This window comes from Aegilops tauschii, chromosome 1 (genome assembly GCF_002575655.3).
Source record: "Aegilops tauschii subsp. strangulata cultivar AL8/78 chromosome 1, Aet v6.0, whole genome shotgun sequence".
In the NCBI taxonomy this organism is placed as follows: Eukaryota; Viridiplantae; Streptophyta; class Magnoliopsida; order Poales; family Poaceae; genus Aegilops; species Aegilops tauschii.
In genome coordinates this window covers 223,183,235-223,255,323 of record NC_053035.3, presented here as the reverse complement: position 1 = coordinate 223,255,323, position 72,089 = coordinate 223,183,235, and the positions used below count along the sequence as shown (strand labels likewise).

General features: G+C 43.8%; 2 protein-coding genes and 1 non-coding gene across 9 annotated transcripts; 2 read left to right on the top strand and 1 right to left on the bottom strand.

The window, feature by feature from the left end:
- Positions 1 to 27,592: 27,592 nt before the first annotated feature.
- Positions 27,593 to 27,666, top strand: TRNAN-GUU (transfer RNA asparagine (anticodon GUU)). The gene has a single exon. It is a non-coding gene; the product is annotated as a tRNA-Asn (tRNA).
- Positions 27,667 to 27,786: 120 nt separating this feature from the next.
- On the top strand, positions 27,787 to 31,054 carry LOC109771319 (putative pentatricopeptide repeat-containing protein At3g23330). The gene has a single exon (XM_020330001.4). It carries the CDS (start codon positions 27,863 to 27,865, stop codon positions 30,617 to 30,619), a length of 2,757 nt encoding a protein of 918 aa, XP_020185590.1. The 5' UTR covers positions 27,787 to 27,862; the 3' UTR covers positions 30,620 to 31,054.
- A 252-nt stretch (positions 31,055 to 31,306) lies between these two features.
- LOC109771320 (uncharacterized) lies at positions 31,307 to 42,877 on the bottom strand. Of its 7 annotated transcripts, XM_040402109.3 has the most exons (11): positions 42,666 to 42,835; positions 42,348 to 42,559; positions 42,169 to 42,249; positions 38,467 to 38,574; positions 35,173 to 35,259; positions 35,008 to 35,095; positions 34,862 to 34,933; positions 32,826 to 32,906; positions 32,642 to 32,740; positions 31,805 to 32,093; positions 31,536 to 31,670 (listed from the first exon to the last, which is right to left on the bottom strand). In XM_040402109.3, exons 5-10 carry the CDS (start codon positions 35,229 to 35,231, stop codon positions 31,854 to 31,856), a joined length of 639 nt encoding a protein of 212 aa, XP_040258043.1. In that variant the 5' UTR covers positions 35,232 to 35,259; positions 38,467 to 38,574; positions 42,169 to 42,249; positions 42,348 to 42,559; positions 42,666 to 42,835; the 3' UTR covers positions 31,536 to 31,670; positions 31,805 to 31,853. The 7 variants fall into 6 exon arrangements, with proteins under 7 accessions (XP_073367351.1, XP_020185593.2, XP_040258041.2 ...); XM_073511250.1 differs by having other exon boundaries at positions 31,307 to 32,093; positions 35,008 to 35,103; positions 42,666 to 42,877; XM_020330004.4 differs by having other exon boundaries at positions 31,307 to 32,093; positions 35,008 to 35,103; positions 42,666 to 42,870.
- Between the last annotated feature and the right edge of the window lie 29,212 nt (positions 42,878 to 72,089).

Genomic DNA, 72,089 nt, shown 5'->3' with positions numbered 1-72,089 from the left:
GGACCGCACCTGTTTCTGTTGATCTCCAAGACTTGGGAGAAGCTGTTCCCAGGTGATGAGTTCCTTGCTCCAGACTGGATTCGGCATGATTCCATCAGTCTCCGTGTCAAGCCCAAGTGGGCCAACACTACTACTCGTGCTGAGGCGCCTGCTGCTAGGAGGGCTGTTGATGAGGAGGAGGAGGAGGCAGAGGATGTTGCTGAGGACCGTGCTGCTGGGTATACCCATCGTTCCTCTGAGCCCTCGTGGGCCAAGAAGCTGAAGGACAAGATGAAGACTCTGTTCTGCATGCAGGCAAAGAAGCAGTACAGGACTCACGTTGCTTCCAAGGAGAGTCGCCGCCGTGACAAGAGGATCATGAAGGTCTTTGGTGAGGCAGAATCCAGCGGGTCAGAGAGGCACATCACCCTGGAGGCTGAATGGATGGAGAAGCAAGGCTACAAGTGGACTGATTCCGAGGAGGACATCGAGGAGACCGTCCCCGCCGCCGAGTCTGACGGGGAGCGTTGGAGCGATTTCTCTACCTGAGCCACCCCTTGTGTGTAGGTGTTCTCTCTGCCTTTTTGGCGTCTCGATGCCAAAGGGGGAGAGAGTGTAGGGATTTGCGTGCTTGCGAGTCATGCGTCATGTTTGGTGTGTTTGCTTTATCGTTTGAACCTCGTTTGCTTTGGTTTGGTTTGCGCCTTTGAGACTTATCCTTCATATGGTGTAAGACATATGCACTCTATCCTATCTTAGTGAGCTTGATATAATTGTGCTACTTATGTTATGCTCTTGTTTGCTATCTTGTCTAGTGTTAGCCTTACTATTGCAAGATATGCCTTGTCTATAAAATATAGGGGGAGTGTTGATCCTAGTATGTGTGCCGTGCAGTCCAAAGCACCCATCTAGATTGCACACATCTAGGGGGAGCCCGTCTATATTTTAGAGAGGAGGGGTTTGCGTTTGCTCAATATTATTTTCCTTTGTGCAAATCCCGTATTGTCATCAATCCACCAAAAAGGGGGAGATTGTAAGGGAATATTTATCCCTAAGGTGTTTTGGTGATTGATGACAATGCTTTTGCGGACTAATCGTGTGCCTTGAGTTTCTCAGACGTTTCATCGCTAGGCACAAGACGGTTTGGTGCCCCTCGAAGACTATTGAAGACGGCGTTCTTTTTACGTTTCTTTTCGGTGGAATTGAGTCGTAGGAAAGCCGTACTATCAAGAGGGGGTCCGCTTCGGAAAGGTTTGGGTGGAATCATCACGTACACGTTTTCTTCCTTGTCTCCACCTTTCCCCCTGCGCTTTGGAGCATCCTCCATTTATCCTCTATGCATTATGTCTTGGTTGTTGATATTGGGCTTGCGGTAGTACCGGACCTCGGCGCGGTAGTACCGCAGGAGCCCACGGTAGTACCGCTCCTCTGGAGCTGTAGTACCGTGTCCCCCAGGCCAAGTGCCGCTGCTTTGCGGTAGTAGGGGCGGATGTAATTGTTTACATCCGCGCCTCTGCGGTAGTACCGCACCTTGTGCGCGGTAGTACCGCGCGCGGCCTGGCTCAGCCGCCACGCGGTAGTACCGCTCCTCCAGCTGTAGTACCGTGTCGGATTTTTGCATCGTTTGATTTTCAGCAGAAGTAGGCACGGATGTATTTTTATTCATCCGTGTCTTTCCCTAGCTAGGCCATTCCTGCCTTGCGGTAGTACCGCAAGGGGGAGCGGTAGTACCGCTCCTGCGGAAGTACTGCTCTCAGCCTCTGTGCTTCAGGCTTGACCTAGTTCCTGCCGTAGCAGCGGTAGTACCGCGATCACCAGCGGTAGTACCGTGTGGCTGTGCGGTAGTACCTCTTGGCAGGGGCGGTAGTACCACGAGTCGCGGGCTGGTTAGGTGGATAACGGTTGGATTTTGTTCTTGACTATAAAAGGGGTGTCTTCTTCCTCTAGTTGACTACCTCTTTGAACCCTAAGCTCCATTGTTGCTCCAAGCACCATTTTCGCCCGATCTCACTCCCTAGCCAATCAAACTTGTTGATTTGCTCGGGAGTGGTTGAGAAGGCCCCGATCTACACTTCCACCAAGAGAAATTTGATTCCCCCCACTAATCCCTTGCAGATCTTGTTACTCTTGGGAGTTTGAGCACCCTAGACAGTTGAGGTCACCACGGAGCCATAGTCCATTGTGGTGAAGCTTCGTGGTGTCGTTGGGAGCCTCCAATTAAGTTGTGGAGATTGCCCCAACCTTGTTTGTAAAGGTTCGGTCACCGCCTCCAAGGGCACCAATAGTGGAATCACGGCATCTCGCATCGTGTGAGGGCGTGAGGAGAATACAGTGGCCCCAGTGGCTTCTTGGGGAGCATTGTGCCTCCACACCGCTCCAACGAAGACGTACTTCCCCTCAAAGGGAAGGAACTTCGGTAACACATCCTCGTCTTCACCGGCTCCACTCTTGGTTATCTCGTGCCTTTACTTGTGCAAGCTTATTTGTGCTATATCTCTTGCTTGCTTGTGTGCTTATTTTAGTTGCATCATATAGGTTGCTCACCTAGTTGCATATCTAGACAACCTACTTTGATGCAAAGTTTAAATTGGTAAAGAAAAGCTAAAAATTGTTAGTTGCCTATTCACCCCCCCTCTAGTAAACTATATCGATCCTTTCATGGTGTCTTGCATTGCTATGTCATTTGATTAGTTTAGACATGCTTTGTGTGAATGACCACTTGTTTAGTGTCTAATTACTATATATGTGAATTATGCATTGCCATCTTGTTGCAAGACATTATATATGTGAATTATGAAATGATATCTTGTTGCAAAGGCATTATATATGTGAATTATGCAATCCATGCTGTTTAGCCAATCATCATGTATGTGAATTATATCATGCTATCATTTTTTTGTATTGCGTGTTCCATTTGTCGACAACGTTTGTATATTCAACTACTCTTCCTGTGCATCAGCCATTTGAAGCGGTGATGGAAGTATCTGGAGTGAAAACAAGGTATTCAGATCAGACAATGCTACCTGCTGAAGCAGACATCTTGCTGGTTACAGAGAGCTCCTCGGAGGAGGATTCAGAGACTGATGAACAGTCCTATTTCCCCCCTGAGGTCTATGCTCAAACTTGGCAGGGTTATATTACCCATGTCATCCATGTTGTCTTGCATTGCTTAGTTTTTACATCATATATGGATTGCCATCTGCTTACTTGATTACTATATAAATCATATATTTGAATTATATCATGCCATCATGTTTACATACACAGCATCTATCTGAATTATGGCATGGCAACCCATTTAATAAAGACATCATATAGTTATATCATCTCATCTTGTTTAGTGTTTACAGTCATCATATTTTGAATTATTTCATTCTATCCGTGAATTATATCATGCTATCATGTTTCCATAGGCGGCATGTATGTGAATTATGGCATGCCAACCTATTTAATAAACACATTATATGGTTATATTATGTCATCCTGTTTACATAGTCATCATATTTTGAATTATGTCTTTCCATCTTTTTTAGTTAGCCATCATAATGTGAAATTGTGTCATGCTATCCTGTTTAGTTAGCCATCATATATGTGATATCATGTCATGCTATCCTGTTTGGTTAGACAACATAAATGTGAATTATTTCATGCCCTATTTTATTCCCCACTATCCATTGCACATGTCTATCATACAATGTTTGTACATTCAATTACTTTTCTTGTTTATCAGCCATTTGAATTGGAGAGGGTGATGGCAGTATCTAAGGGAGTAACAACACGGTCTTCAGAAAAGATAGTGCTACCAGTTGATGCAGATAGAACCACGGTTGTACTTGCCCAAGAACCAGCCCCACCACACATAACCCAGACTCTTGCATATTGTACCCCTACCCAGTTGGACAGAGAACCAGCTACACCCCTTCTAACCCCAACCCCAGCAGATAGTAACCCAGTTCCAGTTGACACAGCACCGTCTCCACCACAGAGCACCCAAACACGAGCAGTTAGTAAGGGAACTGCAGTGCCCAAAGCACGAGGACCACCACTCCGAATCCCAACTCAATGCTTAAAGGAGAAGAAGAATTGTTCTCAGTTCAGGTTCTGTAGCTATGGTTCATACTCCTGTATTTACTCATACCAACTATTTTCAAATTTGAAGGATGGAATTGAAACTCCAATGGCGCAACAGGTATGTTTTAAACCTGTTTCTTTAACTGGTTTGCTGTTGTAACTTGCTCTATGTTGATTTCAGTTTCAATTGAATAAACAGTTATGTTCTCATGTCATGCACATTACAAGTGTTGTTATTGCTCTATAGTTTCCCACACTTATATTATGTCTATTCTGCTTTGTCTTGAACAAATATTATTTGAACTGTGTCTCTATCTTGATTTGGCAACAAAAACTAGAAAGATATAGACCATAAAGTGACCATGGTACATAGATATATGTTTGTTTCATGATGTTATCCTGTCCACTTTACTACTGAAATGATTTACCAAAATGAGTTTCATATACAACATGGTAAACCTGTGATGTGTCTGCTTGTTTCTCTTTTAGAATGCGGAAAAAATATTGGAGAACAGTACCCCGTTATGCAATGGTAAAGGAAGTAATGCAGATAAGGTTCAAGATAGTGAGACATCCCTGTCGGTCTCCAAGAAAGCTGATAAAAACTATCTTGACGACAGTGAGAGAACCCAAAAGTCCTGTCTTGATGTAGTGTTCGAGTTACTGGCCACTACTGCTGGCACAAGCTCTTCGAACTCGCTGTCTGAATCAGTTTGTTTTCTTGAGTCTCGACTTCAAGTTGAAAGACATCGATCAGATGTGCTGCGACAGGAAGCTGAAGGACTGAGGAAGTCCCTGCAGAATTCAGATGCATACTTTCTGGTGCAACAGCAAGCGCTGGAGGATTTAAGCGCCAAACAAGAGAAAGTTAATAAGCTTGCTAAGCATCTTGCCAGCATTATGGGTACCCAGGATATTGTTTCTTGAGCTCTTCTGAAGTGGTTTCAGTTCTGGACTTGTTTTGCTGCGGCGTTTATTTGCACTAGTTGCCAACTTTGACAACCAGTGTATATGATATGCTGCTTTGTTCCCTATATTTGCACTGGTGGCGAACTTTGATGCCCAGTGGATGTAATATGTGTAATAGCCGTGATAGCCTAGCATAAGTTGCTTGCTTATTTATTTCCTTGTTGTCTTGTTTATTTGTTTGCTCGTAGTAAGTGCGGTTCTTTTTCTGCGGTTTGCTAGTGACTGCAATAACCTAATTTTTTTTAAACTAGGCCACAATAACCATGGGCTACATATTTACTGTAGTTACCATGGGCTACATATTTACTGTAGTTACCATGGGCCTCCTATGGGCCGTAGAAACAATGGGCCTTCTAAGGGCCGTAGAAACAATGGGCCTTCTATGGGTCGTAGCATCAATGGGCCTTCTACCGACCGTATGATCTATAGGCCAAACATGGGCCGATAACAGACCACATTATGGGCCGTAAACGAGCTAGATTTGGAATCGTCCGTTCATGGGCCGACAATAACGGGCCGTCGTTAATCAAACGGTTTTATGACGCTATGAGAACGGCCCAACGGATTAACGGGCCGATTGTAACCACAGGCTGAATTTGGCCCACAAGCAGAAAAGGCCAGTAATGGGCCGTAAGTAACCGAATGCTGGAAATGAGCCCAACAATAAATGGGCCCTGAGAAGGCCGAAAGATAACACGGGTTGGAAACGGCCCAATGGAATAATGGGCCGTTGATGGGTATAAAGTGGTACACTGTTCATTGCGGGCCAGATTCACCACGGGCCATTAATGGGCCAAGAGTTACAAATGGCCTCGTATGGGCCGAAAGACATCATGGGCCATACATGGGCCGGAAGTTACAACGGGCTGGAATCATATTGGACGGCCCAGATGAAGCTACTGGGCTTAATTCCGGTAGGCCATAACGGGATGTGAGTTAGCGGGCCGTAAATGGGCTATATATGAACAGGCCGTTAACAGGCTTTCCGTGGGCCGGCCCGTTACCTTTTGACCAAGTCAAACGGGCCGGCCTTTTCACCGACAGCATAGGTATGATAATTTTGGTAATGTCATGGAACACTTCTACGACAGCATAGGTATGACTATCTTGATTCTGTCATAAAATCGTCATGGATGTACATGCATGAAAGAAAACGTGACCTACTGTGACAAACACGTATCATCACGGAAGTGTATTTTTTTGTAGTGCATCTAGCTACTAGATATGGACCCGTAGGTCTATGGTGAACTACTCACACATCATCAGAAGGGCAACAAGGTTGATGTGGAAGCCCTCCGTGATCTATTCCCCCTCCGGTAGAGTACCGAAAAGGCCTCCAGACAGGATCACGGAAGAACAAAAGCTTGCCGCAGCGGAAAAATTGTTTCGGGTGGCTCTCTCGGGGTTTCCCAATATTTGAGAATTTATAGAGGTGAAATTAGGCTAGACAGAGCCATATGGGGCCCATAAGGCATCAGGGCGCGCCTTGTTGCCTTGCCGTCTCCTTGCTTCTAGCTTGGTCTCGTCCTGAAGCTTCTAGGGTCTCTATTGTCCAGAAACAAATTGACAAAAAAAATCGTAGCGTTTGAAATCCGCTTGGTATAGATTTTCTGGAAAAGCAAGAACAAGCAGAAAACAATTGGCACTAGGCACTGAGTTAATAGGTTAGTCCCTCAAAATGATATAAAATTGTATAAAAAGTATTCAAGATTGATAGTATAATAGCATGAAACCATAAGAAATTATAGATACGTTAGAGATGTATCAGTGGTTGATACGTCTCCAACGTATCTATAATTTATGAAGTATTCAAGTTGTTATATTATCATTCTTGGATGTTTTATAATAATTTTATAGCAACTTTATATCATTTTTTGGGACTAACCTATTGACCCAATGCCCAGTGCCAGTTGCTGTCTTTTGCTTGTTTTTTACATCGCAGGAAATCAATATCAAATGGAGTCCAAACACCGCAAAACTTTTTGTGGTTTTTTTATGGACCAGAAGACATCTAGTGGGCCAGAGAAGCACCTGGGGCTGCCCCGAGGGGGGCACAACCCACCAGGGCGCGCCTGGGGGCCCAGGCACGCCCAGGTGGGTTGCGCCCACCGCGGTGGCCTCCTGCACCCCCTCTTCGCCCTATAAATTCCCAAATATTCCAAAAACCCTGGGGAAGACCCTAGATCAGAAGTTCCGCCGTCGCAGGCCTCTGTAACCACGAAAACCCAATCTAGACCCCGTTCTAGCACCCTGCCGGAGGGGGAAATCATCACCGGTGGCCATCTTCATCATCCCGGCGGCCACCATTATGAGTAGGGAGTAGTCCACCCTCGGGGCCGAGGGTTTGTACCAGTAGCTATGTGTTTAATCTCTCTCCTTCTCTCTCATGTTTTTGAGATGTCACGATCTTGATGTATCGCGGGCTTTGTTAATATAGTCGGATCATATGGTGTTTTCCCCTCTCTATCTTGTTGTGATGAATTGAGTTTTCCCTTGGAGATTTCGTTTTCCCTTTGAGATTTCGTTTTATCGGATTGAATACTTTTTTATGGATTTGAGAGCACTTGATATATGTCTTGCATATGAATACTCATGGTGACAATGGGGTATTATTTTGATTCACTTGATATATGTTTCGGCACTCAACTCGCAGATTTCCGAGGTGACATTGGGGTAATCTACTCATAGGGGTTGATGCATGTTCTTGTCTTTGTTTCTCCGGTAGAAATCTTGGGGCACTCTTTGAGGTTCTTTGTGTTGGATTGAGTATTATGAATCTGAAATTATTTGGTGTTATTTTAGTACGAACTCTTGGATAGATCGATCAGAAAGAATAGCTTCGAGGTGGTTCCGTATCCTACAAACGATTTCTTCTTATGTTCTCCGCTAGATAGGAACTTTGGAGTGATTCTTCATTGCACGTCGAGGGATGGTTATATGATCCAATTATATTAGTATTGTTGAGAGATTGCACTAGCAAAAGTACGGACCCTAGGCCTCATTTTCAAGCATTGCAATACCATTTGTGATCTGTTTTATCAATTGCTACCTTGCTGTTTTTTATTGTTCCTATTACAAAAATCAATATCTATTATCCATATTACACTTGTATCACCATCTCTTCGCCGAACTAGTGCACCTATACAAATTACCATTGTATTTGGTGTGTTGGGGACACAAGAGACTTTCTATTATTTGGTTGCAGGGTTTTTTGAGAGAGACCATCTTCATCCTACGCCTCCCACGGATTGATAAACCTTAGGTCATCCACTTGAGGGAAAATTGCTACTGTCCTACAAAACTCTGCGCTTGGAGGCCCAACACGTGTCTCCAAGAATAAAGTTGCGTATTAGACATCAGTGGTATAATGAAACCTTGCATGAAACTTGTAGATCAAATGAACTAAATAATCGGGTTCCTTGCAATGCTTTTAAGATAGTGAGTGAGTAATTATTCTTGTGTAGCCTTGAGGACTTGTGTGAAGTAGTGGAAAGATGTCATATGGTCATAGATGTTAATACTTGTGGTCGTTTAAGTGAAACTGATTATGAAGGGTCTAAGTTGAAGAACATTGTAAGTAACCACCATGTAGAATGGGTCAGGATGCCTAGTAGACCTCGCTTCGTCAAACTCATCCCTTGGAGTGACCGGTCTTATGGTTACCCGGTGTAGACTGTGAAGTATTATTGAGATGTTTTGATTTATAGTTGGGGTCTCTATAGTACTTCCACCTATCCATATTTTGCTAGCCTCTTCAGTACCATGCATTGCCCACTCGTACATCGAGACATATGGTGCAAACTACGTTAGTATGTCCAACCTCATGGATGATATACTCTCTGACACATAAGCCTCATTATATATTCCTCCAAACAGCCACCATAGCTATCTATTATGGCATTTCCGTAGCCATTCCAAGATATATTGCCATGCAACTTCTAGAGTTACTATTCATTACATGACTTGAGCATTCATTATCATTTTGATTTGCATGATCATATAGAGCTAACATGATATTTGTGGCAAAGCCACCGTTTATCATTATTAATACATGTTACGCTAAATCATTGCACATCCTAGTATGCTACCAGAGGCATTCATATGTAGTCTTCATTTAGTTTGATATTATGAGTTGTAAGTAACATAAAAGTGTGATGCATTCCAGAGTGTACCCTACATGTGAGGATATATAAAAGGAGAGGCCAAAAAGAGTCGATAAAAATGAGAGAAGAGATGGAGTGCGGTACTATCCTTTAACATACTTGTGCTTCAAAGTAGCGCCATGTATTTCGTATATACAGTTTTCATGTTATTCATTTTCATATGCTAGTGGGATTTTCACATTCTAGAACTTGACTTGCATATTACTATGACGAGCTTTCTCAAATACCCAGGGTCTTCATTGAGCAAGCAAGTTGGATGCACACCCACTTAGCTGCATTAGGAGAGCTTTCATACACTTATATCTCAAGTGGATCCGTTGCATGGAAATCCCTACTCCTCACATTGACATCGATTGTAAGGCATATTTATTTCCTAACGATCAAGTGGCATTGATGTGAGAATTTCTTATGTTTTTGTCTTCTCACTTAAATCCTCATCATCATTCTCTTTGCCATCCCAAGTGCTAAGGCCAAGGCTTGTGATTTGAGCATTAAGCGAAGTGCTATTTGAAAAGGGCTTGTCATAGATTTGGTTGCTTGGGTGAAGCTCTAGGTTGTGTTATGGGAAGATGTTTGAATATGATAAAGCCTTGAGTGATTGGGGCCATGTATTAGCTGGTATTACATTGAAGCATTAATCCATGAAAAGCAATAGTAATATTATTTACAATTTTTTGAAGTTACTTGCTTGTTATCAATTATAAAATTATTGTTTTGAACACTTATGTACTAAGTTCACACCACTACTATTAATCAAGATCATGCTAGGTAGCATTCAACATAAAAATTATCTTTCTTTATCATTTACCTACTTGAGGACAAGCAGGAATTAAGCTTGGGGATGATGATACGTCTCAAATGCATCAATATATTTTGATTGTTAAATGCTATTATTCTATCATTTTTATATACTTCTTATAGCAATTTATATTATTTTTTAGACTAATCTATCAATCTAGCGCCCAATATTAGTTCCTGTTTTCAGCTTATTTTTTGTTTTGTAGGTGTCGGTACTAAAACTGGCAGACCTCGGGGTACGGGGTCCCGAGCTGTGGATCTTGAATCTATGGGTAACAAGAGACGAATGGGACAATATTTACCCAGGTTCGGGTCCTCTAGAGGAGGTAATACCCTACGTCGTGCTTTGATTGTATTAATGATGATGTATCGAGTACAAGCTTTGATCTTCCTCAAGATCGAGAGTGGTGTTCTAACCCTAAGGCTAGGTGATTGTAGTTGTGATCATGGTCTCTACGGACTAAACCCCTCAGCTTATATAGATAGTGGGAGGTACCTAGGGTTACACATGGTCGGTTACTAATCTAGGGATACACATGTCGGCGGCCGATGTAGTCCTTGGAGTACACGTCAAGTCTTTGGCACAGTCCATCTTGATCACGCTGAAATGCGAGGCTTCTGGATTCCTTCCTGGTGAGAACGGTGGGCCATAGACTCAGCCCATGGACTATGGACCAACTAGGTTGGTACCCCCTAGTCCAGGACATCGTTAGTTGGAAATCAATACCTACGGAGGTCAAAATATGTTGCCGATTTAACACGTTTTTCGGGCAACAAGAAGACTAGAAGCTTTGATACGTCCATTTTGAATCATGCTTTATATCGATATTTATTGCATTATGGGCTGTTATTACACGTTATGTCACAATACTTATGCCTATTCTCTCTTATTTTACAAGGTTTACATGAAGAGGGAGAATGCCGGCAGCTGGAATTCTGGGCTAGAAAAGGAGCAAATATTAGAGACCTATTCTGCACAGCTCATAAAGTCCTGAAACTTCACGGAGGCAATTTTTGGAATTAATAAAAAATACTGGAGAAATAATCAACCAGAAGGGGCCCACACCCTGGCCACGAGGGTGGGGGGCGCGCCCTACCCCCCTGGGCGCGCGCCCCTGCCTCGTGGGCCCCCGGCAGGCCTCCGGTGCCCATCTTCTGCTATATGAAGTCTTTTACCCTGGAAAAAATCATAAGCAAGCTTTCGGGATGAAACACCGCCGCCACTAGGCGGAACCTTGGCGGAACCAATCTAGGGCTCCGGCGGAGCTGTTCTGACGGGGAAACATCCCTCCGGGAGGGGGAAATCATCACCATCGTCATCACCAACGATCCTCTCATTGGGAGGGGGTCAATCTCCATCAACATCTTCACCAGCACCATCTCCTCTCAAACCCTAGTTCATCTCTTGTATCCAATCTTTGTCCCAAAACCTCAGATTGGTACATGTGGATTGCTAGTAGTGTTGATTACTCCTTGTAGTTGATGCTACTTGGTTTATTTGGTGGAAGATCATATGTTCAGATCCTTTATGCATATTAATACCCCTCTGATTATGAACATGAATATGATTTGTGAGTAGTTATGTTTGTTCCTGAGGACATGGGAGAAGTCTTGCTATAAGTAGTCATGTGAATTTGGTATTCGTTCGATATTTTGATGAGATGTATGTTGTCTCTCCTCTAGTGGTGTTATGTGAACATCGACTACATGACACTTCACCATTATTTGGGCCTAGAGGAAGGCATTGGGAAGTAATAAGTAGATGATGGGTTGCTAGAGTGACAGAAGCTTAAACCCTAGTTTATGAGTTGCTTCGTAAGGGGCTGATTTGGATCCATATGTTTCATGCTATGGTTAGGTTTACCTTAATACTTCTTTTGTAGTTGCGGATGCTTGCAATAGGGGTTAATCATAAGTGGGATGCTTGTCCAATAAAGGGCAGTACCCAAGCACCGGTCCACCCACATACCAAATTATCAAACTAACGAACGCGAATCATATGAGCGTGATGAAAACTAGCTTGACGATAATTCCCATGTGTCCTCGGGAGCATTTTCCTTCATGTAAGAGTTTGTCCAGGCTTGTCCTTTGCTACAAAAAGGATTGGGCCATCTTGCTGCACCTTATTTACTTTCATTACTTGTTACCTGTTAGAAATTACCTTATCACAAAACTATCTGTTACCGATAATTTCAGTGCTTGCAGAGAATACCTTACTGAAAACCACTTGTCATTTCCTTCTGCTCCTTGTTGGGTTCGACACTCTTACTTATCGAAAGGACTACGATAGATCCCCTACACTTGTGGGTCATCAAGACTCTTTTCTGGCGCCGTTGCCGGGGAGTGAAGCGCCTTTGGTAGGTGGAATTTGGTAAGGAAAAATTTATATAGTGTGCTGAAATTTACTGTCACTTGTTACTATGGAACATAATCCTTTGAGGGGCTTGTTCGGGGTATCTTCACCCCGACCAGTAGAGCAAAGAGTTGCTCCTCAACCTACTGAACCTACTGAAAATGTTTACTTTGAAATTCCTTCGTGTATGATAGAGAAACTGCTAGCTAATCCTTTTACAGGAGATGGAACATTACATCCCGATTTGCACCTAATCTATGTGGATGAAGTTTGTGGATTATTTAAGCTTGCAGGTATGCCCGAGGATGTTATCAAGAAGAAGGTCTTCCCTTTATCTTTGAAGGGAAAGGCATTGACATGGTTTAGGCTATGTGATGATATGGGATCATGGAACTACAACCGATTGAAATTGGAATTTCATCAGAAGTTTTATCCTATGCATCTTGTTCATCGTGATCGTAATTATATATATAGTTTTTGGCCTCACGAAGGAGAAAGCATCGCTTAAGCTTGGGGGAGGCTTAAGTCAATGTTATATTCATGCCCCAATCATGAGCTCTCAAGAGAAATTATTATTCAAAAAATTTATGCTCGGCTTTCTCTCAACAATCGCTCCATGCTCGATACTTCTTGTACTGGTTCTTTTATGATGAAGACTATTGAATTCAAATGGGATTTATTGGAAAGAATTAAACGCAACTCTGAAGATTGGGATCTCGACGAAGGTAAGGAGTCAGGTATGACACCCAAGTTTGATTGTGTTAAATCCTTTATGGACACCGATGTTTTCCGTGAATTTAGCACTAAATATGGACTTGACTCTGAGATAGTAGCTTCTTTCTGTGAATCCTTTGCTACTCATGTTGATCTCCCTAAGGAGAAGTGGTTTAAATATAATCCTCCCGTTGAAGTAAAAGTAGTTGCACCTATTAAAGTTGAAGAAAAGACTATCACTTATAATGTTGATCCTGTTGTTCCTACCGCTTATATCGAGAAACCACCCTTCCCTGTTAGAATAAAGGATCATGCTAAAGCTTCAACTGTGGTTCGTAAGAGTAATACTAGAACACCTACACCCCCTGAGCAAATTAAAGTTGAACCTAGTATTGTTATGGTTAAAGATCTCTTGGCCGATAATATTGATGGGCATGTTATTTACTTCTGTGATGAAGCTGCTAGAATTGCTAGACCAGATACTAAGAATAAACATAGACCTGTTGTAGGCATGCCTGTTATTTATGTTAAAATAGGAGATCATTGCTATCATGGCTTATGTGATATGGGTGCTAGTGCAAGTGCAATACCTCATTCCTTATACAAAGAAATTATGCATGATATTGCACCTGCTGAGATAGAGGAAATTGATGTTAAAATTAAGCTTGCCAATAGAGACACTATTTCACCAGCTGGGGTTGTTAGAGATGTTGAAGTCTTGTGTGGGAAAGTTAAATATCCTGCTGATTTTCTTGTTCTTGGTTCCCCACAAGATAACTTTTGTCCCATCATATTTGGTAGACCCTTCTTGAATACTGTTAATGCTAGGATAGATTGCAAAAAGGATGTTGTTACTATTGGGTTGGGGGATATGTCTCATGAGTTTAATTTTGCTAAATTTCGTAGACAACCCCATGATAAAGAATTACCTAGTAAAGATGAAATTATTGGTCTTGCTTCTATTGCCGTGCCTCCTAATGATCCTTTAGAACAATATTTGCTCAACCATGAAAATGATATGTTTATGAATGAAAGAAGGGAAATAGATGAAGTATTCTTTAAACAGGGACCTATTTTGAAACATAACTTGCCTGTTGAAATTCTAGGTGATCCCCCTCCACCCAAGGGTGATCCCGTGTTTGAGCTTAAACCATTACCTGATACTCTTAAATATGCTTATCTTGATGAGAAAAGATATATCCTGTTATTATTAGTGCTAACCTTTCAGAGCATGAAGAAAAGAAATTATTGAAAACTCTCAAGAAGCACCGTGTTGCTATTGGATATACTCTTGATGATCTTAAAGGCATTAGTCCCACTCTATGCCAACACAAAATAAAATTGGAGAAAGACGCTAAACCGGTTGTTGATCACCAACGACGGTTAAATCCTAAGATGAAAGAAGTGGTAAGAAAAGAAATACTAAAGCTTCTGGAGGCAGGTATAATTTATCCCGTTGCTGATAGTCGGTGGGTAAGTCCTATCCATTGTGTCCCTAAGAAGGGAGGTATTACTGTTGTTCCTAATGATAAAGATGAATTGATCCCACAAAGAATTGTTACAGGTTATAGAATGGTAATTGACTTCCGTAAACTAAATAAAGCAACCAAAAAGGATCATTACCCTTTACCTTTTATTGATCAAATGCTAGAAAGACTATCCAAACATACACATTTTTGCTTTCTAGATGGTTACTCTGGTTTCTCTCAAATACCTGTGTCAAAAGAGGATGAAGAAAAGACCACCTTTACTTGTCCTTTTGGCACCTTTGTTTATAGACGTATGCCTTTTGGTTTATGTAATGCACCTGCTACCTTTCAAAGATGCATGATGGCTATATTCTCTGATTTTTGTGAAAAGATTGTTGAGGTTTTCATGGATGATTTCTCCGTATATGGAACTTCTTTTGATGATTGCTTGAGCAACCTGGATCGAGTTTTGCAGAGATGTGAAGAAACTAATCTTGTCTTGAATTGGGAAAAGTGCCACTTTATGGTTAATGAAGGTATTGTCCCGGTGCATAAAATTTCTGAAAGAGGTATTGAAGTTGATAAAGCTAAAGTTGATGCTATTGAAAAGATGTCGTGTCCTAAGGACATCAAAGGTATAAGAAGTTTCCTTGGTCATGTTGGTTTTTATAGAAGGTTCATTAAGGACTTCTCAAAAATTTCTAGGCCTCTGACTAACCTCTTACAAAAAGATGTTCCTTTTGTCTTTGATGATGATTGTGTAGAAGCATTTGAAATACTTAAGAAAGCCTTGATTTCTGCACCTATTGTTCAGCCACCTGATTAGAATTTACCCTTTGAAATTATGTGTGATGCTAGCGATTATGCTGTAGGTGCTGTTCTAGGACAAAGAGTTGATAAGAAATTAAATGTTATCCAATATGCTAGTAAAACTCTAGGCAGTGCCCAGAGAAATTATGCTACTACTGAAAAAGAATTTTTAGCAGTTGTATTTGCTTGTGATAAGTTCCGACCTTATATTGTTGATTCTAAAGTAATTGTTCACACTGATCATGCTACTATTAAATATCTTATGAAAAAGAAAGATGCTAAACCTAGACTTATTAGATGGGTTCTCTTGCTACAAGAATTTGATTTGCATATTATTATTGATAGAAAGGGAGCTGAGAACCCCGTTGCAGACAACTTGTCTAGGTTAGAGAATGTTCTTGATGACCCACTACCTATTGATGATAGCTTCCCTGATGAACAATTAGCTGTCATAAATGCTTCTCGTACTGCTCCATGGTATGCTGATTATGCTAATTATATTGTTGCTAAATTTATACCACCTAGTTTCACATACCAGCAAAAGAAAAAGTTTTTCTATGATTTAAGACATTACTTCTGGGATGACCCACACCTTTAAAAAGAAGTAGTAGATGGTTTTATTAGACGTTGTGTACCTAAGCATGAACAGGAACAGATCCTACGCAAGTGTCACTCCGAGGCTTATGGAGGACACCACGCTGGAGATAGAACTGCACATAAGGTATTGCAATCCGGTTTTTATTGGCCTACTCTCTTCAAAGATGCCCGTAAGTTTGTCTTGTCTTGTGATGAACGTCAAAGAATTGGTAATATAAGTAGACGTCAAGAAATGCCTATGAATTATTCGCTTGTTATTGAACTATTTGATGTTTGGGGCTTTGATTATATGGGGCCGTTTCCTTCCTCTAATGGGTATACACATATCTTAGTTGCTGTTGATTACGTTACTAAGTGGGTAGAAGCTATTCCAACTAGTAGTGCTGATCATAACACCTCTATTAAGATGCTTAAAGAAGTTATTTTTCTGAGGTTTGGAGTCCCTAGATACTTAATGACTGATGGTGGTTCACATTTTATTCATGGTGATTTTCGTAAAATGCTTGCTAAGTATGATGTTAATCATAGAATTGCATCCCCATACCATCCACAGTCTAGTGGTCAAGTAGAATTGAGTAATAGAGAGCTTAAATTAATTTTGCAAAAGACTGTTAATAGATCTAGAAAGAATTGGTCCAAGAAACTTGATGATGCATTATGGGCCTATAGAACTGCATATAAAAATCCTATGGGTATGTCTCCGTATAAAATGGTTTATGGAAAAGCATGTCACTTACCTCTCGAACTAGAACATAGGGCATATTGGGCCATTAAAGAGCTCAACTATGATTTTAAACTTGCCGGTGAGAAGAGGCTATTTGACATTAGCTCACTTGATGAATGAGAACTCAAGCCTATGAGAATGCCAAACTGTTTAAAGAAAAAGTTAAAAGATGGCATGACAAAAGGATACAAAAGCGTGAGTTTAATGTAGGTGACTATGTGTTGCTATTCAACTCTCGTTTAAGATTTTTTGCAGGAAAACTTCTCTCTAAATGGGAAGGGCCATACGTTATCGAGGAGGTCTATCATTCCGGTGCCATAAAAATCAACAACTTCGAAGGCACAAATCCGAAGGTGGTGAACGGTCAAAGAATCAAACATTATATCTCAGGTAATCCTATAAATGTTGAAACTAATGTTATTGAAATCGTAACCTCGGAGGAGTACATAAGGGACACCTTCCAGAATGTTTCAGGCTCCGAAAAGGAATAGGTTGTGGTACGGTAAGTAAACCGACTCCAAAACAGTTCTAATAGCAATTTTTCTCCGTTTTGGAATATTTAAGAAAATAGGAAAATAAGAAGTAGTCCGAAAGGGACACGAGGCATCCACGAGGGTGGAGGGCGCGTCCTACCCCCCTGGGCGCGCCCCCTGCCTCATGGGCACCTCGTGTGCCCTCCGGACTCCGTTTTCTTGCACGATACTTCTTTTGGTCGGTAAAAATTCATTATATAATCTCCCGAAGGCTTTGACCACCGTATCACGCAAATATCCTCTGTTTTGTTTCGAGTTGTTTCTGTAGCAGGTTTGGAGCAAGATGTCATCGCAGGATTCCGACGGAGAGAGCTATGTCTCACATCTCATTGCTGACCCAAAGACCTATGGGGATCTATCTCCATGTGGTCGAACTACGGATGATGAGGAGGATGCTCATTTGATGAGGATCAATGATTCAAGTTCGGAGGAGGAGGATGTCCCTATACCTCAACCTGGGGATATGCACGTGAAGTTCAAGAAGTCTAGTCTTCCTAGAGGGCTAAAGTGTCTAACAACCGATCTATTCCTTCTCGTTTTCGGCAGAAAAGCAAAGGAGATTTATGTGACAAGATCTCGAAGCTAGAATCGGAGGTCGATGATTTCAAGGAGGAAATTGCTCTTCTCAAGTACAATATGAAAAAGCTGAAGGCACAATTATCTTCATCATCACCATCATCTTCACCTCCGAAGAAGGAGACATAATCACATGGGTATGGGCACTCCCCTTGGCAATTGCCAAGCTTGGGGGAGGTGCCCCGGTATCGTATCACCATCACACCTCCTATCTTTACCTTTTTTTCTTAGTTTGATCCTTTTAGTAATATCTTGATCTAGTAGAATAAAGTTTTAGTATGATTTAGTTTTGAGTTTTGCTTTATGATCCTCCTATGTAATCGAGTCCGTGAGCTATATATAATAAAGATTAGTTTTGAAACAAGGGCTTGATTATCTTGCTATGATCTTGAGGGAATAAAAATAAAAGAGAAGAGAAAGAATAAAGAGAATTAAAGAGATCATATTGATCTTATGGAGAGTAATGACTTCACATATAAAAGAGTATGATGAATAAAAGTTGTTGAGAGTTGACAAACATAGTTTTGGTCATCGTTGCAATTAATAGGAAGTAATAAAGAAAGAGAGGTTTTCACATATAAATACACTATCTTGGACATCTTTTATGATTGTGAGCACTCATTAAAATATGACATGCTAAAGAGTTGATGTTGGACAAGGAAGACAACGTAATGGGTTATGTTTTCTTATATCTGAAATAAAATATATTGTCATGGATCATCCAACATGTTGAGCTTGCCTTTCCCCCCCATGCTAGCCAAATTATTTGCACCAAGTAGAGATACTACTTGTGCTTCCGAATATCCTTAAACCCAGTTTTGCCATGAGAGTCCACCATATCTACCTATGGATTGAGTAAGATCCTTCAAGTAAGTTGTCATTGTTGCATGCAATAAAAATTGCTCTCTAAATATGTATGATTTATTAGTGTGGAGAAAATAAGCTTTATACGATCTTGTGATGTGGAAGAAATAAAAGCGACGGACTGCATAATAAAGGTCCATATCACAAGTGGCAATATAAAGTGATGTTCTTTTGCATTAAGATTTCGTGCATGCAACCATAAAAGCACATGACAACCTCTGCTTCCCTCTGCGAAGGGCCTATCTTTTATTCTTGTCTTATACCTTATACAAAGAGTCATGGTGATCTTCACCTTTCCTTTTTACATTTTATCCTTTGGCAAGCACATTGTGTTGGAAAGATCCTGATATATATATATATATATATATATATATATATATATATCCAATTGGATGTAAGTTAGCATGAACTATTATTGTTGACATTACCCTTGAGGTAAAAGGTTGGGAGGAAACACTATAAGCCCCTATCTTTCTCTGTGTCCGATTAAAACTCCATAACCATAAGTATTGCGTGAGTGTTAGCAATTGTGAAAGACTAAATGATGGTTGAGTATGTGGACTTGCTGAAAAGCTCTTATATTGACTCTTTCCGATGTTATGATAAATTGCAATTGCTTCAATGACCAAGATCATAGTTTGTTAGTTCTCAATGAAGTTTCTGATTCATACTTGACATTGTGAATAGATTATTACTTGGGCATAAGAAATCATATGACAATATATATATATGTGTGTGTGTGTGTGTGTGTGTGTTGCTGTTATAAGAATGGTCATGATGCCCTCATGTCCGTATTTTATTTTATCGACACCTCTATCTCTAAACATGTGGACATATTTTTCGTTATCGGCTTCCGCTTGAGGACAAGCGAGGTCTAAGCTTGGGGGAGTTGATACGTCCATTTTGCATCATGCTTTTATATCGATATTTATTGCATTATGGGCTGTTATTACACGTTATGTCACAATACTTATGCCTATTCTCTCTTATTTTACAAGGTTTACATGAAGAGGGAGAATGCCGGCAGCTGGAATTCTGGGCTGGAAAAGGAGCAAATATTAGAGACCTATTCTGCACAGCTCCAAAAGTCCTGAAACTTCACGGAGGCAGTTTTTGGAATTAATAAAAAATACTGGAGAAAGAATCAGCCAGAGGGGGGCCACACCCTGGCCACGAGGGTGGGGGGCGCGCCCTACCCCCCTGGGCGCTCACCATGCCTCGTGGGCCCCCTGGTCCGATGCCCATCTTCTGTTATATGAAGTCTTTTACCCTGGAAAAAATCATAAGCAAGCTTTCGGGACGAAACACCGCCGCCACGAGGCGGAACCAATCTAGGGCTCCGGCGGAGCTGTTCTGACGGGGGAACATCCCTCCGGGAGGGGGAAATCATCACCATCGTCATCACCAACGATCCTCTCATTGGGAGGGGGTCAATCTCCATCAACATCTTCACCAGCACCATCTCCTCTCAAACCCTAGTTCATCTCTTGTATCCAATCTTTGTCCCAAAACCTCAGATTGGTACCTGTGGATTGCTAGTAGTGTTGATTACTCCTTGTAGTTGATGCTAGTTGGTTTATTTGGTGGAAGATCATATGTTCAGATCCTTTATGCATATTAATACCCCTCTGATTATGAACATGAATATGATTTGTGAGTAGTTACGTTTGTTCTTGAGGACATGGGAGAAGTCTTGCTATAAGTAGTCATGTGAATTTGGTATTCGTTCGATATTTTGATGAGATGTATGGTGTCTCTCCTCTAGTGGTGTTATGTGAACGTCGACTACATGACACTTCACCATTGTTTGGGCCTAGAGGAAGGCATTGGGAAGTAATAAGTAGATGATGGGTTGCTAGAGTGACAGAAGCTTAAACCCTAGTTTATGAGTTGCTTCGTAAGGGGCTGATTTGGATCCATATGTTTCATGCTATGGTTAGGTTTACCTTAATACTTCTTTTGTAGTTGCGGATGCTTGCAATAGGGGTTTATCATAAGTGGGATGCTTGTCCAAGAAAGGGCAGTACTCAAGCACCGGTCCACACACATACCAAATTATCAAAGTAACGAACGCGAATCATATGAGCATGATGAAAACTAGCTTGACGATAATTCTCATGTGTCCTCGGGAGCGTTTTCCTTCATATAAGAGTTTGTCCAGGCTTGTCCTTTGCTACAAAAAGGATTGGGCCATCTTGCTGCACCTTATTTACTTTCATTACTTGTTACCCGTTACAAATTACCTTATCACAAAACTATCTGTTACCGATAATTTCAGTGCTTGTAGAGAATACCTTACTGAAAACCGCTTGTCATTTCCTTCTGCTCCTTGTTGGGTTCGACACTCTTACTTATCGAAAGGACTACGATAGATCCCCTACACTTGTGGGTCAGCAAGCTTCAGGGAGCATCAAGAAAGGCCACCAGCCAACCACATGGACACATGGCGTGGCTAGGGATGGTCGTTCCACCTGTCCATGTGGGGCCCTCAGTTACCGCCTTAACTTGATTCCACCGCCATAAATCCCTATAAATATGGAAACCAACTGTTGTTCCTCCATAAGAATTTTATGGCCGCCGCAAGCCTCTATTCCAAAGAGATCCCGTCCGGAGCCCTGTTGCGGAGTTCTACTGGAGGGGGAAGCCATTGCCGGAGGCCTCTATGTCAACCCGGACTACCTCCATGACCATGTGTGGGTAGTTCCTTCAGGACCTATAGGTCCATAGTAGTAGCTAGATCTCTCTCTCTCCGGATCTTCAATACCATGTTCCCCTTCTTCCTTGTGTGATTGGAATCAACCCGATGTAATTTGGTGGTGTGTTTGTTGGGACATGATGAGTTGTGAGTTTATGATCATATTGTTCATTGAATTCTATTGAATCTTTTGAAGTTTCTTTGTTGTATAAGTAAGTAGCTATGTATGCTTTCCGATCTATTTATCTTCTCTGACAAGATTGATTAGTAGATCTTCAGAGGGAGTGGTGCATAGTAGTGGATTCAATCTTGTGGTGTTCTATATCCCAGTGACAGCATGATGACAAGACACATATTTGTATTATTGCCACTAAGGATAAAACGACGGGGTTTGATCTTATTTCTAGATTTCTTCCTGTCTAGATTATGTCATCTTGCTTATTGTGTTACTCTGCTTATTTAAACTTTATATCTTGAGACACATGCTAGATACGGTCTCGTGGTGGAGTAATAGTAGTAGATGCTGTTGGATTAACGGTCACTTATCACGGACATAATAATACCTATATTAGATTATGCCATGAATGATCATAGTTATAAAAATTTATATTCTTGTCTTGCTCAACTGTAGTTTGTTACCATGATGTTTGCCTTCTTTCGAGAGAGATACCTCTATGACCTATGCCCCCTGAGTCTATTCTTCCATCAATACAAACTCCTACAAAATTGCTTCTTTACTATTTGCCTTTACTATTTGTTGTATCATTACCTATCTATCTATTTGCTTTTAACCTTGTAACTAGCAAGACAAGGGGCTTGCCAATCCCCTTGCCACGTTAGGTGCAAGTATTTCATCTTATTGGCGTGTAGGTGCTGCTTATCTTGGCGGTTTGTTGATTCCTACCGATTCGATTAAACCTTAGTTCTTAACTAACGAAAAGCTTTGCTACTATCTACATCACTGTTCCTATTTGGGGAACCCAACGACTCCTACAAGAGTAGCAGAAATTTCCGGTGCCGTTGTTTAGGAATCATCTTCTACCAAACCAGGTGCCTTCACACAAACTCCTTACCTTGTTTTTTCTTGCCTAGTTACTTTTGCTTTTTTGCTTTGATTGCATCTTTGCTTTCCATTTTTTAAAATACCAAAAATACCTTTTTGTTATTTCTGCTTGCTTTGCTACCATGTCTACTCTTGAAGAAGTTATTATTTAAAGTGCTAGTGAGGACAAGTCTATGGAAAATAAGGAGGAATCACCTAAAACACCTATCCATGATAGTGATCCGCATGATAATGAGATTCCTTTAACATGAAAAACTAAAAGTTTTTGCATAGGAAGTGGGAATGTCATTGAAAAAGTGTTATTCAAGATTTCTTCACATGTTCGAGAGTTATGTCGCGAGTGAAGGATCTATTCTTTAAAAACCTAATAGTTATGTGGATGCTATTGTTATGCTTGTGGTTGAATTTGAGTTCATGAGTGTCAAAATTACTAAGTGTAGTCCCTTTAACTACTTAAGCTTGCTTGCTAGAAAATTTACTACGGAAAAGTGGGACTTTCTAAGGGAAATTTATTATGATCTATCTCTAAAATAATTGCATGATGATAAAACTTGATAGATTTGCGTTATGCCTAGATAAAGGCCATTAGAAAGTAGCGCTTGTCGGGAGGCAACCCGATATGTATCTTTATATTTTTGTTCTTTTTAGTGGGTCACATATTTTTTCCTACGGTAGTAATTATGTTTTTAACTTTTCTTTTGCTTTTTGTGCCAAGTTAAGCCTTTGGGATGTTGCAAATGCATGTTTGTCAGGTTTTGTGCAGAAACGAAACTTTTGCGCCCAGTATTTGAATTGTTTTTCTGTACTAGAACGTGACCAATTCTTGAAAATTTTACACAATACTACATTACAAATTTTCTGCAATGTCGTTTCAGAATTTTCGGAGTTACAGACATGCATATTTAATTAGATCTTTAAGTATTGTTATGTTTTTTGACAGATTGTTGGTATGTTTTCTTTGACTGCTTGTCTTAGAGTTTCCATGGCCTATATCGGGGGATATAAATTGTGGAAATGATAGGATACGGCAGCCTTTACCTGGAAATAAATATGCATCTTGTCTTGATAGTACATGATTGGGAGATTTATTTTTAATGTCCTAACCTATCTCACGAGTTATGTTAAGTTTTATGTGGATGAAGTTTTTAAGATCGAGGGGAGACATCGGTATGCAATGAACAAGGAGCAGCAAGAGCCTAAGCTTGGGGATTCCCAAGGCACCCCAAGGTAATATTCAAGGAAAACTCAAGTGTCTAAGCTTGGGGATGCCCCGGAAGGCATCCCCTCTTTTGTCATCAACAACTAGCGATATGTCTCGGTTGGACCTAAGTTTTTATTTGTCCACATGATATGTGTTTTGCTTGAAGCGGCTTTTTTGCTTTTTTTCTCTTTTTTGGTTGATTGTCACACATTATGTTCTTGTCACACTTATTAGAGAGACACACATTGATCAAATATTTATAGAATGCTCATTGATCTTCACTTATATCTGTTTGAGTTGAGGCAATTGCTCTCGTACTTCACTTATATTTGTTTGAGCATGGTGATATGTTTTTATAGAAAAGATTAGGACTCTCTTGCTTCACTTATATCTTTCTAGAGAGTTGAATAGTAATGGGTAATTTGCATTGAATTATATGTTGGTCCTAAAACTAATAGGTATGTAGAAGGGGTATAATAAAAACTTGCATGAAACTTGTAGATCAATTGAACTAGATATTCTGGTTCCTTGCAATGATTTTGAGATGGTGAGTGAGTAATTATTCTTGTGTAGACTTGAGGACTTGTGCGAAGTAGTAGAAAGATGTCATAAGGTCATAAACGTTAATACTTGTGGTCATTTAAGTGGAACTGACTATGAAGGGTCTAAGTTGAAGAACATTGTAAGTAACCGCCACATAGAATGGGTGGGAAGCCTAACTGACCTTGCTTCATCAAACTCACCCTTGGTGGTCGGTCTTGTGGTTCCCGGTGTAGACTATGAAGTATTAGTGAAATGTTTTGGTTTATAGTTGGGGTCTTTACAGTACTTCCACCTATCCATATTTTGCTAGACTCTTCAGTACCGTGCATTGCCCACTCTCACATCGAGACATGGTGCAAACTACGCCAGTAAATTCAACCTCGTGGGATGATACGCTCTCTCACACATAAGCCTCATTATATATTCCGTAGCCATTCCGAGATATATTGCCATGCAACTTCCATTGTTACTACTCATTACATGACTTGAGAATTCACTGTCATTTTGATTTGCATGATCATGAGCTGACATGATATTTGTGGCAAAGCCATAGTTCATCATTATTAATATATGTTACGCTAGATCATTGCACGTCTTGGTACACTGCTAGAGGCATTCATATGTAGTTATCATTTTGTTTCATACTATGAGTTTTAAGTAAAATAAAAGTGTGATGCATTCTAGAGTGTGCGCCTACTTGTGAGGATATAAAATAGGCCAAAAAGAGCTCATCAAAGAATGAGAGAAAAAGAGAGAGGGGTGCAGTACTATCCTTTACCACACTTGTGTTTCAAAGTAGCACCATTTCATATAGAGATTTTTCATGTTATTCATTTTCATATGCTAGTGGGATTTTCATATTATATAACTTGACTTGCATAGTCCTATGACGAGCTTCCTCGAATGCTTGAGGTCTTCATTGAGCAAGCAAGTTGGATGCACAGCCACTTAGCTGCATTAGGAGAGCTTTCATACACTTATATCTCTAGTGCCTTCGGTTACCACCTTGACCTGATTCGATCGCCATAAATCCCTATAAATAGCAAAATCACCCATTGTTCCTCCAGAAGAATTTTATTCCCACCACAAGCCTATGTTCCAAAGATATCCCATCCGGAGTCTTGTTCCAGAGTTCTGGCAGAGGGGGAAGCCATTATCAAAGCCTCTTCATTAACCCCGACTGCATTCATGACTATGTATGAGTAGTTCCTTCAGGACCTAAGGGTCATAATAGTAGCTAGATGGTTCTCTCTCTCATTTTGGATCTTCAATACCATGTTCCCATTCTTCCCTGTGTGATTGGGGTCAATCCGATGTAATTTTGCGGTGTGTTTGTTGGAACATGATGAATTGTGAGTTTATGATCAGATTGTTCATTGAATCATTTGAAGTTTCTTTGCTATATAATTAAGTAGCTATATATATGTATGCTTTCCACTCTATTTGTCTTCTCTGGCCAAGGTTGATTGGTAGATCTTCAGAGGGAGTGGTGCATAGTAGTGGCTTCAATATTGTGGTGTTCTATATTTTGAGTGACAGAATTGGGACAAGACACGCATTTTTATTGTTGCCCCTAAGGATAAAATGACGGGGTTTGATCTTATTGATAGATTTCTTGTTGTCTACATTATGTCATCTTGCTGTTGTGTTGCTTTGTTTCTCGTAAACTCAATATCTTGAGATGCATACTGGATAACAGTCTTGGGGTGGAGTAATAGTAGTAGATGCAGTTGGATTAACAGTCTTCTTATCGTGGACGTAATGCCTATATGAGATTTTGCCATGAACGATCATAATTATAAAGATTGTTATCCTTGTCAACTACCCAACTGTAGTTTTTTACCATGACGTTTGCCTTCTTTTAAGAGAGATACCTCTAGTGATCCTATGGCCCAGGGTCTATTCTTCCATCAATACAGACTCCTAAAAATTTCCTTCTTTACTATTTTTCGTACCATTATCCATCTATCTATTTGCTTCTAACCTTGTAACTAGCAAGACAAGGGACTTGACAGCCCCCTTGCCACGTTGGGTGCAAGTATTTTATCTTGTTTGTGTGTAGGTGCTGCTTATCTTGGCAGTTTGTTGAATCCTATTAGTTCGATTAAACCTTGGTTCTTCACCGAGGGAAAACATTGCTACTATCTATATCGCCCTTCCTTTTTGGGAAAACCCAACAACTCCCACGGGAGTAGCAGCGAGCAGCTTCAGTGCGAATAATGATGGGGTGCTTGTCAGTGAAAGGTGGATTGGGCCCACGCCGAGCCGCATGTAAGCTTGGAGGAAACTGTCCTTAATATGCAAATTTAGTCCTACGCGAAGGCCTTTCCAGGCAAGGAAAGACGCACGATGGGTACCCCCCAGACACTTCAAAAGAAGGCATGTGAAGCCACGACAAGGAAGCTTCAAGCCGTTTGTGGTGAAGAGACCCAGGAAGGAAGGCGTCCAACCAGCCCAAGACCAAGTATAAATACATGTGCACCAGGTCCAGAAAAGGACAACTTCTACTTCCACCGCTAATATGATGGAAGGGAAACCCTAGTTTAGACCTAGATTAGATTTGATCTTAGGCATTATGTCGAGATAGGCCACCAAATATCCCAAGGACATATTCTACAACTTGTTGGATCCCCACATTGTACTCGTTTATATATATAGTTCCAAACAAGCAGGATTAGCGCTGTTACTCGCGCGTGGGGCCTGAATCTGGGTAAAATCATCTCCATATGCCCGTTTGATATACTGAGGTATGTCAATTCATGTATGTTATTGTACATAGTTCGAGTACATTGCAAAATAAAGTCAACAACCATTGATACTATCACATTCAAATTATTATTCTTAGTGAATTGTGAATTTGTGACATGCTAGATGTACAATGCTTATATCATCATTATATTTTAAATACAATTTTGATAAAATGTACAAACTCGAGGTCAATCATGCCTATGGCATTGTCTATATGCTCTGTAGTGCTACATGTGCACATATGGTTTCATATGTAGTACGACGTCCTTACTCCTTAGGGTGTGTTTGGTTAATGCTGAAATTAGTCATAACAAAGCATTGGTTGGATGTTAACTTTATATTGGAAGTACTAACCAGGAGATACTTCTTAATTTACTAGTGCCTCGAAGAAAACAACAATGACATGTCTGTGGGAGTCCAACCATGATGTAAATCTAAGAAAAATAAGATGACATAATGTAAGCAAGCTCCAACCAAAGTCAAAACTTAGCTCACCAAATGAAAAGCCCATCAACCCAAATCGTCAAAAATGAAATCTAAATCTTATAAATATCAAAGGTATCGAATACACTCCCATAAGCTTCGGGAGAGCCATGAACTCTGGAAAAAGCCACCACATTGCTTATGTCTATGTCGTTAATGCTGAATGGTAAGCTTTGGAAATGATGCGAAACTAAAATGTCTCAAGTATCAAAAGTTTTAAACATAAAAATGTCCACTAAGCTGGAATAGCTCAGTTGGCTAGAGCGTGTGGCTGTTAACCACAAGGTCGGAGGTTCAAGCCCTCCTTCTAGCGGTTTTCTTTTTATCACCTGGCCCAGCATTTTGTTTTTGATAATTTTTACCGGGCCCAGTAATACATAGATAGTACATTTGAGTTTGCTATTTCAGCCCAGAAGGTCCAAAACCCATGGTCCACAAACACAGATTCTCTCTCCTCCTTACCTTTGGAAATGCCAGACCGAGAGCACTACTACTGACGCCATAAAAAAATGGCGACCACCATGCTGCCGTCCCCGTCTCTGCCTCCTACTCCCCGCGGCGTCTTATCGCCGCGCTGCTCACTGCAGGCCCCGACCCACGCGCACCGGGTGCCGGACGGGGCATCCCGGAGGCGGCATGCCCCGGTGCAGCGCGCCCGACCCGAGGCCGCGGCGTACGCGCGGGAGATAGGCGCCTGCGTGCGTGCGCGGCGCTGGGGCGCGGCATGCGAGGCGTTCGCGGCCATGCGCGCCGCCGGGGCCGCGCCGGACAGGTTCCTCCTCCCGCAGGTGCTCCGGGCCTGCGCCGGGGCGGACGCGCCCCGCCTCGCCGCCGCCGCGCACGCGCTCGCCGCCAAGGGCGGGCCCGCGCTCGCCGACGACGCCGTGGTAGGGAACGCTATCGTCGCCATGTACGCGGCGCTCGGGGACGTCCGCGCCGCGCGTGCAGCGTTCGAGTCGCTCCCCGAACGCGACGTCGTGGCATGGACGGCTCTCGTGGGCGCCTACGCCAACGCCGGGGAGCTGGGCGAGGCCTTCCAGCTGTTTGAATCGATGCAGGCCAGTGGCGTGCGGCCTGACGTGATTTCGTGGAACACCCTCGTCTCCGGCTTCGCGAGAAATGGTGATATTGGTGCTGCGCTCGATCTATTTGACGAAATGCGACTGAGGGGTGTCAAGCCACGGGTCAGTTCTTGGAACTGCATCATCTCTGGCTGTGTGCAGAATGCGCGCTATGATGAGGCTTTGGGCATCTTCCTGGAGATGTGCGAGACTGAGATGCCCGATGCGGTCACTATTGCTAGTATACTCCCTGCTTGCACTGGCTTGATGGCACTGGGCCTTGGAAAGCAGCTGCATTCTTATGCTGTACGTTGTGGTATCAAATTAAATGTCTACATTGGTTCTTCTTTGATTGGCATGTACTCCGAGTGCAGAGAGTTTGCTTATGCCACAAGCGTGTTCGCCGCCATTGATGGGGAGAGGAATGTCACTGTATGGAATGAGTTGATTCAATCATATATCTGTGATGGGAGGATGGACAAAGCGTGTGAAGCCTTTAACTTGATGCAGCAGGATGGATTGAAGCCTGACACTGTCACATATAACAATTTCATCGCTGCATATGCTAGAGCAGGTCAGAAAGAACTAGCAAATGAACTGTTGTCAGGCATGATGAATGTCAGCTTGAAGCCTAATGTGGTATCAATGAATGCTTTAATATCCGGTTTGCATCAGTTTGGCCTCTGTGCTGATGCACTGGAAGTTTTCAGATACATGCAGCTCCTAAACAGCGGAGATGCAAAGCGTTGGACATTTCTGGATAATAGCAACCCCATCCAACCAAATGGTACTACAGTTACTAGTGTCCTCTCACTGTTGACAGACCTCAAGTTAGATCGTCTCGGGAAGGAAGTACACTGCTATGCTCTAAGGAATGGTCTGACGTCAAACATATTTGTTTCCAGCAAATTGGTTGACCTTTATGGTAAAACTGGTGATATGGTATCTGCTGCTAATGTCTTCCAGGGAATCAGTAATAAGAATGTTGTCACTTGGAACAGTCTGCTAGCAGCTTACAAACATAATAGGAAGCCAGAAGTTGTTTTGAAACTATTCTGTGAAATGCTCGAGTCTAATTTACTTCCTAACTTGGTTACAGTGCAGATAGCGCTTTTGTCTTCTGGTATGACGATGGCATCAGGGTATGGGAGAGAACTGCATGGTTTCATACAGAAAAACTGGCCTGATGGTTATCCAGTCACTCTTGCAAGTGCGCTAATAGATATGTATGGGAAATGTGGTAAGGTTGAGGATGCTAGACTGGCTTTTGAGCGCAGTGTTGAAAAGGATGTAGCAGTATGGAATGCAATGATTAGTTGCTACTTGCTTCATAGGATGCCTAGAGATATTAAAAGATTGTTCGAAATACTTGAACAATCTAGAACTCGGCCAGATCCTGTTACTTTCATCTTACTTCTTTCAGCTTGTAAGCAAGAAGGTTCCATGGTGGAAGCTCGGAGCTATTTCTACAATATGGAAGATTTGTATGGCATAAAACCAAGTTTAAAACACTACACTTGCATGGTTGACATCATGGGAACAGCTGGTTTATTGGAGGAGTCACTAGAACTTATCCAGAAGATGCCAGTTGAGCCGGATGCATGCCTATGGTCTACTGTTCTCAAAGCTTGTAAGCTTCACTCAGATTTGGACGTTGCGGCTAAGGCTGCAAAAGCTCTTTTCGAGCTTGAACCAAATAATGCTTCAAACTACATGTTGCTTTCCAATATATATGCGAACAGCGGCTTTTGGGATTCCACTGAATCTGTAAGAGATGCCATGACAGAGCACGGGTTGCATGTTGAGAGCCAGTGTAGCTGGCTATATCTTGGCACAAGTGTGGATTCGTTTGAGGCTGGAGATTTGTCCCATCCTGCATTTGAGGATATTTTGAGTACATGGAAGGACTTGGCTAGTAGGATGGCAGAGTCTGGGTATGCTCCTCAAGACGATGAGCCCTATTGCAATGTACAAGTTGATCCATTGTCGTGCCACCACACCGAGCGGATTGCTGTGTGCTATGGACTTATTTCCATGCGTGCCCATGAACCGATACGGGTCTCGAAGAATTTCCGAATGTGCAAGGAATGCCATTCCTCAATCAAGTTCATCTCAAGGGATAAGAAGCGGGAGATACTGATTTCAGATGGTTGCACCTATCACCACTTCAGCAATGGCTCGTGCAGCTGTGGGGACATGTGGTAGATGAAAGAGTCGGTCCGACGCGAGAATGCTGGCTCATATGCCATGGAAAATTACAGCAATATGTGATGCGGGCAACCCATGAAACTGTCAGGAAAAGGAAGCCATCTTTAACCCCTCCCCTGGGCTGCAAATACGGTGTGCTTCAGGGGAGGTTGAAAGCCCGGAGCTCTTGCCAAGATCTGAGGGGACAAGTTTGGCCAGAATTATGTTGCTGCATGTTGGAGGAAGTGAAAAAAATATATGTATTGTGCAGATATCCAGTAAGTAAAGCATGTACATGAACTTCATGGGTGGTTCATACTGCTGATGGGTTGTTGGTGATTGCGTCTGTTATGTAAGCATTTGTATGACATAGATTTGTAGTTCAAGGATTGTAGTGACTAGCCATTATGAATCGAAATGTTAGGCTGCCTGGAATCAGCCAACTTTGTTGAAGATCGATTGTTCTTGCATGCTGCAGTTGTGACGAGTGTCAGAGCTGTGGGGTGTTGCATGGTGCAGTTCTTTCATGCAGGTCGGAGCTAATCGTGTATGCATGATATGGTGAATAATGGTTTCCTGATTTTCTATCTTATTCTCTCTTCAGCGTCTATCGGTGTTATTTGCTAGTAGTTGATATTATTAGCTTGCTGCTATCTCTATCGGTTAAGAGACGGAGAGAGAAAGGACAGAATATCTGAAACACCATTCTTCGGGCAGGTATGCATTCTTTAGTAGTTTGAGGCCACTGTCCCTGGCTAAACCTCATTTCCCCAAAATATGCTTACAGTTTAATTTTCTCTTACAATAAGCACCAAATCTGTTTACTAAAAAACAAAACAAAAAAGGTTTATTTCCTAACCATGCTAGAGAAGGGCCTGAGCTTAGCCTTCTGGATAATAGACTCAGTTTTTTGACAAAATAAAAATACAGGTGTCTCCGGTCCGGCTCCATCACGTTGGGCATCAATGAGACTGGTTCAGGAGCTAGAGACGGACACCTATTTCAACTATGGTCGGGGCTCCGCCCATTCGCGCTGACACCATCAAGATAGAGGTCAATGGAACTTATCCTGAAGCAAACGGCTCAACAGATGAACAAATACCACATGTTAAATATCATCTGTAATGCATAGTAAGACAAACATGCTTCAAACACGAGTACAACATTATTTATACACAAATTACTGTCTATCCAAAGGCCAACCTTTTTTTTTTTTGCGGGCAAAGGCCAACCATGGATGCAGTTGACAGTCTTACTTACTCTCGCGTTGGCCAGCCATGATGATACAAGCAAGAGAAACTGCACCAACCACATACTTCAAACCGCTAGCACGAGTAGCGCCCTGTCGATGCAGGTAAGCCCTGGTTGAGTCAAGTGACTGCTTAACTCTCTTTTTCATCTGGGGCAAATTTCTGGGTAACAGCTGTTGTCCAAAATTCTGGGGCCAACTTTTGGGTAACATCTGTTCTTCCAAATTTCGTACGGGTAGAAACTGCAATTGAAAATAAAGGATTATATGATTCATTTGAATACTCACAGGCCTGCCAAACAGCCGCAAACCCATTTGATTTTACTAATTTTCTGGCAGGAGTCCGTTAAGAGAGATATGAAGGACTGGAATATCACCAAAGAACTAGCCATGGACAGCGGTGCGTGGAAGTTTCGAGATCTTATGGGTTTCAGCTCTAGCCTACCCCGGCTGCTTGTTTGCGACTAAAAGGCTTTGTTGCTGTTGTTGTCTGGCAGGAAGATGTATTCCCAAAAGTCAACAAACATGCAAAACATAAACACCTAACATAGTGCTAAAACGATAAAGAGAACATGTACAGGGTCCATGGGAAAAAAGAGAGTAAAATGAGAGGAGGACAGGGTGCATATGTGATGCAAGAGAATTTGCAAATAACAGGTCAAAATAAGAATGCGCCTTTACGAACTAATCGTCGTGATAGAAGGGTTCACAGATATACAGGGTCCGATTTATTTCACTAACTCATGCACATTCCAGTTTCCAAATGTGAATGCCAAAAATAGAAAACTGACCTCTTCAACAAAAATGACTCCAGTCTTTTTTGCTTGAATACAACACTCCCTGGCAAGGTTCCTTATTTTCACACGATTGAAATATTCTCGCATGAGCAACTACAAATTATGGCAAAAAAGGAAGTGTAAGGTCCAGCTACAAGATAACTAGGTTAAGGAAGATGCAATTCAGCATGAGACTTGCCTGGTCAGGGAATTGTAGATGCTTCTCTAATTCTGAACTCATACGAGAGTTGATGTCCTCCTCCAAAGCTACCTTATCAAACTGCAATTTGAAAAAAGATGGAAGACAAAGTGTAAAACCTAAAAGGCCACAAAATGCAAGTACTCCGTCCGTCCCGTAATATAAGATGTTATTACAGCCAATATATGAGTAAATTGGTTATAATAACATCTTATATTATAGGACGGAGGGAGTAACATTTTTGCAACAAAATAGAACCAGCCACTCCATTGGAAATTGGCCCGCTTTCTAGGCAACATTTCACCTCAAGCGTTGAATTTTTTTAAATTTGGATACAAAGTTGAAAATCAAGAGAAGCCTCAAATGACAGCACTGATGGCCATGTGGTGCTGCTCTTTAGGTTGTACTCCCTCCGTCCAGGTCTATTAGTCCCCTTTCGTATTTTGGGTCATACTTTGACCATATATTTGACCAGCGAAATATAAGTGATATGTTACAAAACTTATATTGTTAGATTCATATTTGAAAGTACTTCCCAATGATACTATTTTTGCTAAATATAACATATATTTCATTAGTAAAATTTATGGTCAAACTTGACCCAAAATGCTAAGGGGACCAAAAATACGCAAGGGACTAATAAACCCACACAGAGGTAGTATTTAAGATTTGATAAATGAAACCTGGCTTGCCGTTAATTTTTCCACACAAAGGGTCATGTTAGCCACAAGGCTGGCAGTGAGCAAAGGTTTTCGAAAATGGTCTTTTTTCCAGACTTTTGAACAAAATTGGAAATAACATAATCAAAATCCATGAAATTTGGTATTTCAACTAAACTTCCAAGAAAGAGTAACACAAAAATGTTCTTGATGGTCGGTCTCACCAGAAAACATAATTGTTGGAGAGGAATATCTAATTTTTTTTTGAAGTGGCAGGAATATCTAATTTGACATTTTGAAAACATAAAGCCAACCAGTCAAAAAAAACATAAAGCCAACATGAAACTTGTGAAGATTTAAAGCCACTTGGACAATATTTGGTATAACAGACTTTCAAAACACAGTTTATGCACATAGCAGGCATAAGATCCCAAAGCTTTTAATTCATATCTGAAAAATAATACATGGGCTGTTCAGTATTTGTTCCCATAAATAGACATATTATGTCACTACAATTATTTAGACCATGCTAGAAACATGCCTGCTATATTCATAACCTTTGCAAATACCTCCTCTAACACATGCACAACCTTTTACCAATACATATACACCAGAATTTAGGGCTTAGGGTATCTAAATTTGGGTAATCTTTTGCTCACAGCTAGTGTTGTGGTCAACATCAATGGCCAACTCGTGCTTCAAGCCCATTTGATATACCCGTGCTTCACGGGCGTGAATTTGGGTTCTTATTATTTAAAAAAAAACTCGCTGTGGGGGGCTTCCCCTGCCGCTTTCCTTTCAAAAAAAAGCATCACATGCTCCTTTAACTTCTATTTCTCTCTTTATCGTAAGACCGATTCAGGTATTTGTGAATCAATTGCCATTTCATAGTCTAGACTTGGTCTTTTGGGGAAAGAGAAGCAAATCAAGGAAAGATCAATTTAAATTTAGTGGTTTGTCTGAACTATGCTTACAGTTCACCCATCATCACATATTTATTACAATTGGGTTGATTTGTTTTCACTTATTATTTCTAGATTCAGATATTCATGAACCAAATGTTGCTCCAGTCATTACATTTTTTCTGGGAGACACTAACACTTAGGCCATAACCAGCGCTGAAAGATCCCACAGGGGATGGGATTTGGGGAAGGAAAATTCTGGCACAATACAGGACCTTCATGGCACCGGTGGAGACTCTATAACTGTATCAGGCCACCAACCTTTATGGGTAAAGGTAAACGTTATGTGGAAATACTTATGTTCAAGTGTGCAGAATGGAACAGCATAATTTTCAGTTTATTTTAATTTAGAACTTCATCAAGATGTATGTCCTGATACTGTAATTATCAAGACAAAAATTAATGCTAATCTAACCTCAGTCATGCTGCTGCTTGTGGAAGTTATGTCCAATTTACTCACATGCATCCTTAAAAATTTCATATGACCCTGTTAAAAGAGAATAACTATATAACTTGAATAAATTGGCAGTGCGTTCACAATAAGAAAAAGGCAACAATAACCTCTAGACCACGTTGTAGCTCATAATCATTCAGCACATCAGACCATCTAGTTGACTCTTTGATCCGTTTTAAAACTTCTTCAGGATTACTATTCCACTGCAAAATGTTCAAACTGAATCAACAAGTTCAATCCAGGAAAGCAAAAATGATAAAACTGACATGTACCTTGATAAAATCAAGTTGCAGAAGGGCTTTGCAGTATGCATAATATCTTCAAACACCATGCAATCTTTTCATAAGAGAATCTTTGTGCTGTAAAAAAGATATTTGAACGGCGAAAGAATTGGAACAACAACACAGATTCTTAGGACATAACAGATTCATATTATAATCTAATCTCTCTACGAGCAAAAGGTCAGATGTGCAAAGTTAATTCCACAAGAAATTAAGAACTGATTGTAACAGAATATTTGAATGATCCAGAACTGAAACATTGATCATCTGCGGAATAAATGGTTCAACACAATAAAATCATTACAGAAGAATATGCTGAAACAGAATCTGGCATATGATGTTACACGGAACACTTGACCTGGCAGATAGTAACAATGAAAGGAAAAGATCAAGCTTAGCGCCAATGAAATGATGATATGAAGGAACAGGCAAATTTTCATTAGCATGGTGAACTTAACTTTAACACCAATATGATCAGTTACGTTCCACAGTAACGAGAAATATTATCTTGTTGATATGCAAAGTCAAAATCAAACAACCATCACATGGGATGAAAACAACCCACTACTACCATTATTACTACTAGTATTAATACCACTGTCTATGTTATTTTCTATAGCCAGCGGCATTTTATGGCAACCACTCTTTGGAGGCAAATTTCAAAACACCAATCTCTGACTTCATCTTTCTCTAATGCCTAGCAAATGAGCTACCAAATTAAAAACGATGGTGCCTCATTAACAACACCACATGGATCAGTTTTATTGCAGATCCCTCGGTCATGGCAAAGCGCTTAGAGAAAGACACCAGAACAGAAGGCCCAGCGGCACCTGATGCAGGCACATATTTTGTGACTACGACTGAGTTGGTTGTGGCGCCAGTAGGTTGAATGTCATGTGGCTGCTAGAAGGAGGGCGCGAGAGGGCCGGCCGGGGGCCTTTTTGCCCACGGCCGGGCAAGAGGGAAGGGATTTCCTTCTTAATTCTTGCTTGATTAGATTGATACATCTCCTCTCTTTATATAGAGAGGTTTACTTGACTCCCAAGCAAGGCTTACTTGACCCCTAAGCAAGCGACCCTTATCTCTAATCAACCCTAAGACTGACGGGCTATACCGCCAGCCCAGGCCATTAGGCCCATTACGTACTCTAACACTACACCCCACCTGGACATGCAGCTTGTCCTCGAGCTGCAGCCTAACCAACTTATAACCATGACTCGACGCAACACAAACCTAACACCTAAAAACAAGCCTTTTACATCTCGGCTTGTTTTATTACTCTCAACCTGAAATGGATTGGGACGATTTATTTTGGACCCCTTAACAAAAAGTGGACACCATCCGCACGTCGGACGTGCACGTGTACAGCCACCTGGATCCCATGGACACCATCTTGACAAAAGGAGTGCATGTGTATGGCCACCTGGAAGTGGTCGCAAGAGCGACCAGTAGAGGCGCCCTCGCAACGGCCGGCGGAATGCAGTGGTGCTACGCGGTGCGCTCCTGTCGGTGACACCCTGCCTTCTCCCCGCCGGACGACTGTTGGTCTGCACCGCACAGAGAAGAGTGGAGGGCTTGCGATGGAGAATGACGAGGAGGGGTGCGCCCCCCCAACCGCCGATGTCACAGACTTTGAGGTCGCTGCCCGCGGGGAAAACAGCATGCCCAAGACCCCCGACGCAGCGGACGAGATCAAGGTCCTTTGCGCAGAGCTGGGAGGAGCAGCAGCTGCAGACCACGCATCTCCCGCACACGGCGACGCGCTAGGAGGCCGCGCGCAGCAGCCTGCAGCCTCACCGCCGCCGACATGTGGCGTGTAGTGATCCAAGCCGGAAGCGGTGACGGCGACGGCGGGAACTTGATCTGCTGGATGGGGACGCCCTGGGGAAGCGGTAATGGCGACGGCGGGAACTTGATCTGGTGGATCGAGACTCCCACCGGCGCGGTCGATGCGGGGCCGGAGCTGACCGGCGGTGGCTGCTGCAGCGGAGCGCCAGGTGTGGCGGAGGCCGCCAGGAGCGGCGGCTGCCACTGTAGCCAGGGCGGGGCGGTGGTGGCGGTGGATGGCAGCTGCGGCGGCCCGGCGAGCGCGGCGGGGACGCCCTGGGGCAGCGGCAGCGGCTGCTGCGGCGGAGCGCCGGGCACGGCGGAGGCCGCCAGGAGTGGCGGCTGCCACTGCAGCCAGGGCGGGGCGGTGGATGGCAGTTGCAGCGGCCCGGGGAGCGCGGCAGAGGCCGCCTGGTGCAGCGGCTGCCACGGTAGCCACGGCGGCGCGGTGGCGGCGATGGGCGGCGCAGCCGGGTGCGGCCTGTAGGACCCGGCCAAGAACAAGCGGATCTCCTGGACCGCCTGGGTTAGGTCCCGCAGAGCCCCGGACACCTCCTCCGGGGTGAGGACGGCGGGGGCGGGCGCGACGGAGGATCCCGGCAGCGGAAGAGACGGGTTGGGCGGCGGTGAAGACATGATCGAACCGAAGCTAGCTGATACCAAATTGCTATGTGGCTGCTAGAAGGAGGGCGCGAGAGGGCCGGCCGGGGGCCTTTTTGCCCACGGCCGGGCAAGAGGGAAGGGATTTCCTTCTTAATTCTTGCTTGATTAGATTGATACATCTCCTCTCTTTATATAGAGAGGTTTACTTGACTCCCAAGCAAGGCTTACTTGACCTCTAAGCAAGCGACCCTTATCTCTAATTAACCCTAAGACTAACGGGCTATACCGCCAGCCCAGGCCATTAGGCCCATTGCGTACTCTAACATTGAACCACCTTCACTTCGGGGGGATTCAGTGGACAGGTTGTCTATTTGTACGCGCATGCATGTGCCACAGGCAATCCACTATAGGAGATGGAGTTATCCGCCTGCCGACTATGTGGATAATGATACAAATCCATGTGGCTTCATGGTCAGTTAGAATTTTATGCGAACATCAAGTTTAAGAGTAATTATTTGTAAATCATAAATACACCAGGGAGAGAGAGAGAGAGAGAGAGAGAGTTAATAATCGAAACAGTTATTACCAATCATGCATTAAGATGAGTGCTTAGCACGTATGCTCACATAGATTTGCAAATAAATATCATGACGCCAGAAATTAGAAGTTTAGGCAGGGCCCTCACATGTATGTTATATGTACAGGTTCAAGAAGCATGCCACATATTTGTGCCGACTTCATATAATCGTGACAACATATTTAATGTAGTGATAGCAACAGACAATTATACATCGCAAGCACCCAGCAGGCAACAAGCAGGTGCAAAAGGAACAAAATTCTGCTGCAAACACATACATTCTTACGGCGGATGAGTTTGATCTCAGCCTCAGTCGAGAAACGTGGTGATCCATCATCAGCCAAACTTTCTTTACTTCCATCAGCATCATCAACAACCACAGAATACTGCAAGATGAAGGTTCCATTCAGTACAGAATAGAAAATGATTAGAAAAGAACCAAACTTCTCTTCGAAACAGATTTAGAAATTAAAAGAGTAAGAGAAGCCCTTTGCAATTTACAGATAGTCCCAAACCAATCACTAATTCTCCCTCCTCAATTTGAAAGAGCTAGTGCTCAAATGTAGAAAATTTAAATCTTTCTCATGTTTCCACGCACGACCTATGTCTACAACTTCCCATTTCAGCCTAAATGTAGAAAAGTAAGTGACGTAATGCACATTGTTCTATTCTTCACTTGTTCTTCTAGTAATTAGGGGCATGTCTTTATCCAAAATAAAAACATGAAGTCTCATAAATTTTCTCTAAGAGTAATCTTAGGAACAGAAAATGGAAGGAGGAATTATTCTCTCTTATTGCTGAGTTGGGGTAGAACCAATTGCAGAGAAGCTTGTCCAACATCGTCTGAGATGGTTTGGGCATATTCAGCGCAGGCCTCCAGAAGCTCTAGTGCATAGCGGACGGCTAAAGCATGCTGATAATGTCAAGAGAGGTCGTGGTACACCAAACTTGACATGGGAGGAGTCCGTAAAGGGGGATCTAAAGGACTGGAATATCACCAAAGAACTAGCCATGGGCAGGGGTGCGTGGAAGCTAGCTATCCATGTGCCAGAAGCCCAGAAGCATGAGTTGGTTGTGAGATCTTATGGGTTTCAGTTCTAGCCTTGTTGTTGTTGTTGTTGTTCTCCAGACCGGTTTGTTTGTCGGTAGACCTTAGCGCTGTGACCAAGATGCGTCTTTACTATCGCTAGAGTAATTTTCTTTAGTCCTGCATGCAACCGTCAGCCGCCGTAACCAGCGAATAGTTAAGCGCTTCCTGCATGCATATACTCCTTTAAATGTCATGACCGGTTAATGTCGTGACTTGGTCGTCCAGCATGCAACCATGAGCAGCAAATAACTAGCACCCAACTCCCTTAAAACAAGGAGAACATTCGGTTTACGAGGAGAACTTCACGGGTGCCGATCTAATGCGGGCCAGCTAATTTTACGGGAATATCTGGAATTGGTGAGGCGACTAATATACCGACCTGGAGGGAGTACTCCCACATTGGAACGTGCACATCCCTGCAGCTCCTTGCTTCGGCTCGACGTGCATCCGTCATACTACTCCTGCTATGCCTCAACGCAACGACAACCACAGTGAACATTTCCTCTCCTATTGCCTCTTTTGGTTCACCTCCCTTAGGAATGTCGAGATCAATCAAAAATTCTGTCAAAGATGTGGAATGGAAGAGGTTCAATGTCACTTGAGGCTTCACCGCACCATTTAGATGGAGAGATATTGTGTTGGTTGATGTCTAGGAAATATTTGTTTGGTGGCCTTGGTTGTCGCATGAGTGACAAGTCATGCACGTTAATATTAGACCATATCGCCATGGATGGTGTGTCGACATTTACGTTGGAGAACGACGAGAAGAACCAGCTACGCCAAATGAGACAAATGAATGATGGATTTACTAAGGATGAGATAGACAGGATGTTTGCATATCGAGGAGATAGCGTTTCGTGAGCCATATTTAGATGATGGGGTGCAGGTTATTAGCAGCAAGGATGGTGAGAATGTCTTCCATAAATAAACAAGGAATTTCATATATTTCCGTACAAATAGCCTTGATGATTATATCGGAAAGTGCTACCATGTTGACGAGTTTAGAAAAAACTACGAGCATTGCCTTCAGCATGTGGAAGCCATGCCTGCATGGCCAATTTCAAATAGACCTAAGCACCGGCACAGTGGCACCTAAGCACATTGCTATGCCTGGTAGAAAGAAGTCAAGGACAAAGAACCAGATGAGAAGCCAAGGAGCAGCAGAGTTAGCTGATCATGCCTGCATGGCCAGTTTCAAATAGACCTAGGACATTGGCGCCTGGGCACATTGCTATGGATGGCAGAAAGAAGTCAAGGACAAAAGAAACAGATGAGAAACCAGGGAGCAGCAGAATTAGCAGATCTGGTACTAACATCTGGTGTGGGAAGTGCAACCAAATAGGACATAATAGAACATCTTCTGAGCAAGAATGGAGGCAGAGGCACAACTCCAACAACTAACATGAGCTCTCATTATTTTAAAAATTAACTATTCATGTATTATGAATTACAACACAACTATTAAATGCATTAAGTGCAATCAGCTGCACCACCCACACTCTCCCAGGCTACACCTAATGTGATGAGTTCTCAATATTCTTTAATTTACATTCTTGTATTATGAACTACGATATTTGTAACATGTATTACAGCTTTGGGCTGCACCATCAACACTCTCCCAAGCTACACCATCCACACAACCAAGAACGGTAACATCCACACAACCACGAGTTGCAACTTCCATGGTAAGCTCACACTGTTGTCAACGAATTTTTGAACTCTTGTAGCTGAACTTGACCAATGTTTTGTAGCCTTCCCATGAAAACATGGCAGCTGGTAGGAAGAGATGCATGTACACAATCCGGCAATCAACTTCTAAGAGAGCGTCTAACAAGGGTATCCATAACAAAACCTCCGGAAATATTGTGAATGTGCAGGGTTTGGTGCAAGGATCTAAAAAAAGATCAAGTATTACTTTGCATGTGTCATCTAGAAATGCTACGGCAATCAACAAACCAACCTACTGGGAAGAAAGGAGGACAGTAGCACGGATGGCTAGGCAGGCTTTTAGGGCTCTAGATGATCTCTAATTGATAGTTAAACAAGGAGGGGCGATATTGCGACCGGTTGTGTGTGTCTCAAGTGATATTTGGGCTGACTTCTAGAATTATCTCAAAAATGAAGAATAATTTGCAGTCTGCATGATAAATGTAGGTGCCCTATAAGGCCTTATACAATGGGAGATGCCTAGGGAGGTGCTTAGAAAAAAAAATCGGGTTTTTCTGAAGCACCGGTGCCTATTTTTATAGGAGAGACGCTTAGTTAAGCGTCTATCCTGTACAAATAAGCACTGGTGCTTAAGGAAATCCTGGTTTATTTCTCTAAGCATCTCTCCTAAGCACCTCCCATTGTATAAGGCCTAAAGCTATAACAAAGGGTATGATAGGCTACCAAACTTTGGCTTGCCAATATATGAACTTCCAGCAGATCATCTGCCCAAATGAACCCATATTCAGTATAATCATTTTTGCTGGCGGCATTCCAAATGTACTAGGTGCCCTATCACAAAGGGTGTGCTTGGTTTGCTACCAATATTTGGCTAGCCAATGCGTTGGCAAGCCAAAAAATGGCAACTTTATGTGAGATCGGCAAGACAACTTGGTAACGAACCAATTAGGCATCAAACCAAGCATGCTCAAAATCATTTAACCCTCCACATCTTTTATGAGAAAACAAACATCTACGCATTCTGATGGAAAGTCACAAATATGTATTAATACATTGATATCTAAGACCAATATAGGATAAATAGTACCAAAATCATTATAGTAGTAAGGAATACATGTACTAAAAACAAGGAGAAAACTGCAACAAAGAAGGAGGTACAGAAGACAGTAATAATAAACCAAAAAAGACAAGTGGGTCATGAAACCGAGGATTATTTCGGTACCTGTTCACGTAACGACACAAAATTGAAAAGGTGCTCTTGAAAAAGCCTCTCATCAGGCACAGTCTGGAGAAACAAATCAACCTGCACACACAGAGGATTATGATGCCAACAATTCCAAGCATCTGAGGGGACGGTGAATGAAGATTTGCTGAAATTGCAACCCAATGATCCGTGCATACAGGTGAATTGCATGCTGCAACCAGTTCTTCTGCCGCCCACTTGAATGAATCCTCACGGTACTCCAAATATTCTCGAAATAACTTCTCTGTGCGGAGCTCCTGAAGAATACTAAAATCAGTAGAGAAGGCAGTTCCCGGTGCGAGCAACGATACGCCACCCACACAAGAAAGCCCTCCAGTATCACTCAACCCGTGGCGGTCCATCCTTTCTTCTGCATAAGAAGCACAACACAACCACAATAAAGGGGAATGAATCAATTCGACCAATAAAAATCAGCAAATTCGAGTGGGCAAGTGGAGGAGCTGAAGGGGATTTACCATCTAATAATGCAGAACCCTCCAGACCAACCATCCTCTTTTGCCACCCCTCCGAATCGTCCCCGAGTCGAGCCGGCGGTGATGTCGGTCTCTAAACACTGCTTCCCGGGCAGGCGCCCTTCTTGTGCCTGGTTTGGTCGGCGTGAGTCGGCTGAGCATTGGAATCTGGGCGGCTTTACACGAGCTAGGGTAAACATAAGAAATCATCTCTTAACGGAGTCCCGCTTCGGTAAAAAAAAACACTAATAAACGTATAAGGGTAGTATCGTTTTTACCCACCTCAGTACGAATTATATGGAATCAAATGCCAGGGTAAAATAAGGATTTTTAATATGTTATTTCACAAACTATATGTTGACTGATGTCATGATGAGAAGGGATTTTTAAAAAGTCATTTCAAACACTGAAAATGTGATGGTCTCCTGACGACTTGATTTCCTAAGGTGCCATAACGATTTTTTTTTTGCTGAGCAACCTACATTGATGGGCCCCTGCCTGAGCTAGACTGATGCATGATGTGTCTCGTCTTAACCTAACGCAGTGATGTTTTTCATAACCAGTAGAACTGTGGTATCAGAATAGCTGTGTATGAAGGCAAAATAGACATTTAGTCATTTTCATATAGCTTACAAAAATTAACACATAGCAAGATGTGTCAATTTTTTGGGCTAAGCGCTATACAGAACACAGAAACTTTTATTTACCCGATGCACGAGGGACTAAATAAAATTATAAACCGACCTCTACAAATACCCTAATAAAACCTGTCCCTAAGCGATGGTTCGTTTTGTTCGTTACTTACAAATCGGTTTTAATTTTTGTGAACATTTTCTAAAATTTCATGGACATTGTTTTCAAAATTCCCGAATATGTGTTGAATACATGATCATATTTTAAAATTGATGAACATTTTCTATTTCATGATTTTTTTTCCGAAATCGTGATCTTTTTATGATATACAAACAGTTTTTTGAAATCACGAACATTTTATGATTTCCCAAATGTTTCTTGAATTCACAAACATTTTAAGATGTATCTATATTTTTTTCAGTACTCACAACTTTTTGAAATTTGAATTTTTCAGAAATTCCGAACTAATTTAAAGAAGGAAAACCAGAAACAAAAATGAGAAAGGAAAAAGCAAAAAAAGGGGGTGTCACAACTGGCATATGGGCCGGCCCATTACCGCGTGCAAGGCCTGCTATATATAAAGAAAGGACGTGGCTCGCGGGCGCACGGGCGCCCGATCGCAGCCCCGAGCGCTCTCCCAGAAAAGGAAGGAGCCACCCGCGCGCGCGACCAGACAGCCAGAAACGGAAATCAGCCACCCGCGCGCGAAAACAACCACACTCTGCTGTCCCCCGCGTGATTAGGAAGATGCTCTACCACGTCAGTTCGCATGCATTAATTTGAGTTTCAAAAAATTTAAAAAGCCATAACTTTTGATTCGAGTATCGAAATTCTGATCCGTTTTCACCATTGGGTTTCTTGCGACGAGTCCTTCAAAACTAGATCCCATATGGATAGGTTTCGATGAACTTTTTTTTGAGCAACTCTGTGTGGTATATAGGCAACTTTAGTGTTATCAGTAAGCAACTCTTCTTGTTTGTCTAATATGACTTCCTATCATCTTGGTTTGTGTAAAAACCAAGCAACTGACCTAACAAACCAAGCATCTGTCCTAGTAAACCAAGCAACTGTCATAACAAAACCAATCGATTGTCCTAATAAATCAAGCATCTGTCCTAACAAAACTAAGCAACTATCCTAACAAAACCAAGCAACTGTCCTGACAAATCCATGCAACTACATTATCAAAACACACAATGCATAATGTCTAAGCAAACCAAGCAACTGACCTAACAAACCAAGCAACCATCTTAACAAAAAACAAAACAATTTCAATAACAAAACCAAGCAACTGTCCTGGCAAATCCATGCAACTATCCTATCAAAATATGTTGTCATCATCAAAGTTGGCTACCGAAGATGCTTAGTTGCCCATATACAGTCAAAAATATTATTTGCCGTGATTTCTAAGTGGTATATGACATACTTGCTTGATAAATTTATTAGTACATATAATTTAATAAAAGTTGCTTATGTTTAAAACTAAAGTTGCCTCGTTTAGGATCAAAGTTGCTTCTTTTTTAAAAATTATCAAAACATGCTCACATGGGATCTAGTTTTGAAGATCTCGTCGCGAGAAACCTAACGGTGAAAACGGATCTTTGTTTCGATGCTCGGTTGAAAAGTTATTACTTTTTTTAAAATGAAACGGAATAAAGAGTGTGTCAGCACATGCATGCGCGTTAGTATCTCTTCCGTAATTATGGGACGCGGTTCCTTTAGCTGTCGCTATTATCAATAAAAGTTGAACGCATCTGACGGCTGGAGCGCGTGCGCTCGCGCGAGCGAACGAGCGCAGCTGTACGAGTCAGACTTTAGGATAAAGAAAAGGGGAGAAAATGGGGATTCAACCAGGGATCGAACCCTCAAAAATAAACCAGGGATTGAACCCTGATCTCCTGTGCGGAAGGCGAAGTCCTTAGCCATTGAACTGGCTTCATGTTTGTGATATATTAGTGTCCCAGCTTGTATAAGAACCAAATTTGGCGGTGATTTGGAAAGAAACCGAATCATTTTCTTTTTACTTACTAGTGTCATGGTGGGTAATTATGAACAACTTCAGGAGCAATTTCTATGACGGACGACCAGAAGCAATAGGCTCTTTATTGTTAGGGGTAGATAGGGCTGGCCCGCCAGTCCGCGTATGCCCGTACGTCGCGCCGGTACGTTAGGTGAAAAAAAGGAAAAACCAGGGCCCCGACCCTCGCCTAATCCAAAAACCTAGCTACGATCGCCTGCCACCGTTGTGACTCTGACGGACAACCATTTCCAGTCGCCGCACGGCGCCTTTTCACACCTCCCTCGTCGCACACGCCGTCGTGGTCGCCGCCCTCCTCAGCGCCTGCACACCGTGGTCTGTGATACCCTCTCCCCACAGTAGGGATGAAATGGAATGAAATTTTTTCGCTTTTCCAGAGGAAATATGAAAACGGAAATAAAAAATTTGCAAACCAGAAATGAAAATGGATTTTTTAATGTGGAAACGGAAACAACGGAATAGTGCTTTCCGGCGGAAGACACGTGGAAACAGAACTTTCCTTTCCGTGAATACAGGAAATCCGTTTCTACGATAGGCCTATAGATGTTTTGTAGCCGAAGTAGACCCTATATGAAATTGTTCAGTGCTACTACAATACTACCCTAAGTTGCTAACACAACCATATGTTGGGGAACATAGTATTTCAAAAAAATTCCTACATGACGCAAGATCTATTTAGGAGAAGCATAGCAACGAGCGGGGAGAGTGTGTCCATGTACCCTTGTAGACCGAAAGCGGAAGCGTTTAGTAACGCGATTGATGTAGTCGAACGTCTTCGCAATCCAACCGATCCAAGTACCGAACACATGGCACCTCCGCGATCAGCACACGTTCAACTCGATGACGTCCCTCGAACTCTTGATCCAGTTGAGCCCGAGGGAGAGTTCCGTCAGCACGACGGAGTGGTGACGATGATGATGAAGTTACCGGCGCAGGGCTTCGCCTAAGCACTACGACGATATGACCGAGGTGTGTAACTCTGGAGGGGGGCACCGCACACGGCTAAAAGATCAACTTGTGTGTCTATGAGGTGCCCCCTGGCCACGTATATAAAGGAGGGAGAGGGAGAGGCAGCCGGCCCTAGGGGGTGAGGGAGTTCTGGATTAAGGGGTCCTCGGGCGTCCGGGCTATGTGATGTGGGTCGGACTAATGGGACGTGAAGATACAAGACAGAAGACTTCCTCTCGTGTCCGGATGGGACTCTCCTTTGCGTGGAAGGCAAGCTTGGCGTTCGGATATGAAGATTCCTTTCTCTGTAAACCAACTTTGTACGACCCTAGGTCCCTCCAGTGTCTATATAAACCGAAGGGTTTAGTCCGTGCAGGCAATCATAATCATACAGACTAGACATCTAGGGTTTAGCCATTACGATCTCGAGGTAGATCAACTCTTGTAACCCATATTCATCCAAGATAATCAAGCAGGAAGTAGGGTATTACCTCCATCGGGAGGGCCCGAACCTAGGTAAACATCGTGTCCCTGTCTCATGTTACCTTCGATCCTTAGACGCACAGTCCGGGACCCCCTACCCGAGATCTGTCGGGTTTGACACCGACATTGGTGCTTTCATTGAGAGTTCCTCTGTGGCGTCGACAACAGGATTGATGGCTCGCTTTGTTATCAAGGACAGTATCACTTCCGAAGAAGTCCTGGCCTCAGGTCAAACCCTCCGGCTGGGCAGCTTTACCATGGCCGCCCGTTCGGCCTTTAAGCCGACGATGACTTCCCACGTCGTCGAAAATCGCCTCCGTGTTGGCCCCGAATACTCCAAACGGATGGATCCGGCAGATTTGTTGTCTTTAAATGAACACCTGGATCGCATCGCCGCCCTGGGGGTCGCTTCAGACTATGATCGGATTGGGCTTAAACCCGATCAAAGAGAAATCAAATCTCCGCCGATCACCCATCAGATAGCGGTCGTAGAGGAGCGAAACAACGACTCTTCCCCTATGTTGAAAACAAGCTATGTTCGGATCTCCGAGCTCGGAGAGCCAGATACCCGTCTGCCGGGGGACACTCCCAATCCTCCGGACTTAGAACCGGGCGTTGAGCCTAAAGAATCATTGGACATCACAGAGCCACTGATAAACTCGGCAGGTTTCCAAACTCCGGACTCCACGTTGGGTCAGGGTTCGGATTTAACGCCACCCACCCACCACAAGCAATATTCGCCAAGCAATTCCGGTCCCCGGATATATGCGACCTCATGTACGTACGGCAGCAGTCTCAGGAAACACTCCATCACTTCTAGGCCAGATTCCTCCTTGTCAAGGACAGGATTAAAGATTGCCGCGACGAGGACGCGATTTCAGTATTATGCAATAATTGCACGAACGAAGGAATTCTTAACGCCCTCAACCATCATCGCGTACTACACTTCGCCGACTTGGCAACAATAGTGCAGAAGTACTGCGCAGTGGAAAGCGCCTGGAAAACTCAGACCGCTCGCTGGGAACCACCGGCCTCCATGCCACCTCCCTGGCGGGCAAAAAGGATGCACCCTCGCGGGGCACCCGACCCCGTAGGCAAGAAAATTAAACCCATTACGGGACGTGGAACCGTTCTTGAGGGATGGCTCGATAAGCCATGCAAGATACACATGGCACCGGATTCCGAACCAACCCACGGCCTTAGAGCATGTTGGATACTCCGGCAAGTGGCCAAGAGCGGCGAGGATATCCTCACCAAAAATACCTCAGAGCAGTACTCTCCGAAAGACGACGACCTCAGTGTATTGACGGTCTTCGAGACTTTCGCCTCAAACAATCGGTGCAAGAGGGCACTCCGTGACCTCGCCGAACTCTGCCAAGTCGCAGCAATAAATCCTTGGAACGACACGGCCATAACTTTTAATGCCAATGACAAACCAAAATTTCGGTCAGTCCGGGCACCAGCCGCCTTAGTCCTCAATCCAATTGTGGATGGCTTTCGGCTCACTAAAGTGCTCATGGGCGGTGGCAGCGGGCTGAACCTCATCTACGAGGACACGCTCAATAAAATGCAAATAGACAGAAGCCGCATCGAGCAAAGTAATACGACTTTTCGAGGAATCATTCCCAGTCGAGAAGCGAGATGCGCACGAAAAATTAAACTCGCCGTGGTATTTGGCACGCTGGAGAACTATTGGTCCGAAGAGATAACCTTCCAAGTGACCCCTTTCAACAGTGGGTATCACGCCCTGTTGGGGCGAGATGCATTCACGCGCTTTCAAGCCATACCTCATTACGGGTATATGAAGCTCAAGATGCCCGGGCCTAACGGTATTATCACTCTCGCTAGTGATCCGGACATAGCACTCCGCGCTGAAAACAAAACTGCATCCCTGGCGCTCGAGGCACTCTCCGAGGCTCTTGCAGCCGAAGAATTGACCGCACTACGCTCCATGGTGGATAGGGACGACGTAATCCTCGATAAACGGCCCAAATCCACCTCCTTCAAACCAGCAGACGAAATAGTCAAATTCCAAGTTCACCCGATGGACCCCAAGAGGATAGCTTCCATCGGGGCACAGCTGGACCCGACGGTCAACGCCGCACTACACGTGTTCCTGCGCGAGAACTGGGACATATTCGCCTACCCTTCTGATATGCCAGGAATCCCACGCAGATTGGCCGAACACAACCTCAATATATTGAAGGGATACAAGCCGGTCAAGCAAACACTGCGGCGCTTTTCCGAACCCAAACGACAAGCTATGGGGGAGGAGCTAGCCAAGTTAATTGAGGTCGGGTTCGTCAGAGAAATAAAATACCCGGACTGGCTAGCAAACCTGGTGATGGTACCAAAGAAGGATAAATCCTGGCGCCTGTGTGTCGATTTCAAAGACCTCAACAAGGCCTGCCCTAAAGATCCCTTCCCCCTCCCCCGCATCGATCAGATCATTGATGCTACTGCAAGACATGACTCACTGTGTTTCCTCGATGCATACTCCGAATACCATCAAATCAAAATGAAGGAGTCTGATCAAGTCGCAACAGCCTTCATTACCCCATACGGGCCTTTCTGCTTCAACACTATGCCCTTCGGGCTGAAAAACACCGGCGCCACCTACCAACGCATGATTCAAACATGCCTGGAGAAACAAATCGGCAAAACGGTCGAAGCATATGTGGATGACGTCGTCATCAAAACTAAGCACGTCGAGTCACTAGTAGACGGCCTGCGTCTCACATTCGACAACCTCCGTACATATGACATCAAGCTCAATCCGGAAAAGTGTGTCTTCGGCGTCCCCGCCGGAAAACTGTTGGGCTTCATCGTCTCCAATAGAGGAATTGAGGCAAACCCAGCCAAAATCTGAGCCATGTCACAATTGGCTACACCAACAGACCTTAAATAGGTCCAAAAACTAGCCGGATGTGTGGCAGCTTTAAGCCGCTTTATCTCCAGATTAGGAGAAAAGGCATTGCCACTATATCGCTTGCTCCAACGCACCGACCACTTCGAGTGGACGGATGCGGCAACGGCCGGAATAAAAGCTCTTTTAGCGAGCAACCCAATCCTGGCCGCACCGAACGTCGGCGAACCCATGTTATTATACATCTCCGCAACACACCAAGTGGTGAGTGCGGTGCTCGTCGTCGAACGAGAGGAGGACGGACATAAATTCCCACTTCAGAAACCGGTATACTATGTATCCACTGTCCTCACACCATGCAAATCCCGGTACCCTCATTACCAAAAGATAGCATATGCGGTTTTCATGGCATCCCGGAAGCTATGCCACTACTTCCAAGAGTGCTCGATCACGGTGGCTTCCGAAGTACCACTCAATGACATAATAAACAACCGCGACGCTACAGGCCAGATTGCCAAGTGGGCGATTGAGCTCTTGCCATTCAATATAACATACAAACCATGCCGAGCCATTACATCCCAAGTATTGTCCGACTTCGTCGCCGAATGGACAGTGGCCGAACTCCCTAAAGAGTACGACACATATTCCAACTGGGTCATGCACTTCGATGGCTCTAAAATGCTGGCCGGTTTAGGAGCGGGCGTTGTCTTAACGTCCCCCACAGGAGACACGGTCCAGTACGTACTCCAAATATTATACACTGACTCCAATAACGCAGCCGAATACGAGGCCTTATTGCATGGTCTTCGGATGGCTGTCTCCATGGGCATACAATGCCTGGAGGTGCGCGGGGATTCCAATCTCGCAATATCCCAAATAAACGGAGACTTCGACGCCAAAGATCCGAAGATGATGGCCTATCATAATGCCGTACTCAAAATATCAGCTCGGTTCGAGGGTCTCGAGTTTCATCATGTGGCTCGAGAAAGTAATCAAGCGGCAGATGTCCTTGCTCGCATGGGCGCCAAGCATGACCCCGTCCCGCCCAACATGTTTTTGGAAAGGCTCTTCAAGCCATCCGTGGTGTGGCAGGATGAGAGCGGCAACCCTAGTCTGGATCCGATTATACCCCCAGATTGCGAACACAATACTGATATCATCGGGGGCTCAGCCACTGAAATAACACCATCGGCCCATCTAATAATGGCAGTAATTGCCCCATGGACCGAACCCTTCTTGGCCTACCTTAATAGGCGAGAACTCCCTGAGGATCAGAAAGAGGCTTGATGCATCGTTCGACGTTCAAAAGCCTACAAGGTTCATGAAGGAGAGCTCTACAAGAAGAGGGCTACAGGAATACTTCAAAGATGTATCTCCGAAGAAGAAGGACGGCAACTCCTGGCCGAAATCCATGTTGGTCTCGGCGGTCACCATGCCGCGGCTCAGGCTCTTGTAAGTAAAGCCTTCCGTACCGGTTTCTTCTGGCCGACGGCCCGAGCAGATGCACAGACCTTGTCCAACGTTGTGCGGGATGCCAGCTCTTCGCCAATCAAAGCCATATGCCGCCTACCGCCCTACAAACAATCCCCATTACTTGGCCTTTCGCGATCTGGGGGCTTGATATGGTCGGACCCCTTAAAGGGGGAAGCCATAAGAAAAAATATCTGCTGGTCATGGTAGATAAATTCACTAAGTAGATAGAGGCCAAACCAGTTAAAACGGCCGAAGCCGGACCAGTGATAGACTTTATATCTGGTGTCATACACCGTTACGGTGTCCCACACAACATAATCATAGATAACGGCTCCAACTTTATAGCCGACGAAGTGAAAACCTGGTGTGCTAACCTGGGCATCAAGCTCGATTATGCCTCCGTCTATCACCCCCAAACAAACGGCCAAGTCGAACGAGCTAATGGTCTTATCATGAGCGGCATTAAGCCTAGACTAGTTCGGTCTTTAAAAGAATCACACAAACACTGGGTCGAGGAGCTCAACTCCGTACTCTGGGGGCTGCGGACCACGCCCAATCGCACTACCGGTTACACACCATTCTTCATGGTGTACGGCGCGGAGGCTGTTTTGCCCTGCGACATAATTCATGACTCACCTCGAGTGCGCATGTACGAAGAGAGAGAAGCCGAGCTTGATCGGCAGGTGAAAGTGCGTTATATCGACTAGAGGGGGGTGAATAGGCGATTTTTATGAATTCTTCACTGAGGAATTTGCCAGTGAGGAAATTCCTTAGCTAAGAACTACTTGCAGCGGAATAAGTACTCAAAAGTATGCATAGCAAAACACAAGCATGGTCATCATGATGAAATGAAGACAAGCACAGAGTACAGAAAGCGTAAACACAGGATGAAGACAAATAGACTGAAGAAATTGAACTGAGGAAATTGAGAAAGTCTTCAGTCAAAGTATTCAAACACAGATATGAATAAGTGCACAACACAGTTATGAGGAAATGAAAGAGTTGAGGAAATAGAACCAGTAGGCTTGGTGAAGACAATGATTTGGTAGACCAGTTCCAACTGCTGTCTCAGTTGTACATCTGGTTGGAGCGGCTAGGTATTTAAACCTGAGGACACACAGTCCTCACCATATTCTCCTTGAGCTAAGGTCACACAGACCTCGCCCAATCACTCGTGGTAAGTCTTCAGGTGACTTCCGAACCTTCACAAACTCGATCACTCGGCGATCCACAATTCCTCTTGGATGCTCTAGATCATGACGCCTAACCGTCTGAAAGAAGCACAGTCTTCAAAGGTAACAAGCATCGGATCCACGCAGGATCAATCTCTTCAGTGATGCTCAATCACTTTGGGTTTGTAGGTGTTTGGGTTTGGGTTTTCCTCACTTGATGATTTTCGCTCAAAGTCCTCGGAGGATGGAATGCTCTCAAATGACAAGTGTCAGTTTCTCTCGGAGCAGCCAACCAACTAGTGGTTGTAGGGGGCGGCTATTTATAGCCTAGGGAGCAGCCCGACATGATAAGACATAAATGCCCTTCAATGATATGACCGTTAGGTGGGTAGATATTTTGGGACAGCTGGCATAAGGCACATCAACGGTCGGAAATTTGAGTATCAAATTCCTCAGGGCTATCATGTTCCTCACTGTGTAGGCAATCCGCACTGGCGAATTCCTAACTCCTCAGTCAGAACAAATTCCTCAGAGACCAGAGGAACTTCGTCTCTGTCACTGAAGAATATGACTGAACTGTATGAGATTTCCAATGGCTTCACTCGAAGGGATTGGTAGGTGTAGGATTTTGAGTTGAGCATCACATGGAAAATTTTCCTTAGTATTTCCTCGACCCCCTTTAACAGTATGGTGTTTCCTATGACTCAAGAAAGGGAAAATGAAACTACGAAAACAAAAGTCTTCACGCTTCATGTTCCTCAAATGTATACCAAGTCTTCAAGGTCACACCAATTTCTTCACTTTCAAAGTCTTCAGAAATCCAAAGTCTTCAGTCAAAGAATTTCATTTTTAGGGATCGACTTTCTCTGTAAATATCAAACTCCTCATAGACTTATAGACCCATGTACACTCATAAACACATTAGTCCCTTAACCTATAAGTCTTCAATACACCAAAATCACTAAGGGGCACTAGATGCACTTACAATCTCCCCCTTTTTGGTGATTGATGACAATATAGGTTAAGTTTTCAACGGGGATAAACATATGAAGTGTAAATACTGATATTGAGGAATTTGATTGCAAGATATAGAAGAACTCCCCTGAATATGTGCATAGTGAGGAATTTGCTTTTGAAGCAATGCACACTTGAAGAGTTGAGAGATCTCCCCCTATATCTTGTAATTCATACACGCATTTGACATATAATATGAAGAATTTGAAATGCATGATGAAATATGGTGACTGATGTAATTCAGCATGCGTGCCATAACATTAATGAGGAATAAGCATGCAGAAGAAACAGCAAAAGTATTAGGCCACCATAGAGTTTAAGTTTACAACTCGATCCAACAAAGTCATCAGAAGAACGAGAGTTGTAACTTAGAAAAAAACGCCCATATAGATAGACCCGCTTGAAGACTAACTCAAATTTCTCCCCCTTTGTCATCAAATGACCAAAAGGTTCGAAAATGAGGACTAACGCCCCTGAAGAATATCAAGTTGATGAAGGAGCGCCAGCGTTGTTGGGGTCGTTTGTTGATGTAGGGCCTGCCGCAGTGTCGTCCAAGTCTTCATGCTCGTCGGTGTCACGCGATGAAGAATAGGAGCTGGCCACCAAGGACGGAACCTTGACCTTCTTGTATTTCTTCGGTGGAGGTGCAGACCAGTCAAAGTCCTCCTTGATGCCCATTTTCTTCAGATCTTCTGCGCTATAAATGTGCGACAGAACAGCCCAGGTGCGGTTGAGGGTTTCATGAAGGTAGTAATGGTTTTTCTTCACTGCATTGTGGGTAGCAGTCATGTTGTGAAGAATTGAACCAAACTGACGCTTGACCCATTTGTGATTGCGATCAACCTTCTGGTGAAGACTGAGGAGAAGCTCACGGTCAGTCATCACCCTGGGAGCCGTGCCTTGAGGATTTGGCTTGGTTGCGTTGGCGGTAGAGTCATGGGTGGCAGAGTCATCATTGGTGGAGTAGGATGTAGCCTTGCAAAATTGACCATCCAATGGACGAATGCCTTCATCAATAACAGCAATAGCCTTGCCCTTTTCATCAGCTGAGGAAAATGTCCGTTTGAGGACTTCAATCGGGGGCAACTAGCTTCAATGGTTCAGTGTATCAACTTTGTAGTTGAGTGAAGACCTTGTTATGATGAATCTCATAATCCACGGAGCATAAGGCTTCAACTCAAACGGTGACATTGCGACATTGGCCAGAGTCCTCATGAAGAAATCATGGAAGTTGACGGGAACGCCATGAATGATATTGAAAAGCAGATTCTTCATGATGCCAACAACTTCTTCTTCATTCGAGTCATGGCCCTTGATAGGACTCAATGTCTTCGTCAGAATGCGATAGACTGTCCGAGGCACATATAACAATTCCTTCACAAGGAATTTAGTTCTTGGGGCCTGACCTGGCTTCAATGGCTTCATCAGCACTTGCATATAGTGATCTGTAAGCTCAGGTTCACTGTAGACGCAACGAGAAGCTTCAAGCTGAGAGGCAAAGCACGAAGCAATTCAGTAGCTGGTGCCTTGTAGTGAGTATTTTCAGACATCCAGTCCAACACCCATGAATTCACATCTTCAGAGTCCCCGGTGATGTGCAGAGTTGCATAAAATTGAAGAATGAGCTCTTTATTCCAATCACATATATCAGTGCAGAAATTTAACAGTCCAGCGTCGTAAAGAACACTGAGGACTGGCATGAAGCACGGCAGAGATTCCATATCCACGTGAGGAATGTGCTCATGATCAAAGACTTTGTCTTTGTTGAACAACACTGAGGAATAAAAATTTGCCTGGCTGGCAGTCCAAATGGCCAGACTCAGATCAAATACCAAGATCTCGTTAAGCGTGTTATTTTTAAGTATCCGCGGACGCTGACCAGGGCCAGGCCCACCTCTCTCCTAGGTGGTCTCAACCTGCTCTGTCGCTCCGCCACAAAGTAACAGTCGTGGGCCGTCAGGAACCCAAGCCCACCTCTACCGGGATGGAGCCACCTGTCCTTTCAGCCCCCTCATCAGAATCACTTGCGGGTACTCAACGAGCTGACCCGACTTTAGTCACCACATGTGTCATGTATATAAAGTATAAAGTATATACCCGTGATCACCTCCCTAGTGATCACGGCCCGATAGTATAGCATGGCAGACGGACAAGAGTGTAGGGCCACTGATGGAACACTAGCATCCTATACTAAGCAGTAGGATAGCAGGTAAGGGTAACAACTGTAGCAACAATGACAGGCTATGCATCAGAAAAGGATTAACCGAAAGCAGTAACATGCTACACTACTCTAATGCAAGCAGTATAGAGAAGAATAGACGATATCTGGTGATCAAGGGGGGGGGCTTGCCTGGTTGCTCTGGCAAGAAGGGGCCGTCATCATCGTAGTCGTACTCAGTGGCATCAGCAACGGTCTCGGGGTCTACCGGAGAAGAAGAGGGGGAAGAAATAGTAAATACGGAGCAAACAAAGCATCACAAAACATAACGAGCTAATACGCGATGCTAGGTGTGCCCTAACGCGGTAGGAGGTGATACCGGCGAAGGGGGGAAACATCCGGGAAAGTATCCTCGGTGTTTCACGTTTTCGGACAGATGAACCGGAGAGGAAAGTTGCGTGTTTTATATGCTAGGGATGTGTGGCGGACGAACGGGTTGCGTATCCGGATTCGTCTCGTCGTTCTGAGCAACTTTCATGTACAAAGTTTTTCCATCCGAGTTACGGTTTATTTTATAATATTTTATAAAGATTTAATCATTTACTGGGATTATTATTAATTAATTAATTCGAAAAAGAATTACTGCATCATCATGACGACAGCGTGACGTCAGCGGTCAAAGTTGACCGTTGACCAGTCAACTGACAGGTGGGGTCCATTTGTCATTGACAGCTAACTAATTAACAGTAGTTAGTTTTATTAACAGGTTAATTAGGTTTAATTAGATAACTAACATAATTAATTAAGTTATAATTAATTATTTTATTTTATTTCTCTTTTTTAACGTTGCAGGGGCGTGGGCCCCTCATGTCATTGGCCCTGGGGCTTAGCGGGCGCTGGCACACGTGGGTTATGGGTGCTGCTAACGGGTGCAGGTGCCCACTACCGGGCGAAGGCCTTAGCCCGGCGCGGGGCAGCAGCGCCGGTAGCGGTCGGGGCGGCGCTGGGCAGTGGCAGCAGCAAACGAACAGCAGCGGCAGCAGAGCAGAACAGCAACTAGGAGCAGCAGCACGGGCGCAGCTGAAGCACAGCAGGGGCGCGACCGCGGCGCGGTGAGCGCGCCAGGGCGCGGGCGAGGAGGTGGGCACGGTCGCGGTGACCGCGGCCACAGGCCGGAACTCCGGCGGCACGGGGCGGCACAACGGAACGACGAACAGAGGGGGAGACGAGGGGAATTGGCGTGGCGCTCACAGGGGGAGGCAGAGGTCGCGTCCGGCGGGGCAGAGTAGCTCCGATGAGGTAGATCAGGTGAGGCCGCAGTGGCTGTGGCGGAGGAAGATGGCTCGATCCGGCGTTGCAGGGGCTCCAAGGACGAATCCGTTCACGTAGTCGATGATGGTGAAGCAGCTGGTCACGTTCTCAGGCGCCGGGGAGCTCGGTGTGCGCGAGGGCGATGAAGTTCATGGCGACGGCGGCAAGCGCTGGCACCGGGGAACGGCGACGAGCGGCGTCGGTTTGGCGACGCGTCTGTGGGGGAGGGCTTTGGCGCGGGAGTGGCGGCGGAGGTAGGTGCAGGGGAGGGTGAGGCGAGCTCGGGGGATCCGGGCATGAGGGCCCTCGCAGCTGAGTGTGTGGCGGCGCAAGGAAGATGGGGAGGGAATCGAGCGAGAGAGAGTGGGGGTAGGTGCAGGCTAGGGTTAAGAGAGTGGGGATGGGCCAGCCTAGCATGTGGCTGGGCGAGGCCCAGTGGGGGGGAGGCCTTTTCTCTTTTCTGTTTTATTTCTTTTTTGTTCTATTTTTGTTTATTGTTCTTTTACTGTTTTTATTTTATCTCACAATTTATTTTTGTTTGTAAAATATATGATTAACACCCAAATTTGCATTACTAAATATACCTCTGCCACAATAACTTTGGCACCTAAATAAAATAGTTTTGTAATTATTTATTATTTAAAAGTATTTAGATAATAGTTTTCGCTATTGTTTTATTCATCTAATAGTATTAAATATTTTATAAAGGTGAGGTTTCTCCACCATAATTACCTGTGCATTATTTGGTTCACTCCGAACATTTCAGTTTCAATATTCAAATTTTTTTATTGTTTGCTGGATTTTGAAATTGAAATTGAATCGGTTTCGAACTAACGCGAGATTAGCAACAGTAATCGAGGTGACGCGGCATCATTAGTAGAGGGTTACTGTAGCTTAATTATCCGGGCGTCACAATTCTCCTCCACTACAAGAAATCTCGTCCCGAGATTTAAGAGTTGGAAAACAGGGGAAAGGTCTGGTTACGAAATTCTAACGGATCTTCTCATTCATGTTTGCTCTCCCTGAAGTAGTTGATCCTCTTCGTTGATGTCTTTATTTCTCTGCTTCAGGTCATCATGATGAAGTCGACATCCTTTCTTCGAGAACTCCTTCGTACTTACGAATAGGAAAGGGGCAGCTTCAAAAGGACAGACCTCTACAAGGTTGCTTATCTGGTAGATAATATTAGGGAAGGTGGTAGAAAGTAACTCTCGAGTTGAAACTTAAGAAATTATCGAGATCAAAGTAAGAAGGTGCACAATAGAAGTTTCAAGCGCATAGGCAATCGTTCGTTGCCTGATACGAAATGTGAAAGGGGTTCGGAGCAGTAGGAATAAGTATTGCGTCTAATACCAGAATAGATTACTAGGCAGGTGGCCCGTGAATTACATATGAAGTCAAGCTCGAGGAATAACTTTGGCAATAAGGTCTACAGGAGAGTCAGGTTTCGATCCTGTGGAACTGTGGGTTATGGGCCCACCATGTGGGTTAAAATTAGAAAGGGGGCTGACATCTTGCACGGTCACGATAGCAAGGCTTGTCAGAGGGTAGCCTGCCAACTATGTTGGCAACAACGTTGGTACCAAGGGCGAGGGACGAAGAGAACCATTTTCCCGCTCGTTGAATGAGGCGGACCAATAGGCAAGGTTCTCGTCCATCGGTGGTTACCGGAATGTCATCAACAAAAGTAACAGGGTCTTACTGACAGAGTGGTACAACGAGGTGTTTACATAAGCAGGGAAATATTACTGCTTATATAATATAGATCATCAGAAAGGTTAAACAAAACAATGGAAAAGAAAAGGTGATCATCAGATTAAATAGAACAATGGAAAGGAAAATGTGTTTAAACACATATTTCAGGGGTATATCCTTCCCAAGGGCAAGCAGAGCATGATAACCATGACGGGATATAACGTAGAAAACCCTTGAGGAAAGGGGAGAGAAATTTCATGCTAGTACCCATACAACGGTGTTTGGATAATTGATAAAGAAAATTTAGCATTATGCTTAAAATGTTCTTATTGATGATCAGAGTACCACAGACATGTTTCGAGATAGCATTGGCATGGTCTCCAAGCAAAGGTCAGATTTTGGATACACAAGGGATCCATCAGGAACAACTCATAGAATAAGTCTTACAATTTCCTCATGGAAGAATGGTTAACCTTGCTAAAAAGGAAACTATAACGATAGGTCCTCCGGCCAGGTGTGCTAGGCATGACATCACCATACCGGTTCATATAAAGACCAATGATATAACTCTTGGAAATATGTTCCAACCATCATATCCGACCGAGATTCAGATCTGATTGGTGTCAGAATACCTCCAACTCAGGATGCCTGAGAAGAAAAGGTGCAACACAAATTGACGAGATGTCATTGTAAGATTCTCGGGAAATGAACTATGGAAGCAAGTTCCGGAACAAGAGTTCATCATTTAACCAAGGAAAGAACAAGGAGGTGGCTGATGAACTCTCTGACAATTCATTGAGATTTTCAAAAGATCGATTTCCACAATTATGTGAACAAGGAGATAACATTTGTCAGAGCAAATGATATAATGATGTAAGTTCGAGGAAAACATCCACAATTAAACATTGGCTGAAAAGGTGCACCTGAAATGTGGGCTTATAGTAGCATGATCAACGTTAGAATGGTGGTTCACCAACCGATAGGCTAAGAATGAATTATCGATCATTAACTTCAAAGCAATAGGGTTGCTAGAAGTGCAGAATCCAAACAACACCGTTCACTTGTGGGTACCCCGGTTGGAATCAACACGAGGACCAAGAAAGAATGGTGATGGTGAGAAGTATCATTATGGCAAGAATTCTTAAGAGGTGGAGCAATCCTCACAACATTCTTGACATCAAAGATGGTAATACTCCGCGGTAGAACATAACATAAGTTGGATAGCAAGGAACTCAAGGTACAACACAAAACAGGAACAAGTTTTGTGTTGGAGGGAATGCAATAATGTTGTGGATGATAACCCAAATCATCAAGGACAAAGGATGCTATTTCTCATCAAGAATTCGATAGATATCTTGGAAGACCTCAGAATGTTGATGATGATCACGACACATTTGTCGAGAGGTTCCACGAAGAAGCAATCGAACAGCGACTGCATCAAGCAAAGGGACGGTTGTAGCGAAAGATATTGGATCCACGGATACAACACCAACTCGGGATCAAGCTTGTTGTTTGAGGTGGAACGATAAGATGAGGAAATCGACGTAAGCTTAGCTCATCATTGGAAGTTGTGCTCCGGGATTAAAGACCAGGTAGCACAGTTAAAATCAGCATGATAATGATATAGCCGACCAGGCTAGGAATGACTTGAAGGATTATTAAACTCATAAGCAACGAAAATTACTTAGAGTTATTGAATCGGAGTGCAGACTTGATTCACTATTCGGTGTTCTCGGTTGACGACAACCCAGAACCCAGGAAAATTGGAATCGGTGAGAATTAACAGTTGATGAAGAACCCATAAGAAGTTATGCAGTCCCATGATATTCTCGAGATACCAGAGTGTAATACTCGACGATAGATCAAAGTAAAGGTTGGACTGGGGTATTGATCCGCAGAAGAAATACTTAAGCTTGCCCGAGAAATGGGATCAAAGAAGAACAATATGGTCGAATGTATAGCTGCAAGGGATCCAATTTAATGACACCGAAAGAGTTACCAAAATGATTAAATATTTTGCAAGAAGCTTCCGTGATAAGTTCCACATCGGGTCCATGGGCATGAACACAAAGGTTCAAGGTCGACTCCCACTTCTTCAATGCAAAACCTTTCATTCACTTCTCGCTTTCGAAGAAGTTGTAGCATGGAAATTTTATATGGCAAAACACTAGAAGAGTATGAATCGTGAAAACTTCGAGTTCACACATATTAAGGAAGGCATAGGTTCAACCCATCGGGGCATCGTGGAAACATATACCACAAGCTTCAATAGTAAATATCACCAGCTCGAAAGCAGAGCATGGTTGACCAAAGAAGAGGATACAATTTACTAAAGGCATTATGTATCTGAGAGGAATTCACAAGGCGATTAAATATGACGGACACTGTCGAATAATAACCAAGCAATTGGTCTCGCGGACCACAACAAATCTGATGTGAGTATCGGTACTCAATCAGAAGGAAAAAGAATGCAAAGGCATCAGATTATAGAAACAACCGACTAATTCAAAGCTCAATGCAAATGAATTATGATTTTCAAATCAAGGGGTCAGAAGCAAACACTCTGATCAAGGGTGGATAAGTTCAATAGACCTAAGGGTACAATTGACAGCAAATAGATTGGTCGAGAACAAGCTCATGTTCAAAATGACGTCTGAGCCAGAAAGATAATTTAAAAGGATCAACTGACAATTGCGTGCATTCGCACTCATGTTGAATCAATAGGATCAAAATGACGGTGTCTAAGGATACTAACGAATATTGCCAGACATATGGAAAGCATCCATAATGTAAGCAGACAAGTATTGCAGAGCAATAAGCTACTGAGGAATTTTGGAGGATCGAATAGTATTTCGAAGACCATTGTGAAACACATGAACAACTGGGGATGAGCGGATACTCGATAAGGGCGAGAAATTATCAGGGGTATCCAGGTGGCAAGGAACTGCAAGGCAGTAGGCACAAAATATTCTCGGAACAAAGGAGAGCAGTTCGAGGCATCTTGTAATAACAAGATCAATGGGATTGAATGTAAGAATGGCAAGTGTATGCAGTTATCCATAAGGATATAACAGTGGTAGGGAATTTGCAAAGACGATGGGCACAAGTGTCTCGGGAGAACATCCTAGAGTATCTTCGAAACCTTCTGGCGCAACTGGCAATCATATGTAATAAAAGGCTCTCCGGGTGGAAGTAATTACGAGAACCTAGAGTTAGAGTTAGCGAAATCATTTAACCCGAATAGAAGAGAGATCAGAGTCCCAGAGTATAGACGAGAAGTAAAAGATCCTAATACCACCCAATGGCAACGTGGGCCCGTAAGGCACACAGCCATGTTAGTAAAAGTTTAGCAATGTCTAGACTCGACTTCGGCCAAGGAGTGTGGAAGGGGGATTCCTACAGGCAGTCGGCTCTGATACCAACTTGTGACGCCCCCGATTCAATCGTACACTAATCATGCACGCAAATGTGTATGATTAAGATCAGGGACTCACGGGAAGATATCACAACACAACTCTACAACATAAATAAGTCATACAAGCATCATAATACAAGCCAGAGGGCTCGAATACAAGTGCTCGATCATAGACGAGTCAGCGGAAGCAACAATATCTGAGTACAGACATAAGTTAAACAAGTTTGCCTTAAGAAGGCTAGCACAAACTGGGATACAGATCGAAAGAGGCGCAGGCCTCCTGCCTGGGATCCTCCTAACTACTCCTGGTCGTCGTCAGCGGGCCGCACGTAGTAGTAGGCACCTCCGGGGTAGTAGGAGTCGTCGTCGACGGTGGCGTCTGGCTCCTGGGCTCCAGCATCTGGTTGCGACAACCAGGTAGAAAGGAAAAGGGGGAAAAGAGGGAGAAAAGCAACCGTGAGTACTCATCCAAAGTACTCGCAAGCAAGGAGCTACACTACATATGCATGGGTATATGTGTAAAGGGCCATATCGATGGACTGAACTGCAGAATGGCAGAATAAGAGGGGGGTAGCTAATCCTGTCGAAGACTACGCTTCTGGCCACCTCCATCTTGCAGCATGTAGAAGAGAGTAGATGGTAAGTTCACCAAGTAGCATCGCATAGCATAATCCTACCCGGCGATCCCCTCCTCGTCGCCCTATTAGAGAGCGATCACCGGGTTGTATCTGGCACTTGGAAGGGTGTGTTTTATTAAGTATCCGGTTCTAGTTGTCATAAGGTCAAGGTATAACTCTGGGTCATCCTTTTACCGAGGGACACGGCTATTCGAATAGATAAACTTCCCTGCATGGGTGCACCACATAACCCAACACGCTCGATCCCATTTGGCTGGACACACTTTCCCGGGTCATGCCCGGCCTTGGAAGATCAACACGTCGCAGCCCCACCTAGGCTCAACAGAGAGGTCAGCACGCCGGTCTAAATCTTATGCACGCAGGGGTCTGGGCCCATCGCCCATTGCACACCTGCACGTTGCGTACGCAGCCGGAGGAAGACCTAGCCCCCTTAATACAAGCGCGAGCTTACGGTCCAATGCGGGCACGCGCCACTCAGTCGTTGACGTCAAAAAGAGCTTCGGCTGATACCACAACGCCGAGTGCCCATAACTGTTCCCGCGTAGTTGGTTAGTGCGTATAGACCAAATGGCCAGACTCAGATCAAATACCAAGATCTCGTTAAGCGTGTTATTTTTAAGTATCCGCGGACGCCGACCAGGGCCAGGCCCACCTCTCTCCTAGGTGGTCTCAACCTGCCCTGTCGCTCCGCCACAAAGTAACAGTCGGGGGCCGCCAGGAACCCAGGCCCACCTCTACCGGGATGGAGCCACCTGTCCTTTCAGCCCCTTCATCAGAATCACTTGCAGGTACTCAACGAGCTGACCCGACTTTAGTCACCACATGTGTCATGTATATAAAGTATAAAGTATATACCTGTGATCACCTCCCTAGTGATCACGGCCCGATAGTATAGCATGGCAGACGGACAAGAGTGTAGGGCCACTGATGGAACACTAGCATCCTATACTAAGCAGTAGGATAGCAGGTAAGGGTAACAACTGTAGCAACAATGACAGGCTATGCATCAGAAAAGGATTAACCGAAAGCAGTAACATGCTACACTACTCTAATGCAAGCAGTATAGAGAAGAATAGGCGATATCTGGTGATCAAGGGGGGGGGCTTGCCTGGTTGCTCTGGCAAGAAGGGGTCGTCATCACCGTAGTCGTACTCAGTGGCATCAGCAACGGTCTCGGGGTCTACCGGAGAAGAAGAGGGGGAAGAAATAGTAAATACGGAGCAAACAAAGAATCACAAAACATAACGAGCTAATACGCGATGCTAGGTGTGCCCTAACGCGGTAGGAGGTGATACCGGCGAAGGGGGGAAACATCCGGGAAAGTATCCCCGGTGTTTCACGTTTTCGGACAGATGAACCGGAGAGGAAAGTTGCGTGTTTGCTATGCTAGGGATGTGTGGCGGACGAACGGGCTGCGTATCCGTATTCGTCTCGTCGTTCTGAGCAACTTTCATGTACAAAGTTTTTCCATCCGAGTTACGGTTTATTTTATAATATTTTATAAAGATTTAATCATTTACTGGGATTATTATTAATTAATTAATTCGAAAAAGAATTACTGCATCATCATGACGACAGCGTGACGTCAGCGGTCAAAGTTGACCGTTGACCAGTCAACTGACAGGTGGGGTCCATTTGTCATTGACAGCTAACTAATTAACAGTAGTTAGTTTTATTAACAGGTTAATTAGGTTTAATTAGATAACTAACAGAATTAATTAAGTTATAATTAATTATTTTTTTTTAACGTTGCAGGGGCATGGGCCCCTCATGTCATTGGCCCTGGGGCTTAGCGGGCGCTAGCACACGTGGGTTATGGGTGCTGCTAACGGGTGCAGGTGCCCGCTACCGGGCGAAGGCCTTAGCCCGGCACGGGGCAGCAGCGCCGGTAGCGGTCGGGGCGGCGCTGGGCAGTGGCAGCAGCAAACGAACAACAGCGGCAGTAGAGCAGAACAACAACTAGGAGCAGCAGCACGGGCGCATCTGAAGCACAGCAGGGGCGCGACCGCGGCGCGGTGAGCGCGCCAGGGCGCGGGCGAGGAGGTGGGCACGGTCGCGGTGACCGCGGCCACTGGCCGGAACTCCGGCGGCACGGGGCGGCACAACGGAACGACGAACAGAGGGGGAGACGAGGGGAATTGGCGTGGCGCTCACAGGGGGAGGCAGAGGTCGCGTCCGGCGGGGCAGAGTAGCTCCGATGAGGTAGATCAGGTGAGGCCGCAGTGGCTGTGGCGGAGGAAGATGGCTCGATCCGGCGTTGCAGGGGCTCCAAGGACGAATCCGTTCACGTAGTCGACGTAGTCGATGATGGTGAAGCAGCTGGTCACGTTCTCAGGCGCCGGGGAGCTCGGTGTGCGCGAGGGCGACGAAGTTCATGGCGACGGCGGCAAGCGCTGGCACCTAAATAAAATAGTTTTGTAATTATTTATTATTTAAAAGTATTTAGATAATAGTTTTCGCTATTGTTTTATTCATCTAATAGTATTAAATATTTTATAAAGGTGAAGTTTCTCCACCATAATTACATGTGCATTATTTGGTTCACTCCGAACATTTCAGTTTCAATATTCGAAAACTTTTATTGTTTGCTGGATTTTGAATTTGAATTTGAATCGGTTTCGAACTAACGCGAGATTAGCAACAGTAATCGAGGTGACGCGGCATCATTAGTAGAGGGTTACTGTAGCTTAATTATCCGGGCGTCACAAGTGGGCTCTGTGATAGAGACAAAAGCATAGTGCCCACAAAAGTTAGATAAATGTGAAGCTTTTGAGCGTGTGAGAGGACCTGGTGCTTCAATGTCATCGATGATCTTTTCAACTTGCACTTCTTTTGCAATGCGAGGATGAGCAGGTTGTCGTCGAGGAATTTGATCAGCATTTTCTTCAGCACCATTTTCTTCAGCATTTTCTTTAGGTGCATTAGCTCGACGTTCTTCACGTTCTGGAATGAATTCTTCAGCAGATTCTTCAGTAGGAATGACATCCTCAGTAGCCTTGAACTTGATAGTTTCCTCAGGTGCTGGATCATCTATCACAGAGGGTAGGTGCTCTCTTTGCGGGCCATTAGTTTCATCGAACCGCACATCTACAGTTTCAACAACCTTGTGAAGAACGTTGTTAAGACTCTGTAGGTGTGCGAGTCCTTTCCGTAACCAAGCATAAAACCTTCATGTGCTTTCGGTGCAAATTTAGCATTGTGATGAGGATCTCTAATCCAACATTTAGCACCGAAGACTTTGAAATAACTCACATTGGCTTTCTTGTCAGTGAGGAGTTCATAGGCAGTCTTCTTGAAGAATTTGTGAAGATATACCCTGTTGATGATGTGGCACGCAGTATAAATTGCCTCGATCCAGAAGTGACCAGGCGTCTTGTACTCATCAAGCATAGTGTGAGCCATCTCAACAAGAGTTCTGTTCTTGCGCTCCACGACGCCATTCTGCTGAGGAGTGTAAGGAGCATATAACTCATGAGTAATACCAAGTTCATCAAGACCAGAATTCTTGAACTCAGTTCCATTGTCACTTCTGATGTGCTTGATCTTCACACCATAGTTGGTTGAAGCCCTCGAGGAAAATCGTTTGAAGACTTCGTGCACTTCATGTTTGTAAGTAACAATGTGTACCCATGTGTATCGAAAGTAATCATCAACAATAACAAAGCCATAGAGAGATGCGTCATTTGTGACTGCTGAGTAATGGTTAGGACCGAAGAGATCCATATGAAGCAATTCAAATGGTCGAGTAGTGGTCATGATAGTCTTCGTTGGATGCTTAGCCTTGGTCATCTTTCCAGCTTCACAAGCTCCACACAAGTGATCCTTGAGGAATTTGACATTCTCAATGCCAATGACATGCTTCTTCTTCCCAAGCGTGTGCAAATTCCTCATGCCTGCATGACCAAGTCGTCGATGCCATAGCCAGCCTTCTGAAGCTTTTGCAAGTAGGCACACGGCTGGTTGCGGTCCTGTAGAGAAATCAACAATATACAAGTCTCCTCTCCTAAAGCCTTCGAAGACTTTGGAATTGTTAGCTTCCATAACCACAACATAACGATACTTGCCAAAGACAACAACCATATCAAGATCACAAAGCATTGAGACAGACATGAGGTTGTATCCTAAGGACTCGACAAGCATGACTTTGTCCATGTGTCGATCCTTTGTGATCGCAACCTTACCTAGACCCAATACTTGACTTTTGCCTTTGTCAGCGAAGATGATATGCTTCAGATGCGATGGTGATAAGGGAGCATCCATCAATAGATTCTTGTCACCAGTCATGTGATTTGTACATCCACTATCGAGGACCCACTCAGTGGCTTTGGGTTGATCATCCTGTAGATGAATTAGTGCAGCTTACGAACTTCATATACTTCATCAGTGAAGAATATGACATCACAATTCATCAGACCAATTTCATCAAGCAATGCAACAGTTAAAAACAGTATGAGGACGTGAGAAATGAAAGTTCATTTCTTCATGATTAGCCTGCGTCCTTTCAGGCAGTTTTCAGGTCTCCAGCAAATTTTTCAGACGTTAAAGTACGTCTGGAGACCTGACCCTGCATAAAAGATTAGTTCTTTTTCTTCACCACCCACATCTAAAGGGGTGGCAAAGAGTTCATCACTCTGCGAGCTCCATACGAGAAAGGTGGCATAGAAGCCAATCCATTTCGTTTCACATAAGAGGAGTTAGGGTAAGCATATGAATAAGCAGACTTATGAACATAATGATTAGAAGAATAATGCTCATATTCATAGCCCTTAGCTCTTCCCTGCGAAACAGAGTTGTTAGCACGATGATGTTCATATGAGGACTTTGATCCTTTTGAGGAATATGATCCACGTGAGGAATTCGATCCGTATGAGGACTTGGATCCATATGAAGAATTTGGTCCATATGAAGAATTTGATCTGGGGTTCCTATTCTTCACAGGTGGTGTCATGAGGACATTCACCTGAAGACTTTCAAGGCACCTTTTGGGAACCCAGATTTTCTTCATAGGAGAACCGTTCCTGCAGTTAGTGCCAACATATATAGCAAATACTTCACCATTCTGATTTTTAAATAGTTTATAGTTGGAGTCAAATGACTCATCAGAAGAATGAGAAGATTCACATGTAAAGCCAGATAAATTAGATGGATCAACTGGAGGTCCCTTTGCAGCAACCCATGAGGTTTTGGGGTACTGCTCAGGCTTCCAATATGTACCATCAGCATTGAGTTTCCTCTCAAAGGCAATCCCCTCTTTCCTAGGGTTCCTGTTGAGGATCTGCTTTTTAAGCACATCACAAAGAGTCTGATGCCCTTTGAGGCTTTTGTACATGCTTGTCATGTACAATTCCTTCAGCTCTGCATCGTCAGTGATACTAGCAATGTCCTTAGATGAGGAATTAGTGATAGCAGAGACATTTGAAGAATTTGTAGCATTAGAAGCATTTGAACATTCAGGTGAAGAATTAACAGATTCACGTTCAATGCATTTCAAACATGGAGGAACAAATTCTTCATGAGCAGCGCTGATTTGTTGAGCAAGTAATGAATCGCGCTCCTTCTGAAGATCTTCATAACTCACTCTTAGCTTCTCAAGATCTTGCTTTCTTTGGAGAAATTCATAAGAAAGCTTCTCATGATCAGATAAGAGAGTGTTATGATGACCTTGAAGGTTGTCAAACCTAGTCTGAAGTCTCTGGAGATTTTCAGTCAAGGTTTTAGTGCGATCCATTTCTTCACCCAACATATCATCACTTTTGTCTAGCATGTTTTGAACCTTTTCAAAAGCCCTTTGTTGTTTCACAACAATCTTAGCAAGTTTAGAGTAGCTGGGCTTGAGGTTTTCATCAGATTCATTCTCACTAGATTCAGAGGAGGTATATTTGAGTACCTTGGCACCCTTTGCCATGAAGCAATAGGTGGGAGCGTAGTCATCATTGCCTTCATCAGCCGTGTTGGTGAAGCCATTTTCTTCAGAGTTGAAGATAGACTTGCTGACGAATGCAGTAACGAGAGCTAGACTTGCTACTCCAGACTCGGACTCCTCAGATGCCTCCTCTTCCTCATGTTCCTCAGATTCAGCTTCAGAGTCAATTTCCTTGCAAATGAATGCCCGAGCCTTCTTGGAGCTGCTCTTCTTGTGAGATGAAGACTTTGAGGATTTTGATGATGAAGATTTTGAGGATTTCTTCTTTTTCTTCGCATCATCAGAACTGTAATCCTTGTATTTCTTCTTCTTTGATTCCTTTTCCCACTGAGGACAATCTTGAATGTAGTGTCCGGGTTTCTTGCATTTGTGACAAAGCCTCTTCTTGTAGTCACTGGATGAGGAATCATTGCTCCTTGAGGATCTCCCAAAGCGACCACATCTTGAGAACTTCTGAAATTTCTTCACGAGCAGTGCTAGTTCCTGGCTCAGTTCTTCAGGATCACCAAGGCTGCTGCCAGAGTCTTCATCTTCAGACTCAGAAACTGCCTTGGTCTTTAGTGCACATGATCTGCCATAGCTCGAACCATAGAGGTCTCTCTTTTCGGCAAGCTGGAACTCATGAGTATTTAGCCTTTCGAGGATATCAGCGGGATCAAGTGACTTGTAATCAACATGTTCTTGTATCATCAATGCCAGAGTATCAAATGAGGAATCAAGTGATCTCAACAATTTCTTCACCACCTCATGGTCGGTGATGTCAGTGGCACCAAGCGCTTGAAGCTCATTTGAGATGTCAGTGAGGCGATCGAAGGTTTGTTGAACATTTTCATTGTCGAGTCTTTTGAAGCGGTTGAAGAGATTGCGAAGAACATCAACTCGAGAGTCACGCTCAGTTGAGACTCCTTCATTCACTTTGGACAGCCTATCCCAGATAAGCTTAGCAGTTTCCAAAGCACTCACTCTTCCATACTGTCCTTTGCTCAGATGGCCACATATGATATTCTTCGCTTGAGAATCGAGTTGCTTGAATCTCTTCACATCGGCAGCGTTCAGTGAGGGTGAGACAGAGGGAATACCATTTTCCACAACATACCAGAGATCGTTATCAATTGCCTCAAGATGCATCCGCATCTTATTCTTCCAGTAGGGGTAGTCCGTCCCATCGAAGGTAGGACACCCAGCAGAGACCTTGATCATACCTGCGGTCGACATAACTAAAACTCCAGGCGGTTAAACCAAAATCACACAGAACAAGGGAGTACCTTGCTCTGATACCAATTGAAAGTGCGTTATATCGACTAGAGGGGGGTGAATAGGCGATTTTTATGAATTCTTCACTGAGGAATTTTCCAGTGAGGAAATTCCTTAGCGAAGAACTACTTGCAGCAAAATAAGTACTCAAAAGTATGCATAGCAGAACACAAGCATGGTCATCATGATGAAATGAAGACAAGCACAGAGTACAGAAAGCGTAAACACAAGATAACACAGGATGAAGACAAACAGACTGAAGAAATTGAACTGAGGAAATTGAGAAAGTCTTCAGTCAAAGTCTTCAAACACAGATATGAATAAGTGCACAACACAGTTATGAGGAAATGAAAGAGTTGAGGAAATAGAACCAGTAGGCTTGGTGAAGACAATGATTTGGTAGACCAGTTCCAACTGCTGTCTCAGTTGTACATCTGGTTGGAGCGGCTAGGTATTTAAACCTGAGGACACACAGTCCTGGACACACAGTCCCGGACACACAGTCCTCACCGTATTCTCCTTGAGCTAAGGTCACACAGACCTCGCCCAATCACTCGTGGTAAGTCTTCAGGTGACTTCCGAACCTTCACAAACTCGGTCACCGACGATCCACAATTCCTCTTGGATGCTCTAGACCATGACGCCTAACCGTCTGGAAGAAGCACAGTCTTCAAAGGTAACAAGCATCGGAGCCACGCAGGATCAATCTCTTCAGTGATGCTCAATCACTTTGGGTTTGTAGGTGTTTGGGTTTGGGTTTTCCTCACTTGATGATTTTCGCTCAAAGTCCTCGGAGGATGGGATGCTCTCAAATGACAAGTGTCAGTTTCTCTTGGAGCAGCCAACCAGCTAGTGGTTGTAGGGGGCGGATATTTATAGCCTAGGGAGCAGCCCGACATGATAAGACATAAATGCCCTTCAATGATATGACCGTTAGGTGGGTAGATATTTTGGGACAGCTGGCACAAGGCACAACAACGGTCAGAAATTTGAGTATCAAATTCCTCAGGGCTATCATGTTCCTCACTGTGTAGGCAATCCGCACTGGCGAATTCCTAACTCCTTAGTCAGAACAAATTCCTTAGAGACCAGAGGAACTTCGTCTCTGTCACTGAAGAATATGACTGAACTGTATGAGATTTCCAATGGCTTCACTCGAAGGGATTGGTAGGTGTAGGATTTTGAGTTGAGCATCACATGGAAATTTTTCCTTAGTATTTCCTCGACCCCCTTTAACAGTATGGTGTTTCCTATGACTCAAGAAAGGGAAAATGAAACTACGAAAACAAAACTCTTCACGCTTCATGTTCCTCAAATGTATACCAAGTCTTCAAGGTCACACCAATTTCTTCACTTTCAAAGTCTTCAGAAAGTCTTCAGAAATCCAAAGTCTTCAGTCGAAGAATTTCATTTTTAGGGGTCGACTTTCTCTGTAAATATCAAACTCCTCATAGACTTATAGACCTGTGTACACTCATAAACACATTAGTCCCTTAACCTATAAGTCTTCAATACACCAAAATCAATAAGGGGCACTAGATGCACTTACAGCAGGATGGTCTGGATGCCCTGGAGGAGGAGCGCGACGTTGCAAAAGCCCATTCCGCATTCTATCAACAACAAGCTCGCAGATACCAAAGCAGGGAAGTGCGGGCCAAGACTTACAATGTTGGTGAACTCGTTCTACGCTTGCCAGAAAAGAAAAAGGACAAACTCAAGCCCAAGTGGGATGGTCCCTTCATTATAGATGAAGTTCTCACTGGAGGTGCGTACCGTCTGCGTGATGCATCGGATAATCGCTTAGAGCCGAACCCGTGGAATGCCACCAGACTCCGAAGATTCTACGCCTAGAGCCGGACTCATTGTTTGTTTTCTTTTTCTCCTTTTTCCATTTTCTCTGTCTTTAAATTTTTATTTGGTGTTATAGCTCTTGTACGGCTAGACCGCACACTTATGAGGTACACATTCTTAAATGTATACGCCCACAATACCTGGGGGCTTCTTTTACAGAAGCTTATTATCATTTTTCGAGCATCAAGCTTGCCATATATGTGTCCTTTTCTCATATATACCTTTTCTTCGCCATTATATGCACCTTTATGACTTAAGTTTTTTTGCCAAGCTGGGTTGCCTGGCTCCTGTGCTTATGCCCTACCACTACAAAAAAAAGACACATCCGTGACATTTTGGGCCGAACGATTTTTTTTTTCTGTCATACATATGACACTTCTATGACGATAATTGTGACAAGACCCGGTATCATCATAGATGTGGTGGGCTCCTACTTCTATGACAAAAAATCATGACAGAAAATGGGCTTTTCGTCATGGGCGGGCCGGAGATGCAGCTGCATGACATTCTTTGGGCCGTCCATGACGAAAAAAACCGTGGTAGAAGCGAGGGCGA

What these genes read in the sequence shown, in the direction of transcription:
- LOC109771319 (XM_020330001.4), top strand. Translation starts at nt 27,863, where the DNA reads ATGGCGACCACCATGCTGCCGTCCCCGTCTCTGCCTCCTACTCCCCGC.
- LOC109771320 (XM_040402109.3), bottom strand. Translation starts at nt 35,231, where the DNA reads ATGGTGTTTGAAGATATTATGCATACTGCAAAGCCCTTCTGCAACTTG. An exon ending in TGCAACTTGATTTTATCAAG is followed by an intron (nt 35,096 to 35,172) that starts GTACATGTCAGT and finishes GCAGTGGAATAG; the next exon opens with TAATCCTGAAGAAGTTTTAA. An exon ending in AGCTACAACGTGGTCTAGAG is followed by an intron (nt 34,934 to 35,007) that starts GTTATTGTTGCC and finishes CTCTTTTAACAG; the next exon opens with GGTCATATGAAATTTTTAAG.